The sequence below is a fragment of the Anarrhichthys ocellatus genome, unplaced genomic scaffold, assembly GCF_004355925.1.
Source record: "Anarrhichthys ocellatus isolate YVR2014 unplaced genomic scaffold, GSC_Weel_1.0 scaffold32, whole genome shotgun sequence".
In the NCBI taxonomy this organism is placed as follows: domain Eukaryota; kingdom Metazoa; phylum Chordata; class Actinopteri; order Perciformes; family Anarhichadidae; genus Anarrhichthys; species Anarrhichthys ocellatus.
Window position 1 is genome coordinate 5,680,723 of NW_022280062.1, and position 67,360 is coordinate 5,748,082.

General features: G+C 40.7%; 1 protein-coding gene across 1 annotated transcript; it reads right to left on the reverse strand.

The window, feature by feature from the left end:
- Positions 1–9,846: 9,846 nt before the first annotated feature.
- tmtopsa (teleost multiple tissue opsin a) lies at positions 9,847–50,166 on the reverse strand. The gene is made up of 4 exons (XM_031865367.1): positions 49,736–50,166; positions 40,968–41,296; positions 24,060–24,293; positions 9,847–11,749 (listed from the first exon to the last, which is right to left on the reverse strand). The coding sequence occupies exons 1-4, from the start codon at positions 50,106–50,108 to the stop codon at positions 11,468–11,470; spliced, it is 1,218 nt and encodes a 405-aa protein (XP_031721227.1). The 5' UTR covers positions 50,109–50,166; the 3' UTR covers positions 9,847–11,467.
- Between the last annotated feature and the right edge of the window lie 17,194 nt (positions 50,167–67,360).

A 67,360-nucleotide genomic window follows, 5' to 3' on the forward strand; every position in this document is an offset into this window, starting at 1 on the left:
CCCTGGGAAATAAATAAACACATCAAAAAAAACAAACTCCCCTTTCCCAACCCCCCCCCCCCCCCCCCCCCCCCCCCTTTTTTTTTTTCTTCTCAAGACTTTACAAACAGCAAATTGATTTCCCCACTGTCTAGTTCTCTCAAGCCATGTCTTCCTTGGATTTTTTTTGTTTTTTTTTTTGGTCAACGGTGAGGAGAAAGTGGAAAAATGAACGGGAGGGCATGAGGGGCTGCAGAAATGTCAGTGGTGATGCTGATGTGTGTGTGTGTGTGTGTGTGTGTGTGTGCATTCATGTGGATGGTTTGTGGATATGTCAGCTGGTATATCCATCTATTTACAGTATGTGTCTACAAACCGTTCCTGTCAGCTGTGATGACTGTTCATTAACTTCCTGCTCTGTTCTGTCAGCGTCCCCTCCACTTCCTGTTCTGTGTTTTGTTGCATGTGTCCAATTCAGAGAAGAAGGTCACTCAGTGGAGAGGAGCTTCCTACAGAGACCTCATTAGCATATACCAGCATGATCAAAGACGAGATGTGAATACACAAATAAATACATAAATTGTTATAAATCTAGTAAAATCATATCTCCTTAATTACATTTGTAAGAAAATAATTGATGATGTATCGCTTTGTGTTCTGTTGAACCTGTAACCACAACCATCACTTATGTCATGGCTTCTTGAAGTGCACCTGTACATCACTGAAGCCAGGTGAAAAGTTGAACCACTGACGGTCAGCAAAGACGAGATTTTCAGGAGGTTTTTGATTTTAATCTACTTCAGTTTATGCAGCAATAAAGACCACACAGAAAAAAGAACCAATAGGTCAGCCACTGAACAAGCTGTCTGTCTTTTCTTCCGGATATCCGATTACAAGCATAGGTAATTGTCTTGACAAAACTGTCATTTTATTTTCTTTCAAACTAAATTGCCATCAAAAAGCTGATTTCAGCTTCTGTTGTGTGAGGATGTCTTAGTTTTCTTTAATATATTTGGGCTTTAGACTGTTCGTTGAACGAAGCCAACACTTTGAACAGATCACAATGAGCTCTTGGAACTTTGTTGTTGTTGAACAATTTATTTTTTAAATCTATTTTCTGACATTTTATCAACTAATCCATTCATAACTGAAAAACGCTAGTTGCAGACGTTAAATTAATGTAATTTAATTTACACAAATTTGCCGTTTTGTGCCACTTTGATCTTCACACACTTTTCACATCAAAATGGAACATCCATCAAAAATAATTTTAAACAACTTGCTGAAGCCGTTCATCTACACATTTCTATATCAGGGGTAAACAGACCATTTAATTAACCATTTGTTTTTTTAATTAACTCCCACTGACCCCGAGAGGACCTTGGAATAATGGCACATCACATGCTTCCATTGTCGGGATGGAGAGAACATGTCAGTGTGTAATTGAATACATTATGGCCTCATTACAAAATCTGTGACCCTGTTTTCTGAGCGCCACGCTTCCCCCTCCTTTGCTGAGTGCCATTCAGAGCTTGAGGTAAAGCCCTGTCTCTCTTGTGCTCTCGGCTACGATAGCATTCATGCGCAATGTCATGTAATTTATCGCAACATGCAAAGTGACAGAAGAAGAGAGATGAATGTAATCAGTAGCTCATCGCACTTTAATTCCAATTCAAAGAAAAATCGAATGTTGGAAATGGCAAACCCTGAAAGTGGCCAAATCCAAACAATTTGGTAATGCAAAATGACAAATGTTTAGCTTTTGGTGGTAATCTATCTAGAACTGACGTATTTTATCTGCATAGCGTGCACTTGATCGAGGCCATTTAGTTTTATAAAGAGTGACGGAGCGAGTCCCTGGTGCGACCGTTAACCCGGGGCGGGTTAACAGTTAACAGACCCCTTCCTGATTCCCATGTTTTGTGGGTTTGACTATTTGCCATGTCATCCCTATTCTTATTTATACAACCATTGTGTATATTATTCAATAATTTGCTAGAGCACTAAGTAAAAGTCCTGCATTCAAAATGTTAATTAAGTAATAGAACAAAAGTATTTCCATCAAAATATACTAACAAAAGGTTAAAAAAAACAACGTTTTTGAGCATGATCAATTTACGGTCTATAACCTAGGTTCATTTATTTTCTATATTTAAATGTGACTTATTAATTAACCACAACTGGCATCCTTAAGTAGAGTAAAATAATTAAGTTACATTAAATTGAAAAACTAAAGTTAATTACAAGTACCTGAAAATGTACTTAAGTACAGTACTTGAGTAGCCTAAATGTACTTAGTTGCATTACGCCACTGCTAGAGCAAGAGCACAACATTGTTGCATGAACACCACTAACTAACTACACTTGGGTGATGCAGTTTCCTGGGTCTCTTCAAGAGTAATGATCTCTGGATGATGAAGGAGCTCGGGTTCAAGGGTCTCCCAAAAGCCCTGACTTAATCCATCAAACAGCCGGCACTTGTGGGGATTTGTGCATTTCTGTTAAACAGGTGAGGGTCAGAAGATGAGATTTACCAGAGAGGGGATGTTAAAGTTAGGATGACAATCTGGGGCAGCTTTCAATGTGCAAATTGTAAAAATAGTAACAATCAAAAGCAGTCACAGATTATTCTATATTTTGTTGTACAAAGTTAAGAAAGCAATGTTTTAAGTCACGCAAAGAAACCATGCAAGGAGAAAGGATAAGAGAAAATATGTTGCCGATCAAAGGTGACAAGAAATATGCATTTGAGCCTTATGTTGAGTAGCTATTCTTCATTCATTTTGGGTATGTTATTTTAGGCTTTTTTTCCTAAGTGCTCAGGGTTGGCAGGTTAAACGTATCCAGAAAAATTAAAACGGAAAACACAGAATTTGGGAAAAAAATTAGTAAAACTGATTTCATAGCGCCCTACCCAGAGCGTAGTAATCAGTATCGGGACTGAAAACATCAAATTGGTGCATCCCTAGCATCCATTAGTTGCTTCACATCCTTAATAACCAACCATTAAACCCCAGTTGATGGGTTAGGGTTAAGTTACATAAAGATTAAATGAATGAAGTGCAACAGTCACTCCACCTTTTTATATGGTTTACTTTAGCATTTGTAATAAATGATACATAACTAGACAAAATAGTTGATGATTGGTAACACTGGACGCTGCCATAGAGGATCACGCATCCAGGTCACGACAGATTGCCATATGATCTCTGGGAGGGAAGTGCACAAATTTTACTGAGGCTGTTCCAGAAATACAACACCAGTTGCAATGGACCCGTGCTATTTGGTGGAGAAAAATGTCTGTCTGAGATTCACGAGGGGACAAGGTGTTGTGGTTGAAAGTAGAGTAGAGGGGACAAAGAAGAACGAGAGAGGTGGTGAAAAGTCCAACTGATGAAGACGGAGGAAGGTGTGTAAAAGAAGAAGGGCTGACAAAAGGGGGAGGGAGGCTGATGGAGACCGAATCAGGGTCCCTGCCTTTCCAATTTAGTCTAGCTGTCATCCTGGCTGGTGATTAATGAAGTATGGAATGCCATCTGTTTTCCCTGGGAATTTCTCCTCTCCAGGCTCAGAGATTGCCCTTCCCGATAGTCCCACTGACTCTGTTTCTCCATCTCCACTGTACCTTGTGAGGCACTTTTTACTAATATGGAAAAGCCGAATTCACTTCAGACACTGAGAAACTGGAGGGAGGTGACAGAGAGGAAAACTGGAGTGTTGGGGGACAGGAGTAGAGAAGCTATTAAGGTAAAGAGGGACAGTTGACGAAGTGTTATCACACAAGGTTGAGGACCACGGGGCACGAGGGAGAAGCTGGTAAGATTGCTATTTGTTACAAACATTACTGCCATCACCGTCCAGAGGGATTACTGGAGCAGTGAACTGCGGCGAACAATATAAAAACAAGTCCATTATTTATTTCACCATGAAGGCCATTTGGGGAATTTATCTTGTGGTTTAGAAATCATTTTGATGTAGGTTCTTTGAAACTCTATTTATCTAAAGGAAAACGATGATTAAAAGTTACTGTAAAGTTAAGAGACCAAACTATCCCTTTAATCCCACTTGATCAGTTTTGGGCTGATTCCGATATTGGGGATTGAAAAAATGTCCAATGTTGATATATTGTCCGATACTCTTGTGTATGTATAAAACAACGTATGCACAGCCTTCAGGAGCAATTTTGGGTTCAGTATCTTGCCGAAGTCCACTTAGACATGTGGCTTGGGATCGATCTGTAGATCTTTAGATTAGAGGACGACCTGCTCGACCTCCTCTGCCCACTGCAGATATTCTCACATTCCTTCAGGAATGTATTGCTCGATAAAGCAATGCTTATTCAACCTCAAAGCCACCGACGCATGATCAGCGGTAAAACAGCTTGGCGCTGGCTGTACCATTGTTTTACTATGGGGAGAGTGGTGGCGCCAACTAGGCGGAAGTCTATTGCCAGTGAGAGCTGCGCTCAAAGTTTAGATTATTTTAACTTTGACCTGGTTGTCGTTGACCTTTTTTAAAGTGCTACCAATGAGATAAAAGCTGTATGTGACTTCGCCACTTTTTGATGACGTATACCTGTGCTGTGCTTCGCCTCTGCAAGTGTCTGCTCTGTGCAATGCGCCTTACCTCATGGTGAGCGAAGACGCACATTTCTTATCATTTGAAGGCAGCTTAAAGGTACATTTTTCTACTTTTTCAGTTTGCGTCATGGGCTATCATGACATCACAGTTTGGGCTGATAATGTGGCATGCCTCATGCCTTGGACTATCCAACAAGTTCAATCCTGGTACATGTCGGAGGCACTGTGTGATGCCCTGTTAGAATCACTACAGGAAATATCGATTATATTGCTGCTTGCTCTCGTATTGGATGAGCTTGTTATGATCTGAACTAAATGCACTTTCTGTTCCTCCGTTTTGTATATACTTTGTAAACGCTGGTACGGTTGTTTTATTGCACTTTGAGGTTTCCAGGGAAGGTAGCTGTTTGGCCTTCCAGCTCCCCGCCTACGTCCTTTAACTGCAGAGCAGCAAAGTCTTAAAACTTGTATCCAGTGAGAAAATTTTGCATCTATAATGAGAGAAAAGACAGAAACCCCACTGTCAAAGTGACCTTTTGTTTGTGCAGCAGGGCAGGGACCACCATCTGGTGTGCAGTCTCATTCCTCTGGAGGTGTGGCTGCACAACAGGCAAGGCAATTTAGAGCAGGCACAGCAACCTTTTCTTTATCACATTTTCATGCACAAGGGGAAACTCACCTGCCTCTAGTTTGATAACAGTAAACTGGCGCAATCAGCTGATGAAGCTCCAGCCTAATGTTTTAGTGCCGAACTAAAATGTTCCACTGACTTCCTGTTTAATTTTTGGCTTGTTCATTTAGGCACCCCGGGCCTGATTTTGATCATTTAAAAAGAAAATAAAAGGCTGACCTTGTAACACTGCTTATGTTTGCATAAGTTGCCATTCCATGGTAATGGAGAGTGACTGTTTATTTTATTTTGTAGACTCGGTTTTTCTTGAACAAACATGTTCACTGATTACTGTGGTGACGGAACACATTTTGTTTTCTGTCGTGACTGACTGTGAGAGTGAACATTAAACCGTCGGACTGCAATAAATGAGGTGAAATTGTGCTGGATTGCATGTATGCATTGTTGTGAATCCCTTATGCATTGGATTTTGGGAAATGTCTTTGCCTTAAATTTGCAGCTCCGAGCGGCTACACAGTCAAAACAGACAAAACACCAGACTTGCTCTGATGCACCATGGATTCAGTTTTTCACAACACTCTCGTAGGGGATTTTGGCACTGAATAACCAGGAGAGTGACAAAACCGACACTGGAGCCACTCTTAACTTTTGCCCTGAGAAGTGAACGTCTGTTACCTTACGTTTTGCACCATCCACCACCAACAACAACAAAATATGTAATACAGGTTTTCCTGCACAGACGGTTTGAACATTTCAGCATGTAAACATGTTGTAGTAGAAACCCAAGATACAAGTATGAACCTTAAGATGAGCAATATGGCCTCTTTACTTTTTTAACAACAGCATGGACCTTTCCCTCTATATTAAATATGTGACATGTGGAAATGCCTCCATAGTTGGATACTTTTACCACCCTGAATAATTCCCTTGAACAGTCTTAAGTATTATATACGGTGCTGAACACTTGCATATCAAGTTTTGTGTTTGTGTGCAAAGCTGTTATGTTTGAAATTGAATGTCATAAACCCTGAAATTATTGCATTCAGATTGTAGAAGTTGTGTGTTTGTGTGTGTGTGTGTGTGTGTGTGTGTGTGTACATTCATAACAACTTCAATAAATATTCATAAAATGCAAAACTCCCATAAAATACTGTGAAGTTTCACATTCGGCTCAAGTACATTTAATCTTTCGGGTAAATTGTACGACCTTTCTTAGAGTGAAAATGTGACAGCACAAAAGATAATACCTCACACACTGTTTCACTTCTTATCCTGTTACATAGAACTGGAACTCTGGAATATCGTAGTCCCTTTTCACCCTATCCATTCATTTCCATCCATCTGCTCACCTGTTTGTATCAATCCATCCGTCCATGAGTTTTTATGAAAAAGTCATATTTCCCCTAAGTTTAAATGTTTTATTTCCCTCCTTAGTCTTGGATTTACTCGTGGATTTCTATAATACCAGATGGGACAATTACCACGGCCAGCCTTAATAACCTTCTAGTTTTGTCACTTTTCCTCAGTTAATCCCCATCAGCCGACGTCTGAGTAATTAAATTCTATAACCGAGCTTGGCCCGTGCTTGTGGATGATTATAGCTACGGTGTTACGCTGGTGTCACAGTGACAGTGGCACAAAAAGGAAGCTGACTCACTTATTTTCCCTTTCACACTCTAACTGGATTTTGTTTCTGTATTCAAATGCCAGACCTATTCTTGCATTAAACAAGCTGACTGTTGTTGAAAATAGCACTTATGAAGAAGACATAAATTATTATTTTAATGTGAATTGTTGTGCAACCCTTTGTTCTTTCATACATATATTAATTTGAATCGACAGAAACTGTCTAGGGTTTTTATTCATTTTGATAGAGGGCATTTGTTTTTTTACTACAAATACAATGATTAACATAAAAGATATGAAGACATGAGCAATTCATGCTTCCTGTCTGAACAGACGCCTCAGTGTGGGATCTATTTGCCGATAGTCCTTCTAGACTTCACAGGACAGATGACCTGATACTGTCCACTTGGCCTCCTTACAGAATCCCATGGCTCCAATTAAAGCCTTATGATTGGCTTAAGTGTGCTGCAAGCCTAACTAACTACCGCACACAGTATCTCTCTGATGACAAGTGGTTTGTCAAAAGTCATGTGTGGGCTAAAAGTTACAGAATAGTCTTTTCAGCAGCTTGCTTCTTCAGTAAATGTCTCTATAGCCAATTAGTCTGATCAAAGCAAAAAAGATAATGGCTCTATGGTTACCACCAATAATAACAATGAAGGATAAAGCTTAGAAACCAAAGACAATTTGTTTCTGTTCTTTTACAATATCTTTATCGTGACCTCAGAGAATGTACAAGAAAACCTCACAACTGCCATCTGATGGACACATTTGTTTACATTGGACTTATATTGAAAAAGTGCTCCAGGGTTTTCCAATATATTAGAAGACCGCAACGGTTGGTTGTAATCCTCAAAGTTTCAGTCCTGGTTGGTTTGTTGACACTCATGGCTACTGGTGGTAACAGCAATTCCGGTGTAATACTACAGCCCACAATTCTGGAGGCAGCAAACACTACTTTAGCAGCTACTTTGTTTAAAGGAATATGTCATCCCCCAAAATGACAATTTGTATATCAATTGCTCAACACGTATTACCTTGAATTCTGAAAGAAAACTTTAATTTCTTCGTCCAAGTTTAAAATGACACCTTTTTTTGTTACATTTTTAAGCAGCTAATGCTTACCTCAGTGACAACTTTATTGCTTTTTTGTTTTACGTCTTCCCGATATAAAAGCCACCATGCATTTTGCCAGTTGAAAGCTTTTAATGTGATCTAAGAGCAGAGTGTTTGGTTAGCAGAGCGATACAGTTTGAAAAGACTATTGTGATATCAACGTTGGATTACAATCTTGCAAGATTCATTAAACCTCTCTTTACCCTTTTTTTGCTTCACTTTATCAAAGCCAAATCTTTTTATGCAGCCTTCTGATATGTTGTGCTATGATTTGGGAGCGTTTTTAGCTTTCACCTGCGTCATTTAAAAAAAGATATTCATGCTTTCAGTGCTTTTCTTTCAGGCGAACCTGAAACTTTTCAATTTGAGCTGTGTGCCATCTTCATTCACTATTAACCAGTAACATATACACAATATTTTCACATCTGAACACATCTCACAAGTGTTACCTGTACTATACCATCAACATTATTAAAATAGGCCTTGTAGTTACAGATTTACAGTCTTTTAGATATGGTAATGCAATTTTCGAGCAGAGGCCTAAAAATAGGGCTAGGGTTTAAAGAGTTTAATCTCCAGCTGTGCCAGAGGAATCACTCAGTGGTTAAAAACACCAAACTCCATTTGTACTTGGCTGCTCTCATCTCTGTGTTGATGTTTAACCTGCTTTCACCCCTGCTGTAGCCAGATGAACAATGCGTTTTTTGACCAGGTTAAAAAGATTTAAGAGAAGAGATTGAAGATGAAAACAAATCTTCTTGACTTTGGAAAGTTGGCATCGTTATTTTGGACAATTAGGGGAATTAGATAGTCACAGGACTCCTTTGATTTGTCTGCGAATTTAAAACGTGGGATGGCTTAGTGGTATTTTCAGGATCTCCTGTGAATAAAACAAATCTTGTGACCAGGTTGGAAGTATACCCTGACATTTAATATCCCCCTCGGAAAATCTATTTATTACATAGTTTATTACATTAAACAATAAGTAGACAGTAACTTCATTAGCCGCTTACTAGGTTCACTCAGGGTAACCTTTATTTAAAGCCTGTTTATATATCATTTTGTCAATGGAATTGTTCATCTGTACTTTTTATTTATTTTTTCACCCAACTGCACTCTGAATGGTGACGTTCTTAACCTAGTCCCCCTTTTAAATACCTTTTTTTGCCCATCAAGCCTGCCTTTCTTGGATGGCACATAATGCAGTTTACAATTACAATAGTGGCAGATTTATCTCTCGAAATCCTTGCTATTCTTTAAAAAGATGGGTCCCTGATTTCAGAGAGTTAGAAGCAGAGACATCTGCTGCAAACTGACTTTATCAGCTGTAGCCAGCTGGCCAATTAAGCTAACTTTAGCTCTGTGAGTTGGTTGAGAACATCTGCCCCGGATTACTTTCTAAGGTTTCAAGGGGACTTGTTTTAAAACAAGAGCCCTGTAAAAGGTCCTTCAATATGCACTTGATGGCTACACACATGATATCATGCTAAAAGTCTGAGACTGAAGCTAAAAGTCCTGACAATAAGACGGCATCGTCATCCATGTAGAGGACACGAGAATAAAGAAACGGCATTGTTCTTACATTGCAGTGTAGTCCTATTATAAGTATGAATAAGAAAAATCTAAGAACAGATTTTTGTTTCATTCTAACATAATTAGTCGTTAAAGCAAACGGACATACAAATTAAAGGACCAGTTGTAGAATTTAGTTGCATCCTGCGGTGAAGAAGCAACAGATTTGTCAGTTATGACTATGCTGTTACATACATGTATTACATATCTCTACCATTCATCTGTATACGGCATATCACACTTTAAACCTACTTAATATTGACCCCTCCAGTTTTTAAACAAGTTGTCATCAAAAGAAAGCACTGCACATTGATTTAGATTTAAAAAAAACAAAAACGTTTATTGAACTTAAAAAATATTCAAATAAATTTTGCTTTGGTATCAACTCATGTACATCACAACAAGATCTTGACAGCACATAGAAAACAGTGGCTAAAAATGAATTACAAAAAAATCAATATGCAGTATTACCACACCACTTATAGCTTAGACATTGACTGGACACAGCATCGATGCACTGCTTTTAGAAACTCCGCAGTTATCTTTGTATTGCAAGAAAGAGTGTCATCAGTTATCAAAACATGTAACAAAATGCAGACAAGCACATGGCAATCAATATATACAGAATAAACATATTCCATCAAAAAGATATTTGTTCCGTTGAATAAAGTCTTTTCGTGATGTCCCGTGAGACGCTGGAAAGTTTCCGTTTCTTGTCAGGATTTCCTTTGATAATACCAGTTGTTAAAAGACTGTTGAACACAGTATGCTGACTTTTGTGGAAGCAAATAGTTTAAATACTGTAGCTGATGCCTGTCTGCGTAAACTGCTGACTACTATGTGCCTATAAGCAAGGCACTGAACTGCTAATCATTGTAAAGGATGTTTGATGATCACTTGCACATTAAAAGGGCTTTGACATCAGTTTTTTTTAACACATAGTACGCCCTGTGCTTTGGGTTTAATAAAATCCAGCACAGTTTTAAAAAAAAAACAGATTACACAGCTTTAAGTACACGTGGAAAAGTCTGTCTGAAAAAACATTCCAGAGAGGCATACATTTTCAGGATTTTTGCAGATACCAAGTATCTGTATCATTAGTATGGACTGAAAATTACCAGATACGGTATTTTCTCCAACCTCATTTGCATGTGATACTGCAACAGTGCACATGCACAAAAGTTATTGAAGGAACGTTTACCTATTTCACTATTCCTAAGTCACTATTCCTGACACAACTTTAATGGAGCTAGCATGCTAGCAATGCTACTTCTGACGAACCACTCAATTGAACACTACTTATGCATTTCAAAGTGACGAAGTGATGAATTAAATTAATACAATTACTGGCGGGGAATAAAAGCTAAAAAGACTGATCCGTAAAAATCATTATCAGTACGTTCCCATTACTCTAGTCTCTTACATCTTTTTAATCTTGTCCACTCTAGAAAAGACTTCAAAATGCTGAGGGTAATAAACATCTTGTGGTCTTCAACCTCACTTCGTAACCACATTCAGTAAGCAATCAATACAAAAATACATCTTATCCCTCTTCCTGCACTCAGACACATCTCTGTTATGCCAGAGTGAATGCTTTACTGAACATCACATATTGCACAACATAAATAAGCCCTACAATTCCTCTTATATTACAATAACAGTCTGACTGTGCTTTCTCCAAAACCCGTGATAAGAACATTTAAATGCCTGTTCCTAGCAGGAGAGATTCATGCATTTTCTTTGCAGGGAAACGCAGACTCCCAGCTTCTGCGGGTTTATATTATTCAGAGGCAGTCCAAGATTTGCCACCGGTCCATCATGTCTACTAGCCAGGGTAAAGCTGATGCTTTAAATCCACCAAGACTTTCAGGCTGCTGCTCTCCAAGCCTCAGTTACACCACCACTCTCATAAATAATGACTTCCTTGCTGGGGACTTTGGGATTTCATGGTCATAGCCAATCATCAGCCATCAAAGTGGGCCACTAGTGATATGACAGGTTTGTTGATGTCTGAAGAGGGGCCTCTGGTGACATCTATGGTTGGTTCCACTGAGGGGCCCAGTTGGGGAATGGTGGCGACCGGTTGACCCAGGAAGGCTGCCATGTATAGGAAGTCATTGGTGCGGCGGGGACCAGTAACTGCGAGACCCCTCATGGTCTTGGTGGCAACCTTGGAGGAGCTCTTTAAGCTGGAGCCTCGTCGAGGAGCCTGACAACGCAGTAGGGCTTTGAAACATCTGTAAAACTGGGGCAAGCATACAACACAAACACGTGATCAGAAATGTACTGTAATGCAAAATAAGTCAAGAAACCACCTAGAATGTAAGCCTGGCCAACAAAAATATGTCTGTAGTACGTTGTTGGACATATGTTATCAGAATGCAATACATATAAATGTTACATCCATAACATATATTGCTCAATGTTGCCTTACACATAAAAGATAGATCCCAGTGATCACAGTGAGGCATACAGCTTCTTGATTAAACGCTGGTATCAGTTCTGTACTCGGTTCATAAAGCCCAGGTATCGGTATCGGGACTGAAAACATCACTTCAACGCATCCCAATATTCTACTCCCCGATACATTTGAGGGAAATACTGTACTTTTTACTTCAGTACATTTATTTATAATATGAAATGCAATGCATTGTTATACAGTAGATGTACGAATTAAAGCACTCAACAAAATGACAAAAATTAGCTTTATTGAAGCCAGCTGCAACATTAAAATGCATCTTGCATATAATAGGCTATATATTACAATAGTAGATTAACATTACAACTTAAGAGCCCATTAGTGAGTACTTTTACTTTCAAGCTTTAAGTACATTTTCTTGATTTTTATAGTTGCATACTGTCTTTTAGTAAGATTTTGAGTTTTCTTTAATTGTGGATTTAGTACATTTACTTAATTAATCGATCTTGCTGTGGCTTACTTCTTCCACCACTGCTGTTAATCAATGACACTGGCTTAGTTTGACTCTCCCTGCCTGCACTGTCACCATCAGTGGCGAGTGAGTCGGAACCTTTCATTGTCTCTCGCTCCCCACCGGCCTCCTCCTCTCATTATTTTGCTTTTGATATAATCTGCGGTCGACTGCTTCATTTTTGGAAGATGAATTGTATCGTAAAGTGCTCCGCCAGTACGTACATGCGCATCCCACACTGTCCAAAGCTGTGTATGGTGTGTAGTCTCAACCTGCGCACTTCAAACCAGGTAACCAGCACACAGCGCGAGGAAAAACCTCGCAACAGAGCATCGCTGCTCAGCATGCACAAATACTGTCCCTTAAGCACGGGTCTGCAATGAGCGGGAGCTCGACCCTCCCCGTAGGAGCTGGCAGCTGCTCAATGCTCGCTCTTCAAGGTGACTTTTGAGACTTTGGAGGCGAGGATGGAATAGACTGTGGCTGATGTCTCTGATCCATAATGATCGTCATGCACTCGCATAAATTCGCAGTAAAATTTTAACTCGCGCAATGCAAAAATAATCTGCATCTGTGACCATTTTGGTCACGGTCTTGAGCCCTGTTGCTAGCAATATTCAAACAGCATGACATCCGTTTTTATTGTTTTTTCTTTGTCTTAACATTAACTTTTTCTATGAGTGGTGGTGGGGGGTATAGTATATATAGTGTATAATGTCATAGTATATTGTGTCATAAAGTCTATGTGTGGGAAACGCTGATAATAAAAATGAGGCACCCTGGAGAAGTGCATTGGACGCTCTCTTGCTCTCTCTTCATAAATTCCCAGAGGGTACTCAGGAAGCAGGTTTCTGTGTCTCCATGGTTCTTCACACTGCTACAAGGCAGACATGGCTGGACATAACAACCCTTTGGTTACACAGAAAGAGGGGCGCAGCTAAAAGTAGTGATGGCGAGATGTAGCTTCATTAAGCATTGAAGCTTTCCAGCAAATTGGTTCGCAAAAGGGTTCATTTCTCATGCACACACACACACAACCACCTTGTTGCCGAGGATGTAAAGCAGATCTATTACAGATGATCTCAACCATGTAATTTGTGATCGAGGCTACTGTATTTTGTGCCAGTAATATAATTGCCTTGTGAGTTTTGCAAAAAAAAAGTGTAGAAATAGATTCTTTGGTCAATAATTGTATCATAATATAATAATGGCTGGAGGGGCAATATTAGTGTTCTAAAACTGTGAAGTGGTTTAACTGGGTAGAGGGGAGACTTTATTCATGTTTGTTCAGGAACGATAATTTCTCAATGTTTAGGCTTCGAGCGTAATCAAAGACGTCATTGATCCAAAACAATAAAATCCTAGATACACACTTTTGATTATTCCTTATTACTCCGAAGCCTCGGCGCAGCACGTAACATCACTAGCTATGACTAGCATTCACTGACTCGTCTTTAAAGAGGCTGAGAGAGCAGGCCGACTCTGCCACTCTGGATTTGCATTGTATCAACCTAATGAAAAAGGAAACACAGATAAGAGTCCTTCTGCACTTCATCATGTATGCATGACTTTTACTAAGTTGTAACAGAGTATTCTACACTGTAGTAGTACTACTTTACCCTATAGTTCTGACTACTTCCTCCACCACTGCATGTTAACATTAGCTTATAGAAATATAAACTCGCACACAATTTTCAGATACAGTTCATGTGGCGTTCACCTCTCAATCATATGCTGCTGTCTCACTCTCTTCTCTCTCCGTCCATCATCTGCTCTCTCTTTCTCTTTCTCTCTCTCTCTCTCTCTCTCTCTCTCTCTCTCTCTCTTTCTCTCTCTCTTTCCACTGTGACTTGAAAGTGTGTTTCTGAAATGTTTTCCCCTCTACTAAAATGAGTTATTTAACGTTCTAGTTCGTTTTGGAGCTACAGCATAATGTAGAGTAATATTAATATAAAAAAGAGGCAACTACAGTTATGATGAAAATAAATGCATTTCATATTATAAATGATAAACTACTGCAGGTTAAGTTCTTAGGGGCTGATCACACCTTCCCGCTTAAACACCTTGGCAAAGCAGGTCAGACAAAATGGCGTGGTGCGCCTTTGGAGCGTGGGCAACCCATCATATGTGATTAATGGAAAATGTATAATGCGCTCACTTGCCTGCTCAATGTAGCCCACACATGGAACTATCACAACATGGTATATGAATTCCCCCTTCCTTTTCACATACTACCTAGCTAACTAGCTAGGTAGCCTTACCACATCGAACGGTGAGACAACAGGAAGGCAGTGGTGAAGTAGTGAAACCCGCTTCTTGCTTGATAAAATTCGCTGCCTGGGGCAAGTATGACATTGACGAGCGGCGCTACTTCGCACCTGGTGCTGAAAAGTTGAGAATATTTAAACTTCTATGCACATTTAAAAACTGCTAGAAAAACACGGTGCGTGGTACAACTGAGGAGCGCACGCCAGGCGCCATATAGGAAAACAATAATTTTGCAGACCATGCGTTTCCAGTGAAGTGTTTCGGTGTGATCGGGGCCTCACCCTTTCATCTCTTTTGGAAAAATAGAAAAGAATGATTTGCTTTTTCCTCCTCCTACTCTTCCTGTTGTGAGTCGAGGTCTGAAAGTCAATTGGTTTATAATTGTATTTTGCATGATTTAAGTTGCAATTGATTTTCAGTCTGACTAGATAACAAGATATAATACTATAACGTATTTCTTCACTGTTGACATTTTTTCAGTAATTTCACATAAACCTTTTCAGGGTTACACCTCCACAAAGGCTGTATTCTAACCAGTGCCAAGAGTCCGAACACATGAAAATATTTTGTGGACAGCGGACTGTCTCCAAGGCACAGAGGAAAGGCATTGAAATTCATACACCATCTGTCAGGGTATGATAAATGTACCCCTGGATAAATGTTACAATCCAAGAAACAGATCTGGAAGTCTCAGGATTATGATTTAATGCAGATCTTCCTATTCAACACCAACCTTTGCACATCAGAGCCCCTGTATTACCCAGCTCAAAGTCCAGTTATCTGCTGATGGACAGGTAGGAAGATTCTGAATAATTGAGGACCCAGCAGCAGGTTGAAAGCATAAAAATGCATTCAGGGTATTTGGCTGTACTTAAAATTCCAGGCATCTCCAACCAAATCCAGGGCATATTCACAACACAGGCAGTCACAATTTAGACAATTTTCAAGTCCTCTTACTCAGTTCCTGTTAAATCGGGACTCTGAAGACGCCACTCTTGAGTAAACGTAGTATACTTAGTATACTTACAGTTTCAGGTATACTTATAGTCTACTACATTTTCTCACGAGGACAACATATGATGAAAGCGTTTTGCATCTAGTTGGAGGGAAGATACCACAAAATTCAAATGTGCACATTAAAAACATTTCAACTGTGAACAAAATATGTTGTAACAGGTATGGAGAGAGAGATACAATAGTGGGTTGATGGATACAATAATTAATCCAAACACATTAATGAAAAACAATTAATACAAGTAACAGGAAGATGCTCAGTGAACTTTTAACAATAAAGAAATGTGATGTAAATGTGGGCGTGTGCTGAAAAACCGTACCAAAATTATAACTGGGAAAAAATGTAATATGCTGTCATACTCCTACTAACAAGTAGTGCCCGTGTAGTCAAAGCCTAATATAGTTTATTAATCTGTGCCATAGAGCTCCACAGCTGCGCTGGGTGATGCTACATCATTACGATGAGCAGGTGCACTGCAATCAATCCCCGTCCTGTTTGCTGTAAATACTCTCTAGCGCAGCTGAGAATAGTCTTCAATAAATATACTCTTTACTCCCGTCTGAGAAATGTTTGTCAGAAACTACAGTGACCGGCTGTTTAGGGAAATGACTCGTTTTAAATATTTACATCTTCAGTAATAATCAATGGGGTGCTGAGACCGGGGAAAGTAAAGTATTGATAGACGGACTAACACGTTGCTGATTTTGGTATTTTCATTGGATTCGTAAACAAAAGCAGAAATATAGAATATTGCCAGTTATATCCTTTAAAAGGATAAGTATGGTCTTTGAAGTGGGGTGTATGAGGTACTTATCCATAAGTCATTGTATTACATACCGAACACTGCGGTCGGCACGCCCCCAGTTTGGAGAAGCAGACAAAAGTAGCAGCCATATAGTTAAGCAATGTACTGCTTTGGACGGGGATGAACTTTCCCTATAAATGAGACAACTAAGTACTTTTCAGTTGGAAACATCTCTCAAACATGAATTTTAACAGCACCACAAACTCGTCTTTTTTTTGTTTTTGTCTTGTAGTCATTTGACTCGACATTGAGCTTCTCCTGCATGCAGAGCGGGAGACACCGAGAGAGAAATGCCTCAGGACATCACCAGAAAATTCTCCTCACGATATCTATGATCAACACATGCGTCCCCTTTGTCTGTTTCTTTGGAACATATAGGTCATCTCAGAGCGAGGTCTAGCACAGAGATGTAAAGGAGCAAGGGAATCCACACCTCTCTGTGGTGCTGATGCATTACTCCCTGCTCCCCTCAGCTGTCCAAAGAATATACGAGTAGTAGTAGACGGATGGAAGAGAGGGAGATGGGAGACAACCGAAAAAAAGGTAGAGGATGAAGTTAGTTCAAACACAGGGGCATCAAGGCTAAGGTCAAGGGAAAGGTGAAGGCAATGACGGATAAATGGATAAAGTATGATGGGGAGATGGAAGGAGCGACATGCACTGATGGAGTATTTCAAAGAGAGAGGGTTGGAGATGACACAGGAAGGTTTATCTCAGACTGGTCTCATCTGGTTTGGGTGATGCGTTCTATGAGTGGGGCTGATCCTCTACGGATAGAGCATGACAACAAGAGGGTCAAATATCGGGCATCTTCCAAGGCAATAAGGTGCTCATCTATATTTTAAAGCATGGGAAGGTTTCTCACATTTTTAGGTTTCTATATACGTGACTATACACAGATTTAATTATTACCAGTTCTCACACGGCTCTGCAAGAGGATACATCAAGTCCAACATAACACAATCCGTGCATGTAATATTTGAGGCAATATTTCATGTTCAATCATTGGTTACATATCTGCATAAATTAATAGATCTTACTTATTTTTAAAGAGTTCTTTGTGACACTGCTATCAAAAACCTGTCAGTGCAGTGTAACCCACTACTTCCATTCAACGTTTACGTGACTTAATTAGATCCAATACACTTCCCGGTGTTGTGCAGAATCCTGCAGATCGCAGAGTATGAAGCCGGAAAAATAATGAGTGTCAAGACAGGAGCGTGTGAACAGAATGACAATCATCTGATTTCCTGGCAAATCCCCAATTCAGCAAAGGGCTGCAGTGTGTTTTTATATTGTGTGTATTAATCATTTCCACACACACGGTTGCTGGAATTTTCACATATCACAGTTAAGATTTTCTGCAACTTCTCATTTCTGTGATGGAGAAGAGCAAGTGACTTAATCCATCCCAACAGATCAGCTCCCAGTCTCAAACATGATTTGTTTTCTTCTGTAAGCAAATCTATCCAAGTTCCTGTTTTAAAGTGGCCTGAGGATTGAGATGATTTTGAAATGATTAAATAAGCAGCTCCCCTGAAACCAAAACGTTGGTTCTTTTTGATGATGTTCGTTATGGATTCCTATCACAACTTTTTCAGAGGCACCGTGCTTAAGTAACTACAATAGGCATTTACATATAAGCTACAGTAATTCAATTTGAAAGTTTTCATTGTCAAGGTGCTGAGTGCAATACAACTGTAACTGTGATTTCTGCCTGCCAAGGACTCACTACACTGTTGAGTAAATCATTGTGAGTTGACATTGGCCTTTGCCTTTGTCTTGGTTTTAATACCTGCGTACCTGATGAAGAGCCCATTTGGGCCTGAAACATGGTTCTATTTCTCATGTAATAAAAAATACATTTTATAAGGAGTGTTCAACAGTGTTGAGATCTTGGGAGACAGAAATAAAGAAATAAGGCCATTACATTTTCATGTTAGTTCCACTATGCCTTGTTAACACATTCTTTCATGCAATCTGCATCTGCAGAGACAGGTTTAAGAACTTTATGATTTATCATTTGCTTAATAGGTTTGAATAGATGATGCTGGACAGAAACAACAAGTAGCTCATCCAATAGCTCGCTATAAGAGCTTTTATGACGTAACTTTTACAAATAGTTAAATGATAAAAGCATTATTTACACGTCTAGAGATTATAGAGAGAAGGCCACGAATCTGACTTCATCATTAAACAAGATTTTACTCTGTTAATCTAGCAACAGAAAATATCATCCTCACTGCCAACAAGTTCACTACAGTATGAATCAAATCGGTAGTATTGCTGGCTCTTGCCTTTTGCTGAGATTAGCAGAACGGTTTTGAAACCACAAATCGACTAAACTAAACTGTTATTTATTTCTGTCACGCTCAAACACAAGGAAGCACACACACACAAAATATGAATTCTTATTTACTAGCAATGTGTGTTTTTTCGATGCTTTATTGACCTCCAAGATAATTAATTATTGAAATAACTCCGGTGATGGACTAGATCACTCGGAAGATCACAGAGCCTGTCAAACTGTGAGTTGTGTTGAGGCAATTCACAGCGATGAGATGTTGATGTTATACCACCCGTCAGTTTGTTTGACATGTTATTTAGGAGAATGATCCTCTTGACAATAAGTAATTTATATTCAGGAATGATACACAAATTGCAGGTGCATCAAGAGATTACTTTGGAGCTCAGCTAGGCTCATGCTGTGTTGAAAAGCTCCACAGCTAAAAATGACTTGCCAGACCTTTTGAATCTGCCCACTCCACCGAGTTCGGGTCAACTGATTGTTTTGGCATCAGCAATTTCTTGATATAAGAGTAATCGACCATTAAGTCATTAATGGTCGATCACTTAAGCCATTGTCAAGCTGTTGTGAGCTTTGCGCTGGAACAGAGTAATGATGACAACAAATGAGACCACTACAGGTGACATTGACGCTGCTATCGAAGGTTTTCTAATTAAATTCAAAGTTCCGAATATCACTCTGCTTGGACTTCTGGGAAAATGTATTATTTATGTGAAGTCACTTGCCTGGCCAAGACATAGGCTGGCACATAACCCCCTTTTAAACTACAGATTGTAGTTTTTACACAGTTTTTGAACTGATTAAAGAAATGGGCTGTGAATTAGTGAGCCTTAAAGGTGCTGGTGGATTTTGCTACCTTTGGACAAAGCAAAGTTAGCTGTTTCCCCCCTTTTTCCACTCTATGCTAAGCTAGATGACAGATGTGAGAGGCACATCACATTTCTCATCTAACTCTCAAAGAACAGTGAATAGACTCATCTCAAAAAAACTGTTGAGATATTCCTTCAATGTTTAAGTCCTCTCCCATGTACACTATTTTGTGTAACCACACTCGGCGAGCATACAGTACAAACCATAATGTATTCACATGAAATAAAAAGATGATTCAGTGTGAACTTACCCATAATTCGTGCGTTTTTCTGTGCACGTCCCTGACATCCACCTCAGGCCTCTTGTCTGTGAGCGCCGTTCATCGTGGACAAACACGCGCCAGCTGCTACTTGTATCTGTACAGCATTTTTAGTCTTCAACTCGCCTCAACTCACAGTTTCCATAGTAACGGGCTGGGAGGAATTGAAGACTGAAAATGACATACAGGACATTCGGTGTCCTTCTCTCCCGCTTTTGCTCTCTCACGCCGTCACGGTGTCCCTGTAAGGTCGGATAGCTGCGGCGTGGGCTTGAGTCGGAAGGCGGTGTGAGATGGAACAGATGGGAGTGCAATGGAGGCTCTCGTATACCTCCAGCTGACGTTGCAACATCTGGAACAGGGTGTAGTTTTGTGTTGATTTCCAACTTCACAATATAATAACTTTTGACCGTAAGAGGAAAGTTTGAACTTGAAAGTAACACTTGATTTGCTTTGGAAGCTGTGATAACATTTACTCTCCAATACTCAGTACTGTATATAATTCTCTGTCTAGTACATGAAATTCTGAGTCTGAAGAGAATATTTTCTAAAACCTTTAGACAGCATTTTGTGCTTCACTTAAAAGAACCGAATGGGATGATAAAGATTACATTGAGAAGAAAAGTTCTATCAGTCTGCCGCAGTGGGAATGGAAGACAATCCGCTGGTTATCTATGTTATTTTTTTTTCTCACCTTGATGAACAGCGTGGCGGGAAAGAACATCTTAAATCTAAAGTGTGAATGTACGGTTCTGTACAAAGACTTTTGCAAGAGAGAGGAAGTGGAAAAATAAAGTACAAAGTTTGACAAGTTAAGTTCCAGACCAAAATATGACTCCTAAATCTAGGAAATGGACATTAAATGTCTTAAACTATAAGGCGTTCAGTCGGTGAAAGTAATATTGTCATCTTTTATCCAAGGACAAGAGTCGCTTGCAGTTACCTTTGCTTTGGATTTGATATTACAAATATTTGATATTAATGGTTTTAAGTTCTTTAAACAACTTTGGCCTCCGTTACTGAGGAGTTACGCTTCGAGGTTGTATGACAGCTAAAAAACTTAATACACCAGGTACACACAGCAAAAAGTCAATATCTGCTTTTGTACTCTTTTATAAGTTGGACACGAAGAAAGTTCAACTCAATTTTCGACTAGGCCCTTATTTTGCTAGTTTGTCTATAATGTGGATGGATTTTGTTCAAATTGCAGCGCTTCACCCAAACACACCCAGAGAGCCAGGACCGTCTCCAGCAGTCAAACCCAAAATCACATTTTTGATTAGCCATTGCTTACAATATTGCAGCATAAGGTATAGCTGAAAAGTACTGACTGCTGCAGTATGCTGATGCTGCGTGCATGTCATATGTTCTGTAAATACAATCTGTCGACAGGGAAACTTCCCTGTGGGAATAACAAGTAGGATCTGTGGACATTTTTGCAGCTGCTGTTATCACATACTTGGGAGAACACAGACGCAAAGCATACAGCAGTTCCATATTCACGGAGGTTGGCAAGCCATTACAGAAATAATTGCTCTTGTGCATTTGTTTGGTTTAATATTCATAAACGATTGTGGATATTGGCGTGTCAATGATTAATGCAGGCTTTAAGACTAAAACAACCTGAATATAACACAAAGGCAGCCAGCAATGTTAATGAGGAAGTGTGTAAACAAAGGAACTGGATTAACCTGCAAGGATGTCCCAGGGCCTCTCTATTCTGATCATTCTTATGTGGTAATTTGACTTTAACTTTTTTAGGATTATAGACCATGTATAGTAAAAATTGAAAAAATGAAGGCCCCTCTACAAAACGGGTCCTCAAAATGAGGTAATAAACAGTTGTCCACTATTATTGTTGCAGTTTATATCGTGTTTTCAGGGTTCCCGGCAGACAAATTGCCAGCACGTGGCAAACAAGACATAGTAACGTGGCTAGGGTCTTCTACTGACTTCTGGCCGATGGGCTTGCGATACCCTGGCTTTTGTGGGGTTTCCAAACAAACTGAGTTAATCCTATTATCACAAACTAATTGCCACACAGTGAACATGAAGCCTTCAGCGCCCCTGTCAGTGGCTCCATTTTGGCTTGAGACCCCTTTTAAATGAGGCAAAGGTTATATCTTCACTTTGTTCCTCACTTTTCAACAATTAAACCAAAGAGTAATTTTTGTCCCCCTCAATTGTTTCATTTGAATGATTTTAGAGGCCTGAAGAGGTCAAATTATCCATCACTTCACAAGAAAACAAGCAAAAGCAATTTATGGAACGTAATTATTTTTTTTTTTAATCAACCAGTGTCCTCTCAGATTTATCTTAACCCCCACGTCCAATAAGGGTCTAGGGCCCAGTTGGTCATCCAGCCTTGGTAAACTATTTTAATAAAGTAATAAATGAGTGATCAAACTCTGAATTTTGTGATGATTAATCAATCAAGTTATTAACAAATTACTTTCAAATGACTTTCAGAACTAAGTTGTTGTAGCTGCTAAAGCAGTGAACTGTAGCGACTATGTTTAAAGCTCTACAGTGAAGCAAGTTATTTAATAACGCAAGCAAAGCCTGAGTCGCACAATAATGTGACACTACTTTAAAGGTCTGCTGTGATTAATTATTTGCATACAAAGGCTTTGTGTCCCACAGTCCTTAATCAATACTTCAGTATGTATGTATGTGCATCTAACTTCAGATGTGGTTGTCCACATGTTGGCCACTAGTGGCATAGCACAAGGAATGATGGATGAAACATGTTTGATGGTGGAGTTCACGTCCCAACCCTGACTGCCTTTTAACTTTCATCCTGTCTCTCTGGCCCTCCGGCCAAACAAGCCTGAGCAGGGCCAGCGCTATCTAGTTTAGAAGCTGATGGCCCAAAAAGTTTAGCATATTCTGCACAAGTTGGGGCAGAAAAGTTTGGGTTTGTAATTTTCTTCCAAAACATTTTTTTTTTTTAAATATGCTGAAAGTCTATCTACGTCCCAACAGCAATCAATACATTGTTTGGTCACTGTCAATCAAATCCGATCAAACCACCCACACAGTCCTGATGAAGCGGATAATGCAACCTAAAGATGTGTTTTTTTTAAACTTAGTTTGTTTCTTATTTAGTTCGACATTTTGGGAAATAAGCTTTTTAGCATTCTGGCAGATAATTAGATGAGATGAGTTGGCTAGATATCTAAATATAAAGCTACAGCCAGTAGCATCTTTGCTTTGCACAAAGGGGGAAACAGCTGGCCTTCCTCTGTTTGCAGGTCACAAAATATGCGTACAAGCTTCTCTAAAGTGCATTAACACATTAACACGGCGTAAAACGGCAATACGCGTATTTTCCCTTTTTTTACCCTTGAAATGCTTAATTTGAAGCCAAGTTTTGAAATATTAATATTATTCAAGCCGTATATTAGGGGAATACACAACTTGAAAAAGAAATATGTTCAGCAGTTATAATGCTAATAAACCTGTGAAAATGAAGAGATTAAATGTAACAAAGTAGTAGAGCAGTTATAATAATAGTCCCAGGCCACTTATAACAACAAGCTCAAAATGGGAGCTCCAAATTAAAGATTATAACTCCTTCAGTGATTCATCAGGAGGGCATGGGTCAAGGTTAATTGAGCATTGTGAGACTAATTGTCAACACTTCAGGCGACGGGTGACTTCATGACATTGCAAATAACCCTTCTGGTTTGACAAACAGTCAGTTACTAGGAATTGGTTAGAATCACATGAAAGGCTTGAGTTGGGTGATTACAGAATATATTTGATTTGCCCAACGTGGCCTCTGTCGTCTTATTGAATTGTCGATGTCATTAAATAATTGGATGTTGGACCTTGTGATGCCACATGATGCACCTTTGCCTCAAATCTGTAACAAATAGCTGGATTCAGATGTGGAAAAACACCTTGTTATTCATCATTCATACACAGGTACATAATTTAGATTATTCAGTGTCGAGAAGGCACTGGAATAACATCTGATGTGAATAATGAAACAATGACTCATTTCCATTATATCAAACCACAGTGAAAACAATCGAGACAACTGGCCTCAGTAGGCAAGATGACCTCATCCTGCAGCAGCCCCACCCCACTCTCACCTGTTTATTCATAAACACATAGATGACTGGGTTGATGACCGTGCTCGTCTTTGCCAGGACTGAGGGGATGATGCTCGCCACAGGCGTCACCAGTCCCGGCGGCCCGAAGGTGGCCATCAGGGCCATGATGCCGTACGGCAGCCAGCACAAGAGGTAGCAGATCACCATGATCACCACCATGAATAGCACGCGCTGCTCACGTTTCCTGCTCATGGATGGATTGATCCCGCTCACCTGCAGACAGCCAGGGAAAGAGAGCGAAGATAAGAAATCATACTTTAGTGAGCTAGTAATGACACAAAGTGCTCTGACACTATATAGGTGTTTGACTTTTGCTGCCACAAGGCATCCATTTTTTCCCTATTGGAAATAGAAGCTAGAAAAGGAGGAGAGGAATCTAGGAAAAACAATGCAGTGAGTGACAGAATAGAGTGCATTCCAGAAAGGTTGAAGTGGGGGATTGAAAGGTGTAGAGAGAGGAACAGAGAGCTGCCTTTTCTTTGTCTATTTCTACAGAAGAGGAGGAGACAGAAGAAGCAGAAAATGACAGTGCGCTTTGTTAATCCTGCTAAATTGGATTTAGGTTGTGCAAATATAGACAAACACACATTGCTTTCATACAATGTGTGTTCTCATAATTTACACAATTCTGGATTATTACAACTTGGGTTTCATTAAGTTTTATGCTTCCACTCTAGCGACAGCCAGAGTTGTCGAAATTTCTCAGCAAAGCCTTGAGGAAACTTCTTTGAAGTTGGCACAAACTTTGACTTGAACTCAAATGAATGAACTGATTCGATTTTGGTTTTCAAATGTCACGGTCACTGTGACCTCATGTATGTCTCCTTCTCGTGAATGTGATATCTCAGGAATGTCTGTCAGGAATTGTATTACATCTGGCACAAGCATCCACTCGGATTCAAGGATGAACTGATTTGGTGGTCAGTGACCTCTCAAAACTCATTTTGGCCATTACTCATACTTTGTTGCTCATGCTTTGACAATTTCACACAACTGTCTAACAGGATAACATTATGAAGTGCTAAGTTTTTGGACAGAAATGATAAAAACTGCAACTTTACTGGTTGTCAGAGGCATAAAACGGCGAGGTAGTAATTCTAGTTTTCCCTGCGGTTTGCTGACCAGCAGGTGATAAGGATTTGATTTGATTTCTGCCTCTATGCTTGTTTTTCTCTTTCACACTTGTAGATGAAAATGCCGCCTTGAAAAGAAAAAAAAAAAACTCTTTCATTTGGAGGCAAACTTTCTTTGTGCTGCAGTTTAGTATTTTTGCAAAGATGTGAGCACACTTGGTCCCTCTTCTGGAATTTGACCATCATTCCCATCGATTTTCAGTGATAATATTTATTCAACTATTTAAAGCAATAGATTGACATTTGTATAAAATACAGTTATTTGCATGCTTGCGGAAAGTTAAATGAGAAGATGAATACTACTCTTATATGTGCTTGTTGCTTGTATGTACAGCCAGTGACCTTCACATGGACAAAGGTCCAAGCTGACAAAAACGTTCATCCTCCACAACCTTGTGTATCTCTACCTGGTGGCCACATGTCTGCAGCCATCACTCAACTGTCCATGGAGGCACACACCGACAGGGAGACACTTACAAAAAAAAATGCAGGTTTTTTTTTCTCTGTTTTACAAGGGAGGTGAAGTGAAGTGATGGTATTCTAAGAAAGTACCGTTCACATGTATATAAGTACATTACTGAAGGGGAAAAACAACATATCAGTCATCATCCCCCCCAAGAAAAATATTCTTCGCTCTGTCTCTCTCTCTCCTTAATGAAACCCCATATTTCCATAGGTCTCCTCTATATGTAGATATTTTCATTTTAGCACATATATGGTATATACATATTTATTCGTGTTTATAAGGGTCTATAAAATAGGATACACCGTGTGTTAAGGTGCTCTTTTCCTGCATTGTTCAGTGCACATTATACTGACTATGATGTAAACTCGTGCATTCCTGTAGACTCCTGTGTTGTCACTCATTACATTTACATTACATGCCGCAATACTCACATTGCAGCATTTGCATGAACACATTAATATAGCACTCGGCTTTCACCAGACAGGCAGATTCTTTGCATCTGAGGCTAGTCGGCTTGTTAGCTGGTCTTGTGTTAGAGCCCAAAAATGCACTGTTTAATCCATTCCATGCATCTTTGCTCTTGTGTTTTCGGTTTTGGAAAGAAACTCTTTATAAACAAGGTATCTCTCTTGCCCTCATGCACAATGTTTCCAAAAAAAATCCAAAGCTTGACAGACCCGCTGTGCCTAGCTACAGTTGCCAAGCTATGATTGCACAATCCCTTATTGGGAAGGGGTTTTGTGACCAGCCAATTACGCCAAAGAGAGATAAGTCCATCACACTGACGCCAGTGGGACCAACTGAATTTGTTTTCGACTCCCTCTGCCATCAAATCCGTAACTTGGCAGGATAACAGCATGGCACAAAGTTCAATAAACAAGGTCCTGTGAAAACGCTTATGTTGGATAGTTTGAGGCCGGTATAAACTCAAACGACAACAAAAACATAACTTCAGATTCCAACAACAGCCAATATGTCTATAAACTGCTACATATCCTGCCAAGAGCTTAGTGACGGTTCAATGCCTTCTGTATATAGCTCTCCTAATTTATTGGGTACGCTTATAAAGTGATAGTTTTTGGAATTCATCCTTGTCAGTTTGGTCAGTTGTCTTTCTGGCTTTGGAACGTTTCAGTTCTACTTCCAGTTTGGTTCTGTTCCCACCCTGTAGACTTTGTCAGCTCTGGAGAATAGGCGGCTAATGGCTTCAATCTTGGCTCTGATTAAATAAGTGAAGTGGCAGAGATCACAGAGAAATTGAGGAAATGGAGAGTGAGTGCTGAATGATTGCAATCAAAGGCTGGGTAGCTGGTGAAGGGAGCTAGCTTACTCATTGACTGCCCTACCAGAGAAGCCGTTTCATATGCTAAGCAGCCATATCCCTAAAGCCGTATAATTCATATTTATGTGTTGTGTCCATGTGACGGCACAAATCTGTTGCGGCCTTTTGTGAAGATGACAAGAAGACAAGCTTGGTAATGAGCAATCAAATAACAGGAGGTTTTTGATGACATGATGTGTTTCACTAAGCAGACAGCGAACGGAACAACAGCAGACCCCTTCTTTTTAGCTTTGCATAATGACAGTTTGAAATAGAGTTGTAAATGCTGGGCAGTAGTCCAATGCAGCACTGAGGCACACAGAGTGTCGATAGACGAGAGGGAAAGAACTTGTCGAGAGCTGTTTGACGTGAAATGTTTGTCAAGAGAGAATATCTTCACAGCACTTCACAGACTTAATCAAATATCCCACAGCTATTTGTCCTCCCTGACAGAAGGAGCATTGTCTCCTCTTGAGTCCCCGGCGGGCTGTCAGTTATTCAGACTGATCATCTGACCAGTATGCCGCAATGTTAAAGTGAGTTTTGAACCAAAATAGAATGAAGCTTGTTAATGCTGTAGGTACATGAAATGGCTTTGTGATTTCAACATGTGTGTCTGTGTGTGCGTATACTCTGTCCATATTTGTAGTCTGCTTGTCTTGTTCCTGTCACACATACCAGTTGGTTTTCATATTGCAAGTGTACTGTGTGTGTGTGTGTGTGTGTGTGTGTGTGTGTGTGTGTGTGTATGTGGGTAATCGTCTGTTTAAACGTAACCAACATAAAATAAGTATTTTGACCGATTATTAAAGGAGAATAACTGGTCCACCTTAAAGATAGAAGAGTTTGTAGCTTCGGGGCTGTGACCTCTTGGTGTGAATAATGACGTTATTTGTTGAGAAGAAATGGCGGCAGCAGAGCGACGTTGTTGTTGTAGCACCACAATGCCTTTTAGGGATGAGGTTGGGGGTGGGTGGTTGGGTTGGTCTTACAATGACAACAGGGTCAGTTGTTTACATTTGGTCTCCTACGAAGTCTATGTTGTTGTTTTTAGATTTTCAATTCAATTTATTTTGTATATCACAAATCACAAATTTGACTATGATCATGTCTGCTTGTTGCTTATCTTTAAACAACGTGTAGTGAAATGCTTTTGTGCCTAGTGATAAAGCAAATACAAAAGAATAGACTGGAATACTAGACAGAAAAATACTTTTCAAAAATAAACGATAAAACAATAATCGGTACGTTTAGGAAAAATTAAACAGTGACGTAATGAAACCGTATAAGTTTGAAAAAAATATAACCACCTATCCATACCGAATATTCTATAAAATGTATGTCAGGTGATTGAAGAAAGTCACTGGTTCACTGGCCTAAGGGTAGAAACTCCTCATCCTCTCTGTTTTGGCCTTCAGGCAGCAGAAGTCTCTCCCTGACAGCAGCAGAGAGAACAGTCTGTTGTTGAATTCATTGAGGTCTTCTATGATCCTCTCATCCCTCGTCCTGCAATGCCGGCTTTTCTTCAATTCAACAGGGGAATTTTACTGTGATTCATTTAAAGGAAATTAAATGCGTTCATCCACAGTTTTACAGCTGCTCCCTTGACCACAAATTATATCCGATCAGACAGGTTGCATTGAAGTTTCAAGTGTGAACACTATGCTGGCGCAACCGATGACAAAAGTCACATTGAAAAGACAGGTGTTACCACGGCCAATGTCACCCGCTAAAGCCTTATGTTTACTGTAGACTGCCGTATTTATAAGGCCATGTGACCAACAGTGATGGTGCGTTTCGTGTTCTGCCTAAAAGCATGAATGTGTGTGTTTTCTGCTACGCTTACTTGTTGCTTTTCCAGATGACACTGAAGTTGATATTAGGAACCTGCTTCCAATATGTGTCTGTCATGTTGTCTCTAAGGGAGAAAACTGACATCTACTGTTGAAATTCGCTGTCTGTAAGCAAAGCCGTCTATTCTAATCACAGCATGTCGCATGGAAGCGGATGAATAATGGCGTGTGAAGTGAGATAGACGGGTAAACTGTGCGTTGTCTCACTTGAGAAATCTGACAGTTACACTTAACTGGAGGCATTTAGCTGTTCATGTCATGCTCAGAAGAGGAACTTAGGAGTGAATGTTAAAATCAGTTCACAGTTAAAGAGTCGAGCATAGCCCTGGGTGAGGAAAGCTCAGATTTGATGGGGATTTTTTTGGGAGCGCGAACCCCCATACTTGTGTTGTGGCTGCATTGTGAGCTTTGTATGACAGTTCCTTGTCTAGAATAAAGTTAGGGCTCCTGCAGGCTTCAGGCAGGAGTTGTTACAGTCTTGTCAGTGGAGATGGAAAGGTCTAGTGGAGGGGGAAAGTGCTGCAGAGTCCTAAGATCCATCCTATCCGTATTGTTAGTTTTCAAAGAGAATAGTTCAAGATGGAGTTGGGTTAATTTCAGGCTTTGCCGGTTCAGTTAATGAGCTTAAACCGGTTTGACTTTATGCAAACCGACATTTGTCAATGAAAAGTAAAACTGTGCCAAAAGAGTGGTGCAGGAGTACGTCAGTAAATCCCACTCGTGAATTTAAAAAAAGGCGGTTGCTAACAAGTGACTAAATGAGACTACAAAACGTCATGATGCCTAAATACTTGCGCTACGCTTAGTGGTGGTGACATAAAGTCATACGACCATGGAGTAGTTAGTTTATATTGTAATGTTAACTTTTTGCTTCTGCCGATTGTATAGGCTTAAAGAATCATGGAAGTAATGTTCATTTGGGAAGATTATCTTGCTGAACAAAACTTGGAAGTATAATAAGCTTGTGATTTCCACATAGCTTTTTTTCTGCAATAATCCAAAATCCAATGGTAAATCCATTTTGGCTTTTTGTCGAGGGAACCACTGCAATGTTAACTTTGAGGGTTGGACTACAAAAACACGCCGTCCCTGCAGCACTCTATACGACAACATTTTGTATTTGAGTCCGACAGAAGAGGTGAGCTGAAATATATAGACGAGGTAACATGTAATTGTATTTTGACTGCCACTTCAACTACAACTTATTTCAGTATTTCAACAATTCCAGCAACAAACACATAAGTTGTTTTTTTCAGAATAAAACAGAACAAAATACTGTGTTACATGACGGTCACAATATCCTGTTATGGTTTAAAGAAATGTTCATGTTTGCGCACCAGATAATCCTTATTGGAGGCAGCTGGCGAAAGGGAAAACAGCAGTTTATTTAAAAGCAAATATGGGCTGTTGGTGTAATTAACATTGTGGACCTTCAGGCTCAGTAAGCATTTGTGTTGATGTGGAAGTCCTCTCTGAAGCTATATGACACACTATATGAGATTAGCTGCTTTTTATGGCATTACGTTTATGTCTCAGGAATGCCTGGAAGTAATATCTTCAAATTTGGCACAAAAGCCCATTTGGACTGGAGGAAGAACTGATTTTATTTTGAAGGTCAAGGTCACCATAAAATGGTTCTGCGGGTGGATGGAGGAGATACACTGACAGCAGGGCTCAAGTAAGGCAGAAACAAGTCAAGACATAAGTCTTAACTGTTTATATTTCAGAAACTGTTCAGTCAAGAACTGTAGAGTCACCATGTACTAAACTTTATTTCTCTATACCCTACAATACTCTAATTTCTTCCTCTCTCTCTCACTTTATCAAATCAGAGTGTGTATTTGCAAGCACATCACGATATGATATATTGCAATACATTCTTTTTTTTTTTTTTACTGAAAATGTAAAAATAGAGCTAAAAATACAACTTGCTGTGCAACAGGCCGGAAGGTCACTGGCCTTCCGGTCACTGAGGCAATAGGCAGCAATATTTAGCATTTCGAGGCAATGTAAAGGACATTTTAAATCCGTTTCAAACATGATTTAAATACAAATAAAAAATGGATCAATACTAGATACACTATTGTCGACAAAGAAATATTGCGATCGTAAGCTATATTGATATTTTTGCACAGCGCAAATGTCTGGAAAGTCTTTTATTTCTGTTCATTCACTAATATCATGAAAAAGCAGATTGTAAAACAATAATGGCATTCAACACAAAAAAAGTACTTCTTAGACAGGGAGTTACACACGTATAACAGAAAACAACAATCAATAACGACTGCCGGTGTCTCCGATTTTACACCACAATCACACCAGATGCCCCCAACCCCCCCCCCCCCCCCCTCACACTCCAAGTATGCTTAGTTAATCCACATAATCACTTAATTTTGAGTCTTCGGACCGGCTAACTGGATTACCTGGATGTAGTGGGCGGTTGCCAGACCGGCTGCTAAAGATCACATCAGCCCTGGGAAGCAGGAGGCAGTTGGTACCTTCTGCGTCTCCCCCAGCTGCTGCCTGCACCAGACACTGACTATTACGATGTGAGATTGGTGGTGGCGGCGATGCGACAGAAAGCAGTCAGTGTGAGCCAGACATGGGGGTGAGAACATTCAGGGGAAGATAGTTTTATAGCTTGAGAAGTGAAAGTGCACAGGAGGAAGGAGTGGGACTGGTGCCGCAGAGAGAAATGAGAAAAGATAGGTGGGAGATTGTAAGTCGCAAAGGAGAGAAATGGAGGCCGATAGGGAAGAGCTGCATGCAGGCAGGTTTAAAACGGATCGCTGTGAAGGAGAGTCCTGTTATAGTCAATGGCAATCAGCAGAGACTCTTAAGTTCCCCCTCTCCTGCTTTTGGCCAGTTGTTGTGGGAGTTTGCCCCAAGTTGTAATCAGCATGTAAGCCCACAAACTTCAAATACCAGGCTGTCATGTAAGTGCACTCAGCTAAGCAATCTGAAACAAATGACCTTCTCCGACTGTCTTCTTTCAGCTGCATCTAAGTTTGAAAAGCTGCAAGCCAAAAACTTATCTTGTGACTGTTGGATGTGACTAAAGTTATATGGAGGGGAACAAAATAAGAGGTATATGATCTGTTGCGGGCAATTTTCTGTTAAAGTTAATTTAATGAGGTGGAAACTTCCAAACTTCTAATGCGACAGCTCACTAACCCTCATAAAAACGGATTCCTTCTAACTGACTTCTTTATCTGATCATTTATTAAACACAAGCATTTCATGTGTCGCTATCAAAACACCCCTAACATCTGGCTCCTGACTGAAAGCCGGTGCTTTAGAAGACCTACAGGGATTGTAAATGTAATAAAAGGGGCTCATTTTGAGTCGGGCGTCGCCGTAATTGTTGAATATTCACAAGTTTAAGAAGTAAAACCTTGTTGGTGTCCATTTGGAAGGTTCCTCTGTATGATTTTTCTCCTGTCGGCGGGGCTGGTGACAGCTGAAGCTTCACACAATATCAAAGCTAAGTTGGATCCTGGCACCAGAACATGAACGCCTCAGAAAGATACATCCTCACCAATCTGATCGCACTTTTCACCCTCCCATCATCTTCCCCCCCCCCCCACTCTGCCAGAGGTGGGGAGGAAGTGCAGTCACCGAGACAAGACGTTCAACTGATGCTGAGAGTCATATTAAAACATGTCAGCGATTGTACGAGTGACATCTCTCCTCTGAAATGACTTAGTTGAAGTGGTTGAGAGAGGGGGGAAATAGTTCTTGAAGCCGATCGGCTGCACAACTCCAGTCTCTTACTGACGGTGCTTTGGGGCTTGCACACAAACACACAGATACACACACATACTATACAGAAATACACTCAGATGTATGCTTTCCCTCTGCATGCAAATGCAGTCTGAAGAACTTTTTTTTTTTTTTATCAAAATAGACACCTAGATGTAAAAACAAACATATAGTAGTCAACTCAAAGAGAGGACTTCTACATTTTAACTCGCCTCTGGGCACCCAGACAAATGGTCACACGGTACAAACACACATCGCCCAGAAGGGAAAAGACAGGCACAGCACTTTCGACTGGCTTGTTTTGTCTCAGCATTCCAGCTCCTGAGTCGGCCCGAGTGTTCTGCCAGCGCAGTTGTTGGCCGCTAAGCATGATTGGTCACAGAATTTGTGTCTGCCGCATTAGTCCTGTACACCACCAGCCTCCTGTAGCCTGCCAAACACTATGCCTGCCTGTCGCCCATCAAAGGGTCTCTCTCTGCAAGAATCCTCAACGCTTCGCTGAGTCGCTTTGCAAACACTCACTGTCCCCCTCCTCCCAACCTTTCCATATCCCCGCCGTTCCTTACCTCCACCTACGCCATCTCGTCCGCCTTCGCCGCCACATCGAGGTGTCTCCAAGGTCGCGCAGACAAGGAGCATGATTGTAACTTTTTATTGAGTGAGGGAGAGTCAAGTAAAATCTGTCGAGCGCTGGGGAATAAGCATTACCAGCTGCTTTCTACAGACAAACGACTTGTAAGGGAGGGAATCGGTGATCAAATTGAGGGTGAGGCTCTGTCGGGCTGCCGGGGGAATTCAAGAGCGGATGCTGTGAATGCAAGGTTGGTGCGGGTGCGTTTGGGTACGCTGAGATCGAGTGCCAGGACATTCATTTTCATTTGGAATAACAACACTCTGAGTTCCTAAGGGAGAGGGGAGCAGTGCAGAGGCAATGTGGAATTGACTTGTTGAACTGTAGACCTAAAGGGCTTTTTTTCTGTTGGATTGCTTTTGGTAACATCTGAAGATTCTTCTCTAAAGGGACTCAAGATTCAAGAGGGAGGGGGGGGGGAAATCAGGAGACCAATGTTTTCATCCAATGCCGGAGGTGCTTATAGAGTTCACCAAATACAGAGAACCAAATTAAATAGATCCGCTGGCTGTGAGCAAGTTGTCAAAAATGAGTTCATAGCAGCCCTTACACATGCCAGCTTTCGTCAGACACCAGTGACATTCGTCATCATATCCTGAAAATATTCTGTATGAATCTCTAAATTGAAGAAAAGAACCCCGCCATTTTTATATAAGGTGGAAATGTGTGGGGGGAAAATGTCACTTTACTGAACTAAATTGAGCCTTTGCAGACTTTTATTTGTGTAACAGGCTTTGTTGAAAAAGTTTTATTCCAGTTCCACTTCTCATTTAAGAGTTTGAGTTCGACTTGACAGCTGGTTGGCTCATTCAAACACAAGTAGACTGACACAGGCATATAAAGTTGCACAAAGACGGATTTAAAAGTGTGCATCTGATCATCTGGACACGCTCACTAGATCAGAGCTTCAATGGTTAATTGAATAAACTAGAGAAATAGCAGACACTTTCTTTTACTTTTACTCAACTGCACCCCCATATATTATGATGGAGGATCCAATCATAGATTTTCTAGTTTTAAAGAGGGGCCTGATCAGAAACTGCTTTAACTTGAATATAATTTCTGAGTACTTTTTACGCCCCGGGTGATGTATTTCCTGATGATGCAAAGTCACTTTTCGTTGAGAATGATTCTGTCAAATTTATGTCAGTGCACAGCCCAATTGTTTGAGCAAGCAACTGCGGAGCGCCTGTCAAAACAATAAGGCTCATTTGAAAAATAATAATTGTGAAATAGGCAATTCATTCAATTATGTTACTTACTGGTGCAGAATTGCAATAGCCTTTTCCACAATTACTATTCTTCAAATGGGCTTTATTGTTTTGACAGGTGCTCAAAATCCAAGCAGCAAAGGCTGAGATGTCCTGATATCCTCATCTGTAGTTCATCAAGCTCAGAAAACACTGGACACCGAAAACTCTCAAAATGCAGCCCAGCAGTATCCTGGTGACATCAGATATACCTCAGACTTTGCTAGCTATTCTATTTTCTCAGACTTTGAAAAGCAAGTAGACATTATTTGCATGAGTACTCTCATGAACTTCAGGTATATAATCACAGGCGTGTCCCCCTTTAACACCCTTACAGACTTCCATGTACCATAGGCTGTAAACTGTGTGTATTCAAGCGCATACACACATAGATGCAGAGTAAGACTGTTTTATTATGTATTTGTGTTTCATCAGTTAACGGCAGGGGCTATCAGCTCATTACTCAGTGTGTTCTGGATCTGCCTAAAATACTAACACGCACACACACATACACACCTTACCAGGAGGATTCCCCTCCATAAGGTTATAAACATATTCAGTATGAATTTAATTGATTGTCCCAGTATGGCTCCAGTTTAACATTCCAACAGCAAATTCATTATCGCCATGAATATTTAATCTGATATGGTGAAGAAAAAAGGCAATTGGCCAAGGTGCAATCCTAGAGATGTGAAGATTTGCATTTTCTCCAGCCAGAGGTTTAAAAAAGATTTTCAGTGTTCCAACGTTTAATTTAATGCCCTCTCTACTGCAAACGCGACTTTGCATGCTCCTGTATTGTGGTATGTCTTGTATCACTTGGTCCTGATCAATCATGTGGTACAACTTGCAAAGAGTGGAAAAAAAAGTGGTCAATCTTTGAAAGTTTAATTATTTTGCAGACATGCTGCAAGGTAGACAATCGCATCAAGGGCCGTATTCACATATAGCATCTAGTCTTACAGTGAGACTCCTAAACGGAGTGTTACTGAGAGTTTCCTCTTAAGACGTATTTACAAAGCTCCTGAGAGCAACTTTCACTTATTGAACTGATTGAACTCCAAAGCTACGAGAGGGGCCCAGCTAGACCTTGCTGCTAGTGATCGGTGGAAAGGTGAGCTAGCTGTGTCAGTGAATGTGGAATGAAATATTCATCAGTACACAAGAGTACTTTATCTGTGTATTCTCCAAAAGGCTGACACAAGGCAGGCGCTACACAAGGCACATTTTAGTGATTTAGGAGTCCCCTGAACCCCCTTTAACTTCTGTCAGACGTAGGAGCTGAGAGTTTTAGAACTAAAATGCTTTGTGAAATCCTCCAAGACCCAAAACCAAGGAGTCTTAAAGTTACAACTGACTCACCTTCCATTTACTTTCTCCTAACTCATGCAGTTAGGAGCTTTAAGCCTTGGGCTGTTTTTGTGAATATATATATATATATATATATATATATATATATATATATATAAAAAAATTTGCTAACCTAGCTCCCAAGTACAAACTAGGTAAACTACATACAACTTACCTCAAGCAAATATAAATTGAGAAAAAGGAGGAGCATAAGTCATTATTTATACAGCATCCTTATACTGTATCAAGACTAAAATGTCACGCAGAGAAAGAAAATTTGGTCTCAAGAAACTACGAAAGCAGAGGGCAAATTACAGAGCTTTAAATAATAATTAGTTGGAAATGGGAATCTCCGGCAAAAGTCATCATTTCTTTAAGCATATACATGTAGTAGGGAGGGCCGGGGAACAAGTGAACATGTGAAAATAGGGCAGGAGCAAAGCTCAAAGCAGTTGTATATCTCTGGGCGCTGCCCCATTTCCAATACAGAATCCTCAAGAGGTGTGTTAGATTTATATATCCCGAGGAGAAACGCAGACGAGGCGGAGACGGGGCAAGCACACACTCTCATAACAGCGGGCATCCGTCCTCAATAAACCTGCGTCCTGTAAATTGTGGTTGACTGCTATAATTTCAAGGAACGCAACGCTGTTTATCACTGCTTTGCTGGACCAATGAGTGTAAATGCATGCATCTCAGCCAACAGAGAAATGCTGCTATACACTCTACAGACAGATGGCTGCAGAGGCTGGCAGTGCCAGATGAGAGGCGGTCTCACATCCAAATACCCCAATTAGGCCGTCGCTTATTGGGTCAGGACAGACGAAGAGCCCAGTATGTGAGCAAAGAGAGAAACGATGGCTACCGTATACAGAGCAGTCACTTTTCTCACAAACACACATTTTCAAGCCAACTATTGGCAGATATTAGTTTTGTCGGATGATAACTATTACCTAATGGTTGTTATTGTCTATATTTAATTAATTACTTGAGTCGAACAAATTCAAATGTTGGTCTTGCTCTGCATGCCAGTGTCCGTACAATTTAGGTTAAACCAAAGACGGGTCTCGTTAGGGAGCTAACACATCTTAAAAAGACAAGAAGCTGACTGTGTTTCCAGACAGACAAACAGCGAGTGGCCCTTGGCTCTGCTTTGAAACAACACAAGAAAATGAAGTGTCGTGTTTTGCTTTAATCAGATCACGTCAGTCATTTTCAGGCTTGCTTTAATAAGGCAGCCTTAAGCCGTGTCCCAATTCAGAGCTTCAAGATTAAATTCAACATTAGTTGATGGTTGATAACTCAGGTCTTCCACTTTAGAGCCAGATATGCTACACGCCCATTCACTACCACAACCTCTCTACCCTTACCTTTTCATCTTGCAACATAAAGCGAACTTCTCGAGGAAGATTTAGATGGTTCACTGTTGATATTAATCCTTCAATTTACTCATTCATTCCAACATGAAAGATAGCCAACTTTACTTTCAGTTGGCTAATATTACTTCAATTTTGCCTTTTATGAACATCAGCTTGCTGCCTCCTCGTGATTTTGTTGCCACAAACGATGAACTGCTTTAAACATATAAACGGGACTGCAGCTGCTGATGGGCACATTATCAATTTTACAGTTCAAACCAGATTATACATCCATCCCACTACATTAAATCATTATCTCAGCTTTTCTTCTGGATTTTGAAGGTTGGCTGCACTTTTGACCATAATTTGGACGAAGCACCTGCATGAGGTTATCAATTAAAGTATCAGCAAGGTCTAGTTGATGGAGTTTCACAGCTTGGATGTTAAGTGCAGGCTGAGTGTGATTGTATCATGTCCACGGATTGGTGGTGAGGGGTTTGGCAGATGTCGGGGATCCCCAAGTACTTGAAATGTGCTGCTCTGTTTTGGTATTTCTTTGTAGTCAGGCTGGCATTTATTCACACCTTAACCCGAGACACTTGAAAGTATTGTTCTCAGGAATCTTAAAGCTTCCATTTACAAAGAGTTTTTTTTGTTTTTATGAAAAATGGTCAAATTTGATGAGGAAGGGTTTATTTTTAAACAATTTCTTAGTTGTATTTACAGAACGAGTACTGTTTTGTAATAAATACCATATACCGGGATGTAAAATTACATGTACCGTAATAGAAGAATTTGGTCGTATTGTCCACCCATTTCACTGAGCAGGTCAATCTGAGACACATGGGTACAAACGACCAGGTTCATCCCAAACAATCTCCAAAGAATCGAACACTCACTGGTGGTTTGTTTTCTTTGCTCTGTAGCAGAAAAATTAACTCTACTGGATATTCAGCTTTTGTTTCAGTTGGGAACCCACGACCAAATGCAGCATTTGATGATTTACACAGCAGTCCCAACAAAGGCTTCCCACCTCGTTTTGTTTTGCTTGTTGTAAATGCACAAATAACTCGTTGCTTTCAGATGTCAACATCTTTCTCATTGTTGTACAAAAATGGCATTTTTGAATGTTTTTGGAGAGGCGATTAGGGGTGGAGATGGGATGCAAGCAATAATGGCAACCGAGACAAGCAAGGTGAAAAAGATGGACCACGATGGAACAGTGAAAGAGAAGTAATATAGGAAGAGGGAACATAGAGAGCGAGATGGAGAAAGAGAATTAGAGGAAGAGGGCGTAGAAAAGAGTAAAAAGGCAAATGAAAAAGCTTGAAGCAGTCACTGCAGACGTTTAAATGAGCCATCGTACTGTGTGTGTTACCCACAGATTCAGAATAATAAGCCACTGATATGGACAATCAGAATGAGAATGTGTGGAGATGTGAGTAAGAATGAAGAACACACACAAGTAAGATTAGCATAATAGCCCAAAGACTTGTCAAAAGTGGGAAACAGAGTTGGAGATGGATGCTCAGAGGGCAAAGGGAATGTAGAGAAGAAGAAAAACAAGTAAAAAAACAAGGACCCAGCAAGACAATGAGCAGAGACACAAGACACTTGTAATACAAAGCGAACAAGGGCTTCATCCTGCAGCCAGTCTGACGGAGAACTAATTTGTGTTTTAAGCGCTCAGCTTCATTTGCAGAGCAGCAGCTGTAACCTCTAGCATCTCGCCACTCGCCCACCGAGCTCGTATCAAGCAAGCATAATGGCAATTTTCATCCCAAGGGTTGCTAAGAAGTGTTTTCACAGCTGTATCTCCTTCTCGTTGCTGTTATGTTTCTGGTGTATGTGTGTGTGTGTTTGTATGTGGTGTGTTTTAGTCACACATTTTTGTGGTGAGGAACATCAGGGGGCCTAATGTGAAAAAATAAATAAACAGAAAATAATCTGTTGAAGCGGCACATTTGGACGTGAGCAGCAGATTTCTTTTGTAATACGTTACAGAGAGACAGAGCTGGTATTATACTGACGAGCCTTTCACCGTTGTTGATACATTGACTAGCAAAGGGGCGCAGAGTTTTTTTGCTTGTATACTCGAGGCCAAAGGCATAAACAATAATCAAAAGAAGAGCTCTGATGCATTCATCTGTTTTTTTCCCTGACTGAAGTGCCTGTGAAGAGACAAACCCCTCTTTCACAGCTCCTGTCTTCTGCACTGATAAAGAACACAATTTCCTATCACAGAGAAATAAAAGGAGATGACAACACTGACAGACTCTTACAAGCGAGCACAAGCAAGCAGAGGTGAGCTCGGCCTGTATGGCTGTCGGCTCTTTTCCTGTCTGTCTGTCCGTCCATTTCTGTTGCTGTACCATCTGGCAGGTCGGGTTAGGTTGCTGCTAGGCCGCCCTGTTAATACACATCAACTAACAAACCCAAACTTGATTTTAGTCTTCCCCATGTGAACTGCTCTATTGAGCAGCACATTATTAGATAGGGGAGTTTAACTATTTTATGGACAAGTTGCTAGATGTGTTTGAGGTTTGACATATTAAGGCAGAGTAACACATCCGTGAATGCAGGTGAGCACCCACCGGCTGCCGAAGATGCATGCTTCGCTACCAAAAGCGAATGTTTTTACGCCCCTTCGCCCCCATAGAATGGAAGTGAATTGGGAAGCGAATGTACATTTTTTTGCATGTGTGACTTTAAGCTGTGGTAAAATTCTAAATGCAGAAAAAAGCACCACATTTTTTTGTGTGTAGGCCTTATGTGTGTATAGACAAATACTATAACTTATCTAATTATAAATGCAAAAATTGGTTTGTAATGTTACCCAGTGTTAGGAAATACACGGCAACACATTTTTGAAAGATGGCTCTGACATTGGTTATTTAACAAGGGAACAAATGAACGATTAGATGAATAAACCCAAGATTTGCATGAATGCCACTTGTTTCTCCATAATTGGATGCAGAGTGGTGGGAATGAATTATCTGAAGAGGTGTACAACCGACCAAAGTTGATTGATTACTGCAGAAACTGTTGGTTTTGACAGAATCAAATCATGACTGTATCAAAGCAATATTTTCCCCGTCACTGTGAGCTTGTGAGCACATTGCTTTGTACAAAGTCGGCGCATGCTCTCTTTGAGACAAGTTCATTCAAATCTAGTCATTTAGATAAATGTGTGAACCAAATGTAATGTGTGATGTGAACCATCAAAATGTAGCTCCCAGAGTCTGAATTTATAGACTTGCAGTGACGGCACAGATGATAATTGTAGTGCGATTAAAACCACAGTTTATGGTTCATAACCGTAATTGCCTTTGCTATAAAACAGCCGTTTGAATGCAGCTGCAGGTTTTGGTTCACAGCTTTCAGAAAAAAGGTTTAACTACCAAAGAACAGAGTGGACAGAGCGCTGTAAGCTTTTAGATGCATCTGCTCAACAACAAAAGTGAAAGTTAAACACACTGACTTGTTACAACATATTAAGTTGATTTGGCAAAGCTGTTTATTTTCAGCCAATATTTACTCTCCTTTTAGCTGTATTTAGTTTTTTCCAACTGACGATCTGTAATAAGCCTCTAAAAAATGGGAATATATTTAGATTTGTTTGTCTGTTTTTGTGGTTTTAGTGTTGAAAAGCCTGTCTCAGGTGACCTTTAACATGACAGCCAATGTTGAAGGAGGAACTAGACTTGTTTGTGCAGGTACTGAATGTTTAGTGGAGTCCTTCCCCGTCCCCATATTTCCTCACCTGTCTGATGGCACACAGAAGCTTCCCGTAGCAGAACACGATCACCATGAATGGCACAATGAGGCAGAAGACAAACAGGCAGATGATGTAAGATATGCTATTCGCCGTCTTGGCCGTCCAGTCGACAGAGCAGGTGGTCCCGGGACCCTCTAGGCCATAGTGGCTCCAGCCAAAGAGAGGCGGCACGGTCCAGACGAGGGAGTAGACCCAGGACAAAGTGATCCCTAGGGAGATCTTATGGTAGTTGGAGGAGTCCGCCTCTGTAGGCGCCACCATGGTGCTGTAGCGCTCATAGGAGAGGACAGCCAGGGAGATCAGGGAGACGATGCCTAGAGGGTGGACAGGGCACACACACATACAGAGGTAACCTTTACATCAGTATAGATTCAGTCACACAGCATGTAGAAACAGGAGTTCAATTCAATACACAACACTGTGCAGGTGTGTTCTTTCTTGTACTTCACATTTAATGGGGCCATCAAATGGAGACAAAAATACACTAGCTGTCTAAATGTTTATCTGTTCTAGCGAGGACAGACTGTGATATGAAGCTCTTTCTGAAAAGAAAATTGCTGCTAAAAGGAGCTTAATTTAACTTATACCAAAGGACATGTTATGATTTAATAAAATGATAAAACTACAGCAAAAGTGGTCGTAAAATCATCAAGTATTTCAGCCGCCGGTGTTTGCAGCAGATACACACTGCTGTAAATCACAAACAGCTGCAATACCTGTAGTGTCTCTGCATGACAGAAGCAATGCGGTGAAACACAACACAGAATATTTTGAGAAGCTTATCTTTCATTCTCTTTGCCTTTTCTTTCTCAGTATGTCAAAGTCACGGCAGCAAGAACCTGGAGCTCAGTGACTCAGTGTTCATGTTGACCCCTCGGCCTTTTATCCTGTTTGCTATTTGGTTCGAAGCCATTATGAGCCACGAGGCAGTGCTTCATGCCCATTGATTTTTCAGCTGCAATGAAGCGAAGCTGAGCTGGACGCTCTTTTAAGTAGGCGATCCAGGCCTTTCAAGGTGCCAATGCCATGGCTACCCAGCACGATCAATGGAGAAAGAGAAAACTGAGGATTTGAGAGGAAATGTAGAGGAGGGGGGGAGGGGGGAGGAGGAGGAGGAGGAGGAGGAGGAGGAGGAGGAGGAGGAGTTGTAGCCAGTAAAACAAGATTTAAACAAATTAAGCTGAACCCACTGCACGTACCCCTGACTGAGTCTCTTTGGCACAGCCCGGCATGCTTGTCTGTAGCCTCCAGATATTGCGCTCATGTTTTTCCTGTACAAACTGCTTCGCTCTTTAATAGCTTTTATTAGCCCCGTCACTGCAATATTTCAAAGTCAACACAGTTTTACAACAACCCTCTTGTGTTTCTGTTTGATCTCAGCTGACTGACTCATAGAGCATTTGACCACATCATGTGGTTTTCATCTGCAGATCAAAGCCAACAAGTCCTAAAAGTGCTCAGAATAATGGAATGTTTCCCCATCTCCAGTTCAATGACAACTAAGCAAACTTCATCTGCAGGTAATACTTTCAATCAATAATTCCAATATACGTCAACCGTATACAGTGATACAAAGAATAGCTTTGATGCCAGTGTTTTTATTTTCCAAATGTAAGATCTGTGTACTCATTGGGGTCATTTTTTATGTGAGGTAACGTGACGCCAGCACCTGTACTAAGAGTCAACAGTCTGGCGAGGCAGTATGAATGTAACTACAGCATAAACACTCAATTTGTAAGTGATATTGACAAAGAGAACTAATTTAGTGTGGATCGGCCACATCTGGCCAATACTGGGACCACTTAATAAGGTCAGTATCGGATCCACCGATCCTTTCTAGTGGATCGGATTGGTGCATCACTAATGATGTGATCAAGATGATACACCCCTAGATTTCCTGATGTATAAAATATAAGTAAGTTCCATCCTAACACCCACATTGGGAGCATGTGGTGTAGCTCTTCTTTGAGATGACAGACTGATAAGATAGTATAAATGGAGCCAAATCAAATCACACTTTCTCAAAAGCAAATTAGCATCTCTCAATGACGCACGCACAGAGGCATACAAATGTAATTCTGTCAATCATCGTTGCCGCGCCAATTGACAACAACCTTTTGCCTTTAGGATCTGCATAAATGTTGTCGTTGATTATGATTTATCAGCTTTGATTTGAAAACTTGATTATCACTTGATACTCACTTGATATCAGCTAATCCCATTACATGTCCACCCTCTTATTTTCCTTGTTACACAGTCAATGGGTGACAAGTCTTTATTGGAGGCAATGCAATATAGGGAAAGACACCCGAACAACTTTACAGCTTCATACCATTTAAAATCGCACATCACCTTCCATCCATCTTCTAGTCCTCTGGCAGCATCAAAGGCATGCAGCTGAATCCAATATTCTAAAATGAAAAATATTATGATCTGATAATGTCTGAAAAGGAACATCTTTGCTCTGCTGTCTCTGTGATGTCTGATCACTGTTTCTGTCTTTCGTTTGTTTGAAACTATCCTGATCGGTATAACCTGTCTGATATCGTACATCCAAGAAAAGACGGTTTGAATGAAAAACACGGGATCAAATGAAGCTGTGTTAGCTCTATAAACCCCAGGGTCTTTTCCCTCAGTCGTCACAGGTATACAGAAGCACTGTGACAACATTCTTTGGAAAGTACTATCCACACGTACTAAGATGATCATTCACACTGATGTCCGACTCAAACCAGACACCCATCACCCACAACATATTCATGTCTCTGCTCTAAGACTATTAATTACTCTTACTCATCAGCTGGCCTGCTCACTCTGACCTTTATGGCGGAGCAGCATTGTTCTGCTTGCTTTGCCCCCACTGAAACTTCTTCTTACCGTCGCAACAAATCAACATCAAACAGGCCCGGTGTTGCCTGTGCCTGCATGATGCACATGTATAGTTGTGTGAAAAAGTGTTTGCCCCCTTCCTGATTTCTTATTTTTTTGCATATTTGTCACACTTAAATGTTTCAGATCATCAAACAAATTTAAATATTAGACAAAGATAACACAAGTAAACACAAAATGCAGTTTTTAAATGAAGGTTTTTATTATTAAGGGGGAAAAAAATCCAAACCTACATGGCCCTGTGTGAAAAAGTGATTGCCCCCTAAACCTAATAACTGGTCGGGCCACCCTTAGCAGCAACAACTGCAATCAAGCATTTGCGATAACTGGCAATGAGTCTTTTACAGCGCTGTAGAGGAATTTTGGCCAACTCATCTTTGCAAAATTGTTGTAATTCAGCCACATTGGAGGGTTTTCGAGCATGAACCGCCTTTTTAAGGTCATGCCACAGCATCTCAATCGGATTCAGGTCAGGACTTTGACTAGGCCACTCCAAAGTCTTCATTTTGTTTTTCTTAAGCCATTCAGAGGTGGACTTGCTGGTGTGTTTTGGATCATTGTCCTGCTGCAGAACCCAAGTGCGCTTCAGCTTGAGGTCACGAACAGATGGCCGGACATTCTCCTTCAGGATTTGTTGGTAGACAGCAAAATTCATGGTTCCATTTACCACAGCAAGTCTTCCAGGTCCTGAAGCAGCAAAACAGCCCCAGACCATCACACTACCACCACCATATTTTACTGTTGGTATGATGTTCCTTTTCTGAAATGCCATGTTACTTTTACGCCAGATGTAATGGGACATACACCTTCCAAAAAGTTCAACTTTTGTCTCGTCAGTCCACAGAGTATTTTCCCAAAAGTCTTGGGGATCATCAAGATGTTTTCTGGCAAAACTGAGACGAGCCTTTATGTTCTTTTTGCTCAGCAGTGGTTTTCGTCTTGGAACTCTGCCATGCAGGCCATTTTTGCCCAGTCTCTTTCTTATGGTGGAGTCATGAACACTGACCTTAATTGAGGCAAGTGAGGCCTGCAGTTCTTTGGATGTTGTTCTGGGGTCTTTTGTGACCTCTTGGATGAGTCGTCGCTGCGCTCTTGGGGTAATTTTGGTCGGCCGGCCACTCCTGGGAAGGTTCACCACTGTTCCATGTTTTCGCCATTTGTGGATAATGGCTCTCACTGTGGTTCGCTGGAGTCCCAAAGCTTTAGAAATGGCTTTGTAACCTTTTCCAGACTGATAGATCTCAATTACTTTGTTTCTCATTTGTTCCTGAATTTCTTTGGATCGCAGCATGATGTCTAGCTTTTGAGGATCTTTTGGTCTACCTCACTTTGTCAGGCAGGTCCTATTTAAGTGATTTCTTGATTGAGAACAGGTGTGGCAGTAATCAGGCCTGGGTGTGGCTAGAGAAATTGAACTCAGCTTTCCAAAGATGTGATAAACCACAGTTAATTTATGTTTTAACAGGGGGGGGGGCAATCACTTTTTCACACAGGGCCATGTAGGTTTGGATTTTTTTTCCCCTTAATAATAAAAACCTTCATTTAAAAACTGCATTTTGTGTTTACTTGTGTTATCTTTGTCTAATATTTAAATTTGTTTGATGATCTGAAACATTTAAGTTTGACAAACATGCAAAAAAATAAGAAATCAGGAAGGGGGCAAACACTTTTTCACACAACTGTATATGCATTTCCTCTCCCTTGTATTTGTTCATCCATTTCTGTGCCCGCATCTGCGCTCAGGTCGTGTGTGAGCATACGTGCAGGAGGGCAATATAACTTAAGTATGCAGCGAGTGGGCCCAGCAGTGCAAGGTTAATCCAGTGACTGTGTGCAAAGTCCACTTGAGGCAGGAGGAGGCAGCCAACAGTATGCAGGAACACGTAGACCCGATGTTAAATAAAGACAGAATAAAGATCTTCTCCTGTTTCTTCCACATTATGAGAAGACAATAAAAGTTCAGTGAGATAGTGAGGAAAATGCAAAGAGGAGGGCAGAAGAGGTGAAGCAGCTAAATGGATGCCAGGAGGCTGATGACATAGGAAAAAGTACAGGGTGAGTTGCACTGATGCACGCACACACACACACACGCGTCTGCAGAAATTGTCTTCAGTTTGTGCTCTTGGCATAAAGTCAAAGGCAATTGTTCAGTCATTCAAATATCTGAGACGTCATATGCTAAAAGCAAAAAGTTTAAAGCAATGTCATGAGGGAGCAGGAATACAATGTCCCGACACCAAGCTAACAACGTCTTTTGTCATTGACAGTTATACCCTCTGATCGATGTTCCTTCAAATTATTCAGAAAAGCTTTATAGAGATTTGGTGAAGACTGACACGTTCACTTTGTCATAGCTGCACCCAGCATTATTTATTTCAATAATCAACGTCACTTTTCCTTTCCATGACCCTCCCTTAACTCTTTCTTCGACTCTGCTTTTATGAGCCCATTGAGGAATTACTCCTCCATAACCAATGGAGGTTCTAATGATGTCTTCGAGCCATCTCTCTCTTTCTCCCTCTCCTCTCTCACTGTCTCGATCTCTTGTTCACACACTCTCACTCTTTCTCTCCTCCTGCTCTGTTTTAGCTGGTAGAAGCCAAAGGCCTGTCAGACAGATTTTAATAAATTGCCTCCTTGTGGATGTCGGTGTTCATCTGCAGATGGTGCTAAATCTCGACATAACACTAGGGTTAACGAGACAAGGGATACAATCAGAGTGCATCCAGATACTGAGAAACCTTCGCTTTATTTTCCGCCATGTGACTGAAATAAAGTAATCCTGTTTTGGAAATTGCCAATTTATCCCAGAGGAAGTGGAAGTAGCACTTGTGAGTCTGTTTTCAAGTTAAATGTATAACATTTTCAAGAAGCTCTTAAGTAAAGGAAAATTAAATTCAGTTAAGTTGAAGATACTGTGTGAAAATTGTAGCAAAATTGTAGCAGTAGATTAAGTAATCCTTTGCTGCATGGATTACTGAACTGGCCTACCAGACATAGGCCTAGGGGCCCAAGGGGTCAGGAGCCCCGCTGGGCTGTCACTGAAAGAGACGCAACAATTACAGAAATGCAAAAATATACCACAACTATACATGGCAGTTTCATGTCGGAACTATTTCAAGGTCTGTGGATTATCTTGAGTAACCGTGTCTTAAATTCCGTAAAGAGACTATAGTGCCATCATTATATTGGAGAGAAGACAGACATCTCGAAGGACAATATATTCATCACTCTACAACTCCCACCAAATCAATCTATTGATAAATGGCACTACAGGTAAGAAGGAAAATATGTATTTTTGATTTTGGGGTGAACTGTCACTTTTACATCAGTTGGAGATGGCTCAACAGGTGATATTGAAACTGTAGATAAGGCCAAAATGCTCAAAATCTTTAGTTACAACAGGCATCAGAAGCCCTGATGCTTAGTTTGTGTACTATGATTGTGGGTGCATGGCTACCAAAAAGTGCTCCACTTTAAGCAAGGCTTTAAACATCCAATTAGATGCAGTGAAGTGAGAGAGCGATAAAGGGAGTGAGAGGTAACCTTTTGTGTAGGATTCATGAGCCCTTTATTCAAACTTCAAACGAAAGCCACGGCTGCTGACTGCGGACGTCCAGCGTACAATGTGCAGTCACTGTGCAGTTGTAACGGCAGGTGAAGGTCTCTGTTTCTGAAAAGCTCAAAATATTTCACAAGATACTGTATTTCTATCCTGTTAAAGCCATTTACAAAGTTGGCATATTTTCATTCCAATGACCAATGAACTTTAGGAATTCATTTTAAAAGAAGCTGAGCATACCAGTGCTTATGTTTCATGTGGGCTGTATTGCTATAACAAACCATCAAAGTAATGACATCATGAGAGATTATTAAAATGTCTGTTTTTAGTTATAATTGGTCTATCTATACAAATAGAACCACTTCTGATGCAGTGAAATTGATATGATATGCATATAGATTGAATCTGTTGACATCTGATCTCAGTCAAGTCAAGCATGCTGTTCATTATGAACAGGGAGAACTCTGAGGGCTTACGAATCTGACTGCAACCAAACAATGACTATGACAACGAAATTTGAAGTCAAAATACCAACTACATCTCTTTTCCTGTCTTTTTTTTTCGTCTGAAATTCTGCAACAATTATTAAAAGTGGTTCGTTTGAAATCCTGATTTGACAAATACTCTTCAAAAAAAGCACTTTGATTGAATCTGGAATATACAGCAGAGCAAATGTAACATGTTGGCTGCCTGGCCTTCAACGGTTTTTGATGCTTTTGAAAGCTTTAAAGCACTTAATGGGACTAACAAGAAAGCCTCTTCATTAAATAACTTTAAATCAGGCATCGAGCCGATTGCTCCTGATGATAGAAGAGCATTTTATGTTTAAAGCATTCACTCTGCAAATTAGTCTTCTTTTGAGTTTAGCATCAAACTTATTCCATCCAAATTACTCATTTGAAGCTTTGATGGATGCAGTTCTCAGTGGGAACGAATGTTTTTTTGAAATTTTCCTTTAATAAAAACAAATCCTTATTTGCAACTTTTACGTAGCGCCCTGGGCCTTCCAAAAATGGACACAAAGCCCCCCCCCCCCCCCAGCATCCCAGCCTGGCCCGGTTCCAGTTGTAAGAGTGAGTGCCTTATTCTCAGTTGCATCATTGTGCCCCATTTGCATCGATATCAGCACTCCTGAGCCAATGTAGACCACCAGAGTCCCCTCCCTCATTACGGATGTTCCCCGGGTGATTTTATTCTGCAACAAATGCTGCTGATGCACCTGCCATCGCCTGCTCGTGGACTGAGGTCGTGTCCCCACAGCCCGCCACAGACCTGCACGAGCAGCTAAACGAACAGTGATGAGGCTTCCCTTGCCTCGGGCACAGACACTCAACTATATGGTAATATAGTTACTACTATACGTTTAGCGGCCATTTAATAACACATTGCTTCATTTGCAGTATACGTGCAGCAGCCAAATCACACTGACAGTCCTGCATGACAGGTTTCCAGAGCTCCTATACTGATGTTTGAACAAATGACTAACTGAGAGGGAGCGCTAAGCACAACATATGCTTCCCTAAATACCCCCAGCAATTGTATGCCATGAAAATGCATGCACGTGCAGCTGTAGTTGGAAAGGATTCAACATTCTGTCATGCAGCCCCAACCGGAAATAATGACCTGTACCACACCATGAAGAGCCACACAAGATTGATTTATTTTTTTACAACTCATCACTTGGACAACACCTGCACATGTGCATGATTTATCATGGGATCGCTGTAAGTATGTGATCCGCAACATCGCTCCACACTGAACCTCGTACGTTTTTTCGCAAACAGATAAAAAGACACTCCGCGCCTTTACCAAGACCAACGATCTCTGTAATGACCGACTGCACGATGAGCACATCCAAAATCAAGAGACAGAAAGAGAGAAAGCTTGAGGGGAAGAAAGGACATTGTTCAAGTATGCAGAGAGATAAAAACCGAATCAGTTGACTGAATAATAGGTTTGATGTTTCCGAATCTGTTGTTCGATTTGTATTGGCTACAATGATTTTCATGCGTTTCTCTGAAAGTTTAATGAGACCATCGCAACAGGCGTGATAACGAAACCTTTTCTCAAATGTTTTCCCCCCCTAATTTTTCTAAATCCTTATTTTTGACCTTAGAAATTAAGCTTAACATCATGTACTCTGACAAGCGCAGTGCTCCGGGAAGGATCCATCCAAACAACGCACCATCACTCACAACCACATCTGAAATATATATATATATTTTTTAAATACAATAATCTACAAATGTAACAAAATCAAAACGTATGATCATCGCCTCCTAGGTTCCGAATTTCTACTCACCAAAGAGGGAGTTGGCAAAGCCGTACCACACGCATCCGCCTTCTCCTATGAGCCACCTTCCCTGCGTGCTGGCGGCGAAGCTGAACGGTGTCCCCAGTACGCACACCAGCAGGTCGCTGATGGAAATGTTAATCAGGAGCAGGTTGATGGGCGACCGCAGCATCTTGTAGCGGCAGAAGAGCACGAGCACCAGCAAGTTGTTCATTAGTCCCAAAGTGCCGATGAAGCCCAGGCACACAGCCACGATCAGGTTCCCTGTCGGGGTGAGGGTGGCCCGGTATGAGCCTCCCCTCAGGTGCCCTTCCCCGGCTGCGGCACACAGAGCACTGTTGACCCCTGCGCAGCCGCTCAGGCTCACGTTGGACACGATCATCACAGTCCGGTGGCACACTGGGTGTCCGCGGCGCACAGAACGGCAGCTAATATGTCGTATGTCTCTCTTTTTTCCTGTGTGTGTGTGTGTGTGTGTGTGTGTGTGTGTGTGGAAAAAAAAACAATGTAAAGAAAACCGGTCGCTGGTAGCCAGCAACACTTGTTGCTGTAAGAAATGTCAAGTGGAAAAAAAAAAGCAGAGCCGAAGGAATGTGGGACAATAAAAAGCGTTGTTTGTGAGGATGTCAAAACTTTGTTCAGTTCAGGGACAGGGGGGGGGGGCTGTTAGAAATGTAAAGAAAAAAACAAACACTTTTGGTTTGTCTTTGCTCCACTGTATGTCACACTCACTATTTCCAGAGACGCTTCTGTCTCTCACACAGGCACCTTTCCTCTCTGTCCGTATTTAAATCACTGTAGCCCGCTGTCCAGCAGCTGACGTCTGGGCTGCGGGGGTGGGGGAGGGGGGGCGGAGCACGTTGGTGGTTCCGTGAGGGAAGAGAGCAGCTTGTAAATCTTGCGGCATACCAATCGGACTATCATCATGTGGCTCAATTAATGTACTACGCTAAAGTCAACCCGCTGTGCTCAGAGCTCCATTAAAAAAAGAAAAAAGAAAGTCCACCTCAAAGTTTTAGGAGCTGTCGTCTCTCTCCTAGTCCTGCTTTAAAGTCCACTGAGCACGTATTGATGCGCGGAGCTGTCCGTGGTGCTGAGCACATTCTCTGAGGAGCGAGTCAGTGGCTGGTCCACTAATCAAATGTATTCTAGTTCGTCTGCATTTAAATTGCTGTGCGGAAATGAACTTATGCATTAAATATGCAAACAAGTCAAATAAAATTCACCAAGTGAGTCAATGATGCTCACAGGTCAAAATAGAAATGAAGATTTCTGCGTTACAGCCTCCACACCTGTCTGAAGTCTATATTAATAGGAAGTCCAGTGGTCATTATTTGGCACAGAGGGAAGTCCTAAGAATATACTGCTGTATAGGCTCAAGGAAATGAGGTGTTGGCTCATTGTCTAGATTTAGCCTCAAGGAAGGGTGAGACTTCCAGGCAACTCGATTTGGTGTTGGTTCGACCAGAAGATGGGGATGAGGTCATTTTAGAGCATTGAGTAACACTTGGTAAACTCAGCATGACTCTGGCCTGTCAAGTCAATTGTATTTACATAGCCCAATATCACAACTCTGCCTCAAGAGACTTTGCAATCTGTCACAGATGGATATAGAGGTGTGGATATTTGACATGTAAGCTGCTTTTTTTCCACAGAGGAAATCAATTTAAATAGGCTTTCTGCTTTCCGATGGCTTTTTTCTTTTCTGTTTTGGTTGATTCTATCTGTGAAATAGAATGCCAGCACTGAAAACATATACTCGGGGTATGTACGTATATGGCATTTCCAGACTGGAATAATGAGGAGCAGCGAACTGCTAAAACATGAGTGTCAGACATCTACCCTCGTGGTGTCCATATATTCTAGCACAGGCTGAGAGAAGTTATCTCGTTGCAGATAGCTCACCCTGTGCTGAACCTTAGAAGTTCAAGTCTCTTTTGGATGCTTTCTGTGTATATGTCTGCTGCTGCCATACTTGTGCAATACAGCACAGACACCCACAATATGATCCGAGGAAAAAAAGGAAAAAAAGGGTTCAAAATGTCAGAAATTAAGTCTGTATTAAAATGCAATTCATTGTAGTCAAACACTGGCATTTGGTGTTAAAGCAGTGTTCTTAATTATGCGTGGCCCGGTAAAAATGTGCCTTCCAAAATCAGAATTTACTCCTACCCTTATGGTCTGTTCTAATCCCTTCCCACCAAATAACCCCCTTGTCACACCGAAGCGAGGTAATTACCTGTAAAAACTGTACGGTGACATTTACTCCGACATCTCCCCCATATACACTCATACCTGTAATTGGGCTGAATTAAGACACTTGGGTTCTATTGTGAATACCACCTCCATGTAATCGCCTCAGTGGGACTGGGCAGTTGGTATTTTAGTTGGGTTTCTAGGTCAATTCAGTGGCAGCACTCTGGGGAGATGTTCAGGAAAATAGAAATGGGGTTAGAAGGGCAACACAGAGAATCTATGTTACATGTAAATCAGAGAAAAGGTGCAACAAGAATACTGTTTTATGGTTATTATCCAATTTATTCCTCTTCCTGTTAACTTCGTTTATTCGACCCAGATCTGGCCTCCATGTGCACAGTGAGGTCCCATCTGGTCCAACTTACAACATTTGCTAGAATGAACACATAAACAATAATGACACAATTGACTTAAAGCGGCCGGCCCTTCTGTGTCATGTTCTCTCCGTGTCAGCGCGGGTATTTTCTTCTGGTTCTCCAGCTTCCTCCGACAGTCCAAAGACATGCAGGTTTTGGTCAATTGATGACTCTAAATAGCCTGTTGGTGTGAATGTGTCCGTGAATGGTTGTCTGTCTCTATGTGACAATCCTTTGATAGCCTGGCGACCCGTCCAGGGTGTACCCTGCCTTCGCCCAATGTCAGCTGGCATCGGCTCCAGCCCTCTTTTGACCCTGAATAAGATAAGCAGATAAGGATAATGGAGGGATGACTCACCAGCTGTCAGTGTGCCAATTTTCTTTCATTGAAGTGCATTGTGTTTCTGCATTTCTTACTCTGTTTATTGCGATTACTCTATGAAGTCTCCTCTGCTTTCCTGCAGCCTAATCTGCAATTACAGATCAAGTTTTGAACCTAAAATTAAGTTGGAGGAAAGATTCAGCCCCCAGTTACATCTCATTAAGCCTTGACTCTATATTTTCAAACATGTGGAGTCTTTGCTCAGCTATCATCCTTTACTTGAGACTCTTTGACTTTATAATACTCTCTGCGATGTGGCTGCAGCAGCTGTTGGACTTCATAATGTCATATCCTCCTCGCTTCACTACCTCCAGCAGTGGCTCCCCATCTCCACAGCTCGTTGTTTCTCTGTTGGGGATAACGTTACCCTGATGCTCCAAACTTTTCCTCGTCTCTCAGACAAGTTGTGTCTTTTATCAGATTTGATCATTCTAAAACGTTTTAGCCCAGCAAGCAGTATTTACTGTTGATAGCTGCACATGTGCAGGTGGTTGTACTGTCATGTATGGTGGTCGTGCAAAACAAACGTTGTCATTTTACTGTATTTTGAAAGAATGAATCCCTAAGGAGGCTCAACACAGAAATGAACATGTCTAATCCCCATCCAACCTCTAGATATGAGTCAGATGCACTCACATCCACTAACCCAACATACAATAGCATCAATAGATTTAAGAACATACCTCAACAATATAACAAACCACATATATTAGTCAACAATATGCTGCTGATATGTTTAACCATTTCTTGATGCTGATGGTTACGTAAGTGGGGAGGAATAGAATCAGGTTGGTATGTCGGCAGCAAAGCCGCAAGTTGCAAACATGATACATCGTCTACCACAGCCATTAAGTTCTTCCAACCTGATACGACTGCACTAACTAACGATCGCTGGTAAGTGCTGCAGCTCTTTTGTGAGCAGGATTAGTTATTGACTTCAGGTTATGTTTGTTTTCTTTTTTTGGGCTCAATTCGGTGTTGTATCTGTATGATTCTATAAATCTTTATTTGTCACTGTTCCAGTATCAGGCCTGGAATCGGTACAATCGATGTGTGGATCACAGAAGGAGTTCGGAGGCCTTGGTCGGTGCTGTGTTTGTGTGTCGACATTATGCTGGGTAGACAACTCAAGGTTATAACGTGTCACCAGGTATTGCGACCGATGCATTTAAATAATCCGCGAGGAGAGTGTGTACAGTAGATCTTTGTACTGACTGACTGACTATTTTTCTCTTGTGAAAGTGTAATTAAAACCCCAGTTACATTTGCATCCTCCACTCTCCCCCTCATAACCCCCCTTTCCTCCTCCATCACCGCTGCCCTCCCCTCTGACATGGACCTCGGGAGCGGGGCCACTGCTGCTCTGCTTCTTAATATGCCCGAGGCTTTAAAAAAAAGCTCAGATGAGGTGCGGTGGTATGCATCATATAGATTTATTGTCCACAGATTTAGTACGCGGGTCCGACTCACAGCCCCTATCAGGACACGTGTGTCACTCGAGCCCCCATGCTTTAAATGCTCCACACACAGCCGGTCATGACACGGCAAATAATATATCTTTGCTGAGTCGTGGGGAGGGGTGGTGAGGAAAAAGCTGTCTGAGAATAAATTGTGAGAGGCAGGTGAGAGTTGATTCAAAATGCCACACTGCATCTTGTGGCAGACTGACAGGTGTCAAATCCAGACTACTAGTTTTACTGTAGAGCAATGATTTAATGGTAGAGTGTAAAAGTTCATTCTTGACTTTGGAAACAGTAGTTTGACAAAAAAAAAAAAAAATCTTAACTCCACTATGACAAATGAGCCAACTCAAGTCGCTAAAGAAGACAGTGAGATGCATTTAAAAAGAGCCACAAAATGCTATATAGTGGACCGTGAGTTCTAATGTTTGGGTTGTTTTTTGCCATTTTGATCATGAATATACGTATTTGATATATGGTGTTGTGTTAGTGAGTACCTGACAAATGTAAATCCAATATTCACTCTCTATTTTTGGTCTCCACCAACTCCTGAGAGAAATATTTGACTATTTAGCTATTAAATCTTCCAATGTGACTTTATGTATTTCTGCCGGTCAGTTGATGTGTGCTCATATCAATGGCAAGTAAAGCCCTTCTTTTTCCTCACCCCTCTCGGGGCTCAAGACTATCGGTAAAAGAAGACAAGGACATACGTGTATAAGCATCCACTTTATTGGATTTCTTCGTGGATTCATTGATTTTCTAACGGGGTTAGTCGTAAAAATAGAAGTTAAACAGAATGGTGACCCTTTCCTCTCACCGTTAAAGTGCATCTCACTCCCTGGAGTAAAAAGTGTCTCGGCATGGTCACACCTGCCAGAGGGTGAATCCCCGAGGGGCAGCACACAGGCTGATATTCAGACAGAGCAAACAAGCGGCACTGACTCTGCACACTGCGATAAGGACATCATCAATTTTATATCAACTTGTTGCAAAAGCTGGTAACGTTTGTATAAAACAGCTGATGCCGATTAGCTCGTGTTAACATTTTAATAGTTTATGATAAAGGTCTTTTAATAAATCTATTTTAACATTTGTATTGGTCTGCTGGTAAGGCACAGGGGAATGTCTGTCTGAGGCTGAACAAGTCAGTCTCCCTTTGCCATAAAATAAATGTATCCTCTGGACGACCAGTAGACATTCTGAGGAACGGTGTCATCCTTTGTATGACCAGGTCCCGCTGCTCCCCTTAGTTTTAGGGGGTTTTACTTCTTCTTGTCTTTATTGTATTGCTGTTGTTGTGGCTGTATTATTTATTTTTTAAAGTCTGCCAAAACAAACTAAAATATCTATTGGATTAATGTTAGCTTTCCCACCCATTGTGAATTTGTCCCCTTCATTCTTAGAGTTGTTCATTGATCATTATCAGACTGTCTGGTTGGTTTTGTGAACTGTACCCTGTTGACAGAAGAGTGTAAGTTGTGGAAAAAACTAGAATTTCAGTTTTCTGAAAACCAGTGGTACATATTTCACAGAAAACAAGCATTTCAATTCAGGATTCAAGGCATGTAGAAGTCTTTATGCTTAATGACACTGGGAACAAAAACCTCCTCAGTATATAAAGCAGGCACTTTGATTGTTGTTTCTAGAAATGTAAGAACACCAACACAAGGAAGATCAAAGTACACCTGTGATCTCGTCTTAATCGGCCAGATAATTAAAGGTTTACTGATGAGGGGCTGATTATCGTCCATCCACAGCATCGCCCAGTGTTTGGATAAAAATGTTGGTGTGAACGTTTTTAAATTACACACCGTTGATTTTTGTCTTTTGTGTAGTCCACTCTTCACAGAGGTCACAGGTCAGAATGCCTGGGCGGAAAAAAACAAGGCATTGTCTTGCTAATGGTCACTTAAGTATATTTATATCTGCTGTATCATGTCATGCTTGTCATGGGGGGCGGCATCACTGGGACATTAACCTGGGTCTTTGTTTGGACAGGTAGTGACTCTGCCAGTGAAACACATTTTACTTTCAGTGAGTCCAATTGAATCTCAAATGTCCTTAACGACATGTTTTTGGGGAAGGAAATAGATAATGATTATTATTATTTGTATTATTCCAAACTTTTTCAAAAGTACTAGGAGAATTCAATCCACTCGTATGCATTACATAAAAGTTGTTTTTGAGCAACTTTGATGATACAAATGAAAAAGTACACAGTTTGATTTTCTCTCACTTTTTTTTTTTGTGTCTTACTTATAATCCTCTCACCTTTCACCCCACGAGACAGCACATTGTTTTCTGTCATCAAAACCTTTTTAGAGATCACCCTTATCAAGTGTCGAATGGATCTTGTCAGACGAAACCCATTTTCAGGTCGCCAACAACTAAATGAAGAAAGGCTGCTTGCTTTACGGTCTGAGAGGGACCGGGTGCTAAAAGCACTAAGCACTGACTGCCTCTTTGGATGATAATTGTAGGAAAACTTCTTTTCATGCTTCATCAAAACATATTTTTTTCAGTGCTTTTTCTACCGTTTTTACGATATGGAACTATGTCATAATCAAACGGCTCCTAATGTATGTGTCAAATGTATAAAAGACATAATTAGACTTCACCACCTGTTTATGACAGCACTTTTAGTCCTTTGGCATCTGGAGTTTTCACACAAATACTGTCTAACCATTAGATACATCTATGCATTTATCTATAATATAGAAATAACTGCTCCAGTCAAAATCATCCCGTAACATGAGGAGTGCCTTGTGGGATAATTGTAGCCATTTATAGCCGGAGACCAAGGCAAGAAACATTTCACTTTATTTGGCTCCACTGAACACTACACAAAAAAATGAAAGCGAGGAACCTGCTCTTCCCTTCTCATACTATGATTATAACCTGCATGCTGTTTCTGATGTTCTCTGCCTTACTTATATCATGTAAAGTGTGAGCAAAAGAAAAGCTTTGTATTCAAATGTGACACTGCATTTCTGGCAATGTATAGCTGTAATCTTTCAAATGAACAGATGACCTGTTCTCATCTATATTGAACTACTTTTTATTATTAGCCAACTTTTATTTCATGAAGCTTCTCCAAATCAATAATGTTTTCTGTTGAGACATAGGTCGGCACAGCCACTTACCTGTTGCTCAGTCAGCTTGTCGATGCTGTGACCTTGCATTAAAGCGGGACAACTTCACTTTTGCTAAATAGTGTCCACTGCAGGTACAAAAGACAGTTGGGGACAATGCCACATGCTAAATAGTCATTTAGCATTTTAGCGATAACCTAGAATCTTTGGGTAAAAGTGACGTTTTTGCTGCATCATAGAGCAACACAGGATTATAACCGCATGGCAGGCTGTTAGCATTTACAAACAGTGTATTGTTGCCAAGTGAGCTACACCACTGAACTGCAACACTGACTGTAACAGAAATAAAGAAGGATGGTGGAAATGGAGGGCAGCGGTCCTGTTGGCTGCTCCGATGCTCTCAGCTCCGGTGCTGAAAGTATAGCAGCAAAACCCCTTAATGTATTCATGCAATGGTGCATTTTATTGCTTATAAATTCAACTTTTCATCTGTAGAAGGAATGTTATTTCTTCTCACAAAAGTCAGGCTTGCTATTCAAGCTAAATGGTAGCCAATCCTGTGGCAAATTCCTCGAATAGAAGGAGGGCGTGTGTTTTACCCAGTCCCAGATATTTACAAAATGTAGTAGTGTTAGAGAAGCATCCTCTGCTCCTCTGCTGTGTCTGTATGCAAATTGCAAAAGTGTCCAGAATAATTGCTGTTTTCCTCTTATCGGTGTTTTCAAAGCACCATTGCATTCTTTGCACAGCCTCATTGGTCCACAGGTCACTGCTTTTCCTATTTATTAAGAGTTGAGTCTCTCTGAGTAAAAGTGAAAGCAAAGTGTCAGCAGTGATAATGTCAGAAATACCACACTGGGGACCTTTGGATAGCTGTTTCACAGCAGCAGCAGCAGTAGATGTACAAGCCAATCTTGTTACCACCAAAGTCAGCTAGAATATTTTCAAAGGACGCTTTGAAAAAACATAAACCCTTTGGACCCGTTGCCATTTATTAACCAGGTTTGAATCCTGTAACACTTTCTTGGTCCACCTATCAACTTTTAAGCTGTGAACTTACTTATTAGGGAGCGGTTTGAGGATCGATCCCTCCATTAGCGTAGAAACTCCTGTCTGTATTAGGTTATTTTTGCAACATTGAGGAAGTAACACAACGCATGCAGGATCTTAAATAAGAGCTCCTAATTGTCATATATTTCTTTTCGCCTATTGTTTGTTCAAAATCCAAACAAACACCTCCATCAAGCTTCTTTTATTGTTCATTTTGAACATTGTCCTCATATGTTGCACACCCTCATAATAATCCAACAATGAGTCTTGTTAAATTCAAAGAAAGCCGACTCATGTTGACTCAGTATCATTCCGACATTTTTCAAGAATCATATTTAGAATCATATTGTTTAATAATCTTTTAAATCTATTTTTGTTTTTTCTTTTCTGTGGAGCAGCAGCATTATTCCTGTCTCATGACGTTATGGACGAGGTACAAAATACAAACGTGGCCTTTAAATGCTTATTACTGATGAGCGTTAGCTGTTGAAGAACGGTCTGGCATGTCAATTATAGATTTGGATTGTGAATTATAGTGACTTATTATTATAGTGATGTCCTTTAGAAACTGTAAGTGATGCAAGGACTCAAAAAGCTCTGCTCTGCCCGTTTCCCAATCACTCAACCTCCTGTTGTCCAGCTGACTAATGATGTAAACTTGATTTATTACATCTGTCTTCATCAGTTCAGTACATTATCAGTCCATCTGTTTTTACATTTCACATTGTTATATTCAGGAAGATTTGCTTCTAATGTAATCCAGCAATTCAGGTTTTATGATATTTTTGACAAATAGATAGATAATGGACGGATGGTTTGATGATAATTGTGGAATACTGATGCCATTCTTTTGCTTCTCCATTGTTATTGAGGTACAGAGTTGTTAGAATGATCAATAAATAATAACTGAGTATTACATATTTTTCAGTTCAAATGATCTGTCACTTGTGCTATAAAGTGACAAAGCACCAATCAACAGCAAGTAAATCAAGGAACACTGAGATCTGTAAATGCATCTTTTCAATAAGCTCAATAGTTTGTGTGTGTGTGTGTGTGTGTGTGTGTGTGTGTGTGTGTGTGTGTGTAAGATGGCGAGTTATGTTGCATAGAATACATTATTTTTTTAAAGTAAGAAAAATGCTTTACAAATGAAAATAAGCATAAAAAAGCAAACAAAACACAAATAAGCATAAAGCATGCATCACATGTTTGCAAACTAGATGGATGTGTGTTGAATGACAAACATTACAGTTTATTTTTTCACAATAAAGCTGAGTACGCTCGCTAATTGCAGCAGAGATGTAAAGACAAAGATCTCAGAGAAGATGTATCATCTTACTAAATGCTCAACACGGTACAATAATATTGCTTTGTTGTCTGCTTCCTTTGCTCGAGGACAAAAGACTTTGTGATCCTGGTCGCTCCCTGGCGGCTTCGTACATCGTTGAGTAGCAGAAAATATTCAGAGAAAGCAATGAACTTAGAAAGCAGGTGGAGTTTGTTTAAGCCATAAATCTCGCACAGGCTGCAATATGTCAGTTTATTGTCACATGTATGACGCTGACACAAACAGACAAGTTAAAACTGGAGTAATATGATTACAGGATGTGTTTTTTGTCTCCTTCAATGACCTGGCAGCAGGATGGCCTCCATGCCTGTGCCAGGTCAGCACTATACACACCACAACTGAACGAGACTATCATACATTCCATTTAAATGAAACGTTACTATTGTGGAACCAGTGAATCGATAAAAATGCTGCAAAGCGCTGAATTTCTCATTGTGTGTGTGTGTGTGTGTGCAGGAGCACATGTTTCAGTTACACCCTCTTGGGAGCTGTGTCGCTCCTGGAGCATCATCTTTTCATTTGACAGTCATTACTCTTTGTCACTGGCAATATGAGACGCCAAGTAATGAAATGGATGCGCAGTGAGGGCTCCCTCTCAGTTTGTGCCTGCAAACATCACTGATCAACAGCAGTTATTAACACAACAACAATCTGATGCTTCTATTCATAATTTTACCAGAGGGAGCTGCTATGGCATTTAATAAACACGAGGGTTATTGGGGAGTGTGAAATTACTGACAGTGCTGTTCCGTTAATCGGCAGTGAAGGAATGAAGTGATTTGTCAGGGGAGATGTGAATCCAACTGGGTGCCGAGATTAATAGTCATATCATAAGATAACAGAGTTATCGCTCGCCTTTGTTTTGTTAAAAGCCAAAAACAGTCTATCCTTGTTGGTCAAGGACCATTGTTTTAAAAGGTACAAAGCCTTTTTTTTAACTATTGTCATTTTACAGAACTTACAAATCCTTAGTGAAGAGCCTCCATCCCCAGATATTTACCATCTACATTGGAGGTTATGCATTTTAAATGGCTTTTTGGAGATATGAACAAATTAATATAAAATGGATTGGACCCATCGCCACATCAATAATAAAAGAGGGAGATTTACACATTTATTGACTGAAATACATCCAGTACTGTTTCTACTATACTCCAATACGTGCATGATTTACTAACTGCACACACACTGTTAACACCTCAAGTTGCCTCTTAATGAACGCTGTTGTTATTCGACCTGATGGCAGTAAAAGCATATTGGGGTGACATTGGGAGTCTGCTCACTGTTTTGCAACTAATGAAACATGTTGACGGAGCATATGTTCCAATGTAGAAACTACTTGAGATTAAAAGTTAAAGGAATATCCCACACAAAATCTAATATTTGCAGTATTTCTGAGTCCTTTTACTGAGCACTGAGGCTGTGGTTCGCTTGAATTCACATAATGGGTTCCAGCAGCTTCCAGAGAGGAAAATATCCCCAGAAACCTCTTGGATGATTATCATATATAATCAGTTAAGAAATAATTTACATAAACTGTAAATGCAACAAAGTTTGCAAATATCATATCTGAGCAATCTGGCAAAATTAGATGCCATTTCATCAATTGCTGATATTACAAAAACATGATTTTGGTATGCAGGCTCTGAGAGCTTTCTCTTCAGTAATCATTTGTTCTTCTTTGTCTTCTTTTATTTATAATCTCATTTCCACCTTTTTTCCGTTTCTGTTCTTCATACTTCTTCATCTTTCCCCAGCCATGGCTCCAATGTATCAATATCTCCTCCTTCTCCTGATCTTTTTTTAAATCCCTGACACTCTTAAAATAATGGTTACAAAGGGTTCTTCCTGAACGGCTGATGTTCTACCTAGAACCATTTGCTTCTGAAGAACCCTTTATGGAAGAAAGAGTTCTTCAAGGATTGTTGAAAGCATGTGTGTTGTTGTAATATCAACTTTTTATAAAAGGTTCTACCAGGAACAAAAAGGGGGTTCCATGGGGACAAGCCAAGGAACGCTATAGGATTCTAGTTAGCACCTTTACTTCTAAGAGTGTACTCTCCTCTTTTTTGGGGGCTTTTCCCTTTCCACACTAGTCCTCCCTCCCTCTTGACTGCACACTTATTTCCACACATCAGCCTCATGTTCCTTCTCCCTTTTGCCCTCGCTTCTCATCTATCTCCCTTTCCCCTGTTCCTGTTCATCTCGTGTTTTCCATTAAGGACCAGATCAGCTCTGCGGAGTAATTTAGCAGACATAGCAGCGGCAACATGAGTGATCTCCCACCGTGACCGCAGACGCTTCTAATCACATCCTCAGGGACACAAGGAGAGCGAGGAATGAGGTTGAAGAATAACAGACGGGTGGTGAGAAAGAGGTAGAAGAAGCCCATTAGGTGAATAGGTGGGACACAACCCCTGATGGAGTTAGATATCATCCCAGTGATTTAATTAGGAGCTTTACTCGGCCGAGCAGGAAGTGTGATGCACTCAGAAGTGGGACATCCACAGTGTTGACATTTGATTGGTTGAAAGGGTTTCTTAAGTCTTTCACCTTTTGCTAATCTAAGCACTGCCATACACACATAATATGTAGTGGCTCGGCTCCATGTGGGGTCATATTTAACAAATGTGATCAAACCTGGTTGAAAACCAGTATCGCCATAGCAAATTCCCACTGGGACCTCTAAGTATAGTAGTTTCTCTATCTGAGTGGTTGTTGGGCAGAAGAGTGGAAAGCCCCGGCCATGCAGTTCTGTATTTCATTAAGACGTGTAAAGAAGTAGACCAGAGCAATTAGGACATCTCAGGACAGATGACACAGAAGCATGACAAGCTAAATTTGTGTTCTCGTGTTAATGCACATTTATAATGATATAAGTTCTTCTGGGGGGAGGCTTGTGGCGTGTGCGTCCACATGTAAGTGTGTAGCTTGAATGTGTCGACTTCCTTTGATTAAAGACGAAGGCGACCTCCTCTGTCTCAACCCACATGCAGCATTTAAAAAAAGACTTATGTCCACATTACGCCCTCACAGGTTCCTACCGGATTAAGAGATGGACTGAGAGGTGACATGAGGGGACCCCTCGTTCATAATGTGTCAGGATGTGGTGCTGACAGCTCTGATGACTGATGGGAGGAGACTGTGGAGAGGTGAGGAGCTGGGTCAACTTTGTGACCGCTGGGCTATTTTCACACTGTGTGTAAAAATTGTGCTCATTCCGGAAATGGAAAGAATTATTAAGCCGTGAGACCTCTTTTTAGTCTGTCCCTAAAAAGCACTTAAGAGCAAACAAATCATCTGCGACGAACACATGCCAGTAGGGTCTAATTCCAAAATATAGCAATTCAGTTTACCAATTCAGGTACGGCACTGCTTAACTGCCTACCTTGTGCCTCGGTCTCTGCCGCTGCCCCGGAGTTGGACCAGCTCAAGGATGTGTTTGAGGCATATGATGTTGTGGTTCTGTATGATCATTGCAGTAACACTGCTGACGGTTTAATTGTTGTCCTGCAGACGTGCTTGTACACTAGGCCATGTATCGCTGTTTGCTGAATGCTACAGCTTGCTCTTGTGCAGCTGCCACTCTATAGCTGTGTGGAGAATTTGCTTTGGTATTAATAATTGTGAATGAAGTTGTTATCGTGGCTCATTTTCTTTTGATGGTTGTAAAGCGCGTGTGTTTTGATGTTGTCGATTTATGTAGTGGTGAGACTAATTGCAGTTGCTGTTGGGGGTTCCGCTGGCTCAGAGCAACGTCAGATTGATGGTAATATTGTTTATTGGCTTCCGAGATGTAAACATGACTTTCATTTTGCACACAGCCCATTCACATCCCTGCAGATATTTACCTGTAATATTGCCGTCATTTAGGAACTCAAAATTGCTCCCTGACACACACAAGACATGGAAGAGGTCACAATTACATTTTCTTAGCGTTGGCGAGTAGGTTGCTTTACGATTCTTAAAGGTTCGAAATTCAAAATTCAGAGCATTTATGTAGTGGCAAACATTTGCCATGTAAAGATGTAGTGGATTATTGGCTACCTGAGCAGAGAATGCAGCTTCTGAGTTTTGTTTTGTCACTGTACCTTTTGTCAAACTCGGCTCGTATTCATGTGCTACTTTCCAAGAGGGAATTGAAACTATGAATTTGTTGGTCTAAAATGTTGAAGTCAATGATTATCTTCTGCATCAGTGATGTGTCTTAGGTGTCAGATGGATTGCTAGGTTTAGATTTATGCATCGTCATTGTCTCATCTATCTAGCAGGCTTGTGCTTGTCCCAGACATACAGTGGATTAAACATCATGGCTGACGTGGTGTACTGTATGTAATGCAGGTTTTATGGAAGACGTTATTATCATCACTCCCCAGTCTCTGCTGTGCTGAGCTTGCTGTATGTCTGTATGACGTGACATGAACAGATCCTCTGCGCTAAATATCAACTCTGTACAGATTTCCACTCCTATAAAAATTCGGTTCAATTTCAAATGGATGGACTTTATAAATCTAAATAAAGTTAGTTTACCTCAGATTTTGTGGTTCCTCACAAAATGGAAAGATTCCACTGCTCCATCAGATCTGCATCAACACACCATGAGATGAACCAGTTTAGCTGTGACCGAATAAGAAGAGAGTTTGATGGTTTGATAAGCACACACATTATGAGAGCTACTCTATCTCCCTCACCTCTGAGAAAATAAAGACCTTCTTGTGAAGGTTGGTATACTCTTCAAGGACTTGTCAGTTTGAAACACATTTTGTGAGAAGATTACAATGAGCATCTCTGCAGGTCATGGAGGTTGCCATAGAGAGTGCCTTGTTCGCCTCCTCAGGAGTGCTGCTGGTGGGTGATGATTACTGCAGATGAGATTAAAGTCCATTATGTAAAAAAAAAAAGGACCTGATTCTGGATGAAGAACAATAGAAAGATAAACTGAAAACAAGGCCTCCCTCAACTGCTGCGGAAACACTTAACGATAATCTTTGACAGCTCTTCCCTGCTTCTTTTAACTTAATATTCACTAGAGCTGAGCGTAGCTTTAAAAATAAACGAGTTAATTTACTGTGTCATTCTGCCAGCAGCTGATTAATGTACTGCAACTATGGAGTGGGGGGTTACAGCAGTTGTGTGTTTGTCAGTCAGGGAGGTCCATGTTCAGCATCTGTGATGAGGTGGAAGACTGTGTTGAATGAGCATTAGAAGGAAAAAGTTGAGAATCTCCTGAGGGCCAGAGGTTAGGGAGGCCTCGTTACTGTGGTGTGCTTGCAGCAGAGGCGCAGAATAAACATGAGTGGAACATGAATACTACCTCACCGTATATTCAAAGAACTTCAATTATACCTGAACGTACCTGTCTTTTATAGTATGTATGTATGTACACATCTTAAGATGTTACTGTGCCTAAAACTGCCTCAGGCAATTTAGGGATATTAGCTTCTCCAATGCTCATAGCCGAGAAGTAGGTCTATGAGATATGAAAAGAGATGTATCACGATACATTGACTAATAAGATGCATGTAAGGAAAAAAACTGGCCCACCAACTTAAACTGTAGTATGACTCGTATCATATAAAGTTTTCAAATGAGGCTTTGAATGTCTGTCAGTCGTCATATTTAATGACGTTTTTTGATTACTGTACAAATGTTGTTTTTGAATGGCTCAACACCAACAAATAGATTGAAGCAGAATCATTTTTTTTAAAACATGTGAATTTTGGAAATTATTACATATTTATTTCAATACATTTTTACTTTTGGACTGAATATTAAGATAATTATAGAAAGGAGGAGCCCCGCATTACTGTTGCTGCAAGTTGGTGAATGAACACACCAGATTATGTGTCACTATTGTATTCCTTAATGCAGCTAAGGTAGAGCAGTTGACTAAGCAGTTGCAACAACACACTATGTAGCAGTCTGTCGCAAAGTCCAGTTGCATTTGGGAGCAACTGGGAGCAGCAGGAACAAGCTGTACACACAACATTAACATATCACTTTGTGCCAAGGCGCACCAGGTTGCTTCGTGAACTTGTATTGAATGTTGGGTTCTTTAGCTGCTAAATGCTCACCACCATCATCATCATCAGCTAGTCGCCAACTGTCTGCTTGTTTTGTGTTTGGCTGGTAAAGTGCAGTGGCTTTATTAAAGCCTGCAAGCGTTGTTTTACACGTTAGATCCACTAATAGCACAATGAAACAAGGTGAGCTTGCTTCTTGCCGCGTGTTTAGATCTGACCTGACCTGCTAAAACCATTTTCTCTTGTAATATGGATTACTTGTCAAAGTACAGCATGGGATGGACAACTGCAGGGCATGTCAGGAAGCAACTATTAAAAATAGAGAAACATACACTACTCACCCAATATCAGACTTAGATGAGGTGCTGGAGCTATAGACTATCAAACAAAAACATCCACACACTCACATCTGTGCATAAAATGTTGTGCTGAAGTAAGATTGTGTGTATTATAAATTGTCTGAACTTTACGTGTAAGTGCTTGCATTGTAAGGTGTACCGTTATTAATGCCAGTGGAAAGATGTCATGTGTGCTGCAGAAAATGTTTGGTTGGCAGCAACTTAACTACAGCTCTAGGAAAGCGATCAGCACACATGAGATAAGATAAGATACTCCTTTATTAGTCCCGCAGTGCGGACATTTACAGGATTACAGCAGCATAGTGGATATAGTGCAAACAAGAGACACAGTAAAAAACAAGTATCATAAATAAGTAATAAACAGTAAAGGATATTAACTAAGTAAAAATCCACAATAACTAAAATATAACTAACTAAAAATATGATATATACAGACAGAATAAGTGTCTGTTACTAGAATCGTAGGAGTAACACTAAACTCCGACCATAGAGATTAATTTACAAGCTACAAAAGTACTGAGAGTTTAACACAAAAAGACATTTAAACAGTGCTGATACTGCAGCCCCCTACACACACACACACACACGCACACGCACACACACAAGTCTTGATAAGCTTAGCACAAGGCTTGATTGGGTGGGTTAGGGGAGGAGAGCATCACAGTTTGACCCTGATAAGCCCAGATCAGACAAAACGGAGTGATGAAATAATTGATGATTTCCCATGTGGTAGCTGATCACAAATGGCAATACAGTAAATCTAAAATAGTAATTTGGTGGTAAGGTGGTAAATCAACACAAGCCACTAGCAAAGCACTGGTCGAATATGTGACAGACCAATGAAACGGTTTCATCAGAGCCCTTTCCCTCCTGTGCTTTTCCCTTTGGTTGTCTCAGACCCTCCTGCTTTGTTCTCATAAACACAGTGAAAAACAGAGAAGCAAATTCAAATGTAACATGATGTAACATTTTCCTTTCAATTATAAAGGAATAATTATTAATTAAAAATGAATTCCTTTCTTCAAAAGAGTCAAGAATTCAGAGAAAAAGAGGTCTGGTGTGGGTCACTCGGGTTCAGTTAAGTGTTCAGGAGCGGCGTCAGCAAGAACAAAGCAGTGAATTAGAGCAGAACAACTTTATTCCCTCATTTAACTGCGGTTATGTTCTACAGCACAAATAAACACACCCAAATCTCCACTCAACCCTAATGGAAGGTGCCAGCTTGCCGGATTTTGAATTCATGCAGCCAAAGCTCAGCTGTGTGTGTGTGTGTGTGTGTGTGTGTGTGTGTGTGTGTGTGTGTGT

Bases quoted from the DNA above. Each gene is read 5' to 3' on its own strand.
- tmtopsa (XM_031865367.1), bottom strand. From the start codon at position 50,108: ATGATCGTGTCCAACGTGAGCCTGAGCGGCTGCGCAGGGGTCAACAGT. The intron at 24,294-40,967 runs GTGAGGAAATAT...GGCTGTCTGCAG, and splicing joins TTCTGTGTGCCATCAGACAG to GTGAGCGGGATCAATCCATC. The intron at 11,750-24,059 runs GTGAGAGTGGGG...TGCTTGCCCCAG, and splicing joins ATGTGTTTATGAATAAACAG to TTTTACAGATGTTTCAAAGC.